Genomic DNA, 72,089 nt, shown 5'->3' with positions numbered 1-72,089 from the left:
GACCATCCTGGCTAACACGGTGAAACCCCGTCTCTACTAAAAAATACAAAAAACTAGCCGGGCGAGGTGGTGGGCGCCTGTAGTCCCAGCTACTCGGGAGGCTGAGGCAGGAGAATGGCATAAACCCGGGAGGTGGAGCTTGCAGTGAGCTGAGATCCGGCCACTGCACCCCAGCCTGGGCGACAGAGCGAGACTCCGTCTTAAAAAAAAATAAAATAGGCCGGGCGTGGTGGCTCAAGCCTGTAATCCCAGCACTTTGGGAGGCCGAGACGGGCTGATCACGAGGTCAGGAGATCGAGACCATCCTGGCTAACACAGTGAAACCCCGTCTCTACTAAAAAATACAAAAAACTAGCCGGGCGAGGTGGCGGGCGTCTGTAGTCCCAGCTACTCGGGAGGCTGAGGCAGGAGAATGGCGTAAACCCGGGAGGCGGAGTTTGCAGTGAGCTGAGATCCGGCCACTGCACTCCAGCGCGGGCGACAGACCGAGACTCCGTCTCAAAAAAAAAAAATAAAATAAAATAAAATAAAATAAAAAATTATTCTAAATAAGAATATTGCGAATTGTTATTTTGTCAATATAAGTAAAAATATGACCTCACACTAATAGTCTCACCTATAGTTGTACAACATCAAATGCTATGTTTTATTTAACATTTTATTTCATATAAGTATTTAATTTATATCACTCTCCTTTGCTATTTTAATGGCTTCTCCACTTTATATCAGTGGAAAACAGGTCAGCAAGTCCCAGGAAAGCACGTGGTGCTATTGCTACTTTAACAACCATCATGAAGAGTACTTGTTTGGGTGCTACTCATGTGTCAACGCTGTTATTTGGCTTAAAGCCCTGGTTTTCTATTTTTTTCTAAATTTATGGGTAATATAAAATTATTAGCTAAGAAGACTTTATCTTATTCAAATATGTTTTGTGGGATTTCATTGACATTTAAGTGCCTGAATTTTCTGGAATATTGAAATTTTCCATGAACCCAAATTGAGTACTATAGATAATCTTTTACTGAAAGCTTTTCTGAGGCAGAGTAAGATTTTTAACATTTTATTATGATATGGAAGAAGTTATTAACCATGTTTTCTTTTTTTTTTTTTTTTTTTGAGACGGAGTCTCGCTCTGTCGCCCAGGCTGGAGTGTAGTGGCCGGATCTCAGCTCACTGCAAGCTCTGCCTCCCGGGTTCACGCCATTCTCCTGCCTCAGCCTCCTGAGTAGCTGGGACTACAGGCGCCCGCCACCTCGCCCGGCTAGTTTTTTTTTTTTTGTATTTTTAGTAGAGACGGGGTTTCACCGTGTTAGCCAGGATGGTCGCGATCTCCTGACCTCGTGATCCACCCGGCTCGGCCTCCCAAAGTGCTGGGATTACAGGCTTGAGCCACCGCGCCCGGCCTATTAACCATGTTTTCAGTAATCACTCAGAACACAGCATTCTCAGTTCCCAGTATGCACCCTGAGTCACCCAGGGGAAATTGGTATCTCTGTAAAAAGGCAGAAGAAAATGCTGAGAAAACACTGCACAGCAATGCTTTCCACATGCACCTATTCGGGTCTTCATTTAATTGGGCTGTTATTTGCATGGCTAGATATTTACTGAATTTAGTCATACTATTTTTTAGCAGCTAATGGCATCTGTTACCCATTAATTTTATACATTTGCTTTTTTCAAAAACAAATCTTTTGTTAATTTATTCTAAATTGAGACTACATTTATAATCTTCAGTGTTAAATATATAATTATATAAATATACATTATTATATATAATAATATATTATAATTAATGTCTCTTTGTCCCTTCTCTTTTTTTCTTCTTGAGACAGAGTCTTGCTCTGTCACCCAGGTTTGAGTGCAGTGGTGCAAACTTGGATCACTGCAACCTCCGCCTCCCAGGTGCAAGTGATTCTCTTGCCTCAGTGACCTGAGTACAGGTGTGGGATTACAGGTGTGCACCACCAACCCCAGCTAATTTTTTTTTTCTTAGTAGAGTCAAGCTTTCACCATGTTGGCCAGGCTGGTCTCAAACTTCTGGCCTCAAGTGATCCACCTCCCTTGGCCTCCCAAAGTGCTGGGATTACAGGCGTGAGCCACAGTGCCCAGCCTCTATCTCTTCTTATGAGGATAGTCATACTGGATTATGGCCTTACTCTCATGACCTTATTTAACTTTAATTGCCTCTTAGAAAGCTCTATTTCCACACCCAGTCCCAATGAGGGTTGGAACTTCAATAGGAACAACTCCATACACATAAAATTTAACAGCTTAGATGAAGTGATTTAATCCCTCAAAACATAAACTACCACAATTATCCAATTAAAAAACTGATATTTTTGAATTGCCCTACACTAGAAACTGAAATAATAATTTTTTTTTTTTTCTTTGAGACTGAGTCTCGCTCTGTTGCCCAGGCTGCAGTGCAGTGGCGCTATCTCATCTAACTGCAAACTCCGCCTCCCGGGTTCACGCCATTCTCCTGCCTCAGCCTCCCGAGCAGCTGGGACCACAGGCGCCTGCCACCACGCCCAGCTAATTTTTTGAATTTTTAGCAGAGACGGGGTTTCACTGTGTTAGCCAGGATGGTCTCGATCTGCTGACCTCGTGATCCACCTGCCTCGGTCTCCCAAAGTGCTGGGATTATAGGCGTGAGCCACCACGCCCAGCCTGAAATAATAATTTTTAAATTAAAAATAAATAAATAGGCCGGGCGCGGTGGCTCAAGCCTGTAATCCCAGCACTTTGGGAGGCCGAGACGGGCGGATCACGAGTTCAGGAGATCGAGACCATCCTGGCTAACACGTGAAACCCCGTCTCTACTAAAAAAATACAAAAATTAGCCGGGAGCAGTGGCGGGCGCCTGTAGTCCCAGCTACTGGGGAGGCTGAGGCAGGAGAATGGCGTGAACCCAGGAGGTGGAGCTTGCAGTGAGCTGAGATCCGGCCACTGCACTCCAGCCTGGGGGACAGAGCGAGACTCCGTCTCAAAAAAAAAAAAAAAATAAATAAATAAATAAATAAACAAATAAATTCAGACCCGAATAGTTTTACTGAGTTTTCCAGTATTTAAAAAGGAATTAACACCATTTCTACTCAATATTGTTCAGAAAATATGAGAGGAAGGAACACTTCCCAAAACATTTTAGGAACCTAGTATTACCCTCAAACAGGATCAGAGAAAGGCAATACAAGGCCTTTCTCTTGTGCAGTGGATCACGCCTATAATCCCAGCACTTTGGGAGGCCAAGGCAGATGAATCACTTGGGGTCAGCAGTTCTAGACCAGCCTGGTCAACATAGCGGAAACCTATCTTTATGAAAAATGCAAAAATTTGCCAGGTGTGGTGGCTCATGCCTGTAATTCCAGCACTTTGGGAGGCCGAGGTGGGCGGATCACCTGAGTTCAGGAGTTCCAGACCAGCCTGGCCAACACGGTAAAACCCCATCTCTACAAAAATACAAACATTAGCTGATTATGATGGTGCATGCCTGTAATCCCAGTTACTCGGGAGGCTGAGGCAGGAAAATTGCTTGAACGTAGCAGGCATGGGTTGCAGTGAGCCAAGATCGCCCAGTGAGCCAAGATCGCCCAGTTTGGGTGTCAGAGCAATACTCCGTATCAAAAAAAAAAAAAAAAATTACAAAACTTTGCCAAGTGTGGTGGTGGGTGCCTGTAATCCCAGCTGAGGTGGGAGAATCATTTGAAGTCAGGAGGGGGAGGTTGCAGTGAGCCAAGATCACACCACTGTACTCCAGCCTGGGTGACAGAAGGAGATCTGTCTGAAAAAAAAAAAAAAATCACTAATATTTAAATGTGCCTGCAACTGCATGTTCACATTATTAATAAAATAGCATCAGACATCAAAATAAGCAAAAAGAATAACGTCCATGAACCTGAAGACAAGATTTCCAGCTTCATAAATGACCCAGCAGCATCAGAATTAGAAGATTTCTAAGTAACTAGAATTCTTCCCAGCTCCACTGGAGAGGATGAACATAGGGGCTCCAGCAAGATAAGGACAGGGCCAGTGGACAGTGACTGGTCTAGTGAGAATAGAATCCCAAAGATCCTGGGAAATACAGTTACACAACAAGCTTCCAGGAAACAACTGGAACAAACCAGGCAACCCCGCAGATACTGCCAGGAATGAATAAGCAGAAGAGAGTCAGAGCCACAAAATCTAAGCAAAAGACACCAAACCACAAGAAGCACCCAGCCCTGTGAACACCAGCTGTGGCTACATCAGGACCAATCTTTTCAGACAGCTGCTATGGACTGATGAGAGCAGCCACACGCCAAACAGCAGTGCATCTGAACACAAGTCCCAAGACTCTCTTCTCTATTAATCCTCATTTTGAGAGGATGGATATGGTTACATTACAACATCCCCAAGCAACACTTGTAGGCGAGGGTAATCAGACACCTTCACCTAAAGAGGGCACAGAAAGGAGTAGGATGAAAACAGATGGATAGGGAAGGGATGTGTGCACTGGATCACACGGACTTTCCCCACAGGCACTATTTAAAACAAAAGAAGAGCCCTAGAAATGTGCTGTGGTCTCCCTATACTTCCTCATCTTGCCACGTGCATAGGTGCCACATGGTTTGGTTTTGTTTTGTACTTTGAGAAGGAGTTTCACCCTTTCACCCAGGCTGGAGTGAAGTGGAGTGATCTTGGCTCACTGCAACCTCCGCCACCCGGATTCAAGCGATTCTCCTGCCTCAGCCAGGCGAGTAGCTGAGATTATCGTTCCCGCCACCATGCCCGGCTAATTTTTGTATTTTCAGTAGAGACGGGGTTTCTCCATGTTGGCCAGGCTGGTCTCAAACTCCTGACTACCACAATTACTCAATTAAAAAACTGGTATTTTTGAATTGCCCTACACTAGAAAGAAACTGAAGTAATAATAATTTTTAAATTAAAAATAAATAAATAAGTAAATTCAGACCCAAATAGTTTTACTGAGTTTTCCAGTGTTTAAAAAGGAATTAACACTATTTCTACTCAATGTTGTTCAGAAAATATAAGAGGAAGGAACACTTCCCAGTATATTTTAGGAACCTAGTATTACCCTCAAACAGAATCAGAGAAAGGCAATACAAGGCTTTTCTCTTGTGTGGTGGCTCACGCCTGTAATCCCAGCACTTTGTGAGGCCAAGGCAGATGAATCACACTTGAGGTCAGGAGTTCTAGACCAGGTGATCCACCCGCCTCGGCCTTTCAGACTGTGTACTGTGGCGCTTTGTCTAGGTGAGTGCTGCTATAAGTGATCTAGGGCAAGCAAGCTCAGCATTAGCTGTGAATGAAGCAAAACAATGGACCCCTTTCAAACCTGCAGAATCAGCCGGGTATAGTGGCTCATGCCAGTCATCCCAGCACTTTGGGAAGCCGAGGCAGGCGGATCACCTGAGGTCAAGAGTTCAAGATCAGCCTGACCAATATTGTGAAATCCCATCTCTACTAAAAATACAAAAATTAGCCAGCTGGGTGTGGAGGCGGATGCCTGTAAACTGGGAGGCAGAAGTTGGACTGAGATTGCACCACTGCACTCCAGCCTGGGTGACAGAGAAAGACTATGTCTCAAAACAAAACAAACAAAAAAAACACCTGTAGAATCAAATTAGAGTGGGGCCTGAATTACCAGATGATTTCTCTGCACATTAAAGTTTAAGAGGCAGTTCTTGGCCGGGCGCGGTGGCTCACGCCTGTAATCCCAGCACTTTGGGAGGCCGAGGCGGGCGGATCACAAGGTCAGGAGATCGAGACCACGGTGAAACCCCGTCTCTACTAAAAATACAAAAAATTAGCCGGGCGCGGTTGTGGGCGCCTGTAGTCCCAGCTACTCGGGAGGCTGAGGCAGGAGAATGGCGTGAACCCAGGAGGCGGAGCTTGCAGTGAGCCGAGATCGCGCCACTGCACTCCAGCCTGGGCGACAGAGCGAGACTCCGTCTCAAAAAAAAAAAAAAAAAAAGAGGCAGTTCTTAGCTCAGTAGATCTCAGCTTATCACATTCTAGTTAGGATTAAATGCCCAATTTGGCCAGGTGCGGTGGCTCATGCCTGTAATTCCAGCACTTTGGGAGGCCGAGGCAGGTGGATCACCAAGGTCAGGAGTTCAAGACCAGCCTGGCCAAGATGGTGAAACCCCATCTTTACTAAAAATTCAAAAATTAGGCCAGGTGCAGTGGCTCACACCTGTAATCCCAGCACTTTGGGAGGCCGAGGCAGGTGGATCACAAGGTCAGGAGATCAATACCATCCTGGCCAAAATGGTGAAACCCTGCATCTACTAAAAATACAAAAAAAAAAAAAAAAAATTAGCCAGGTGTGGTGGCAGGCACCTGTAATCCCACCTACTTGGGAGGCTAAGCTAGAGAATTGCTTGAATGCGGGAGGCAGAGGTTGCAGTGAGCCAATGTTGCACCACTGCACTCCAGCCTGGCTACAGAGAATCTCAAAAAGAAAAAAAAAAGGAAAGAAAAGAAATGTGGCCAGACACCATGTACTGTTATATTTGCTTTCAGTATCACAATCTGTCTTCTAAAAAGAGACCTAGACTTTCTTCCCATTACTATAAAGACCCTACTTTAGATGGGGTGCGGTGGCTCACACCTGTAATCCTAGCACTTTGGGAGGCCGAGGTGGGTGGATCACCTGAGGTAAGGAGTTCGAGACCAGCCTGGCCAACATGGTGAAACCCTGTCTCTATGAAAACACAAAAATTAGCTGGGCATGATGGCAGGTGCCTGTAATCCCAGCTACTGGGGAGGCTGAGGTAGGAGAATTGCTTGAACCCGGGAGGTGGAGGTTGCAGTGAGCCAAGATTGCACCATTGCACTCCAGCCTGGACAACAGAGTGAGACTCTGTCTCGCTCTTGTGTCTTTGCATATAGTTTTGTTTTTTGCTTTTTGTTTTTTGAGACAGTCTCACTCTGTCACCCAGGCCAGAGTGCAGTGGTATGATCATGGTTCACTGAAACCTCCACCTCCCAAGTTCAAGCAATTCTTGTGCCTCAGCCTTCCTAATAGCTGAGGTTGCAGGTGTGCACCACCATGCCCAGCTAATGTTTGTATTTTTAGTAGACACGGGGTTTTGCCATGTTGATGTGACTGGTCTTGAACTCCTGGCCTCAAGGGATTGACCTGCCTCCACCTACCAAAATGCTGGAATTACAGGCATGAGCCACCACACCTGGCTGTATATGTTTATCTACACATCTTATATCTGTATCTAAATCTACAGAAAAAAGCATCTGAAAACACCCAGAAATTCACTTTCAGTATAGCAGTTTATCTTCAAGTCAGATACCTCGTGTTTAATTTTCTTACCCAAAATGTCACTACTTGAGCAAACAAAACAATAAGATAAGATTCTATTTCTGCCAGATATGTTAGCTCACGCCTGTAATCCCAGCACTTTGTGAGGCCAAGGTGGGCAGATCACCTGAGGTCAGTAGTTCCAGACCAGCCTGACCAATATGGAGAAACCCTGACTCTACTAAAAATACAAAATTAACTGGGCATGGTTGCATGTGCCTGTAATCCCAGCTACTCAGGAGGCTGAGGCAGGAGAATCACTTGAACCCAGGAGGCAGAGTTTGCAGTGAGCCAAGATCATGCCGTTGCACTCCAGCCAGGGCAACAAGAATGAAACTCTGTCTCAAAAAAAAGAAAAAAAAAAAGGAAAAAAAAGATTCTATTTCTATGTCACGTGTTTGAAAATAAGAGCTCTAAAATTGAGGGAAGCTTTAAAAAGAATTATTTCTCATTTGCAAATTTGTGTTAAGGCCTTCCAGCTGAGGCTAGTTTATCCATGTTTTCATGTTCACCAGAATAAAAAAGGCCATTTTTGACTTGGCAATAAATGACTCTCATGGCCTTAATGCATTTTTGCTAACAGATGTGAGCAATAAAAGCCAATTCTTTCTCTGAAAACATTAAATGCAGCAAGATGCAGATCAGAGCATACCTCCATTTTTGTATTCTTATAGATAAAATTTAAAGGGCAAATAAGATTTTTGCATTTATTGACGTTTTTCTTTACATTGCTGTAAGTAGAAAAATACCTGTATATCCTTTGACCTCCTGTATCTTTATTCTGTACGCATATGGAAAAAATGGTAGCTAGATCTGTATGTAGATATACATAGGTAGATAAATGCATACATATAGAATTATATGACTTTGCCTAAGTAGATATTTATGCATACAAAAGATATTAATCAACAAACATTTTAAATTTCCCAGCCTACACTGAGGATGCAGATATAAACTTACTCTCACCTATATGGATCCATACCATCTCAGATTGGAACACAACCATACAATGCTATGTTTAAATATCAAGAAAGCTTCACGTTTAGGTGCATGGCCTGGTAAGTATGTTTTTGGTAAAGCCATGTAAGACTGTAGTTCCAGATTAGCATTTCAGGGCCCTGCTTCCCTTCTCACTGTATGCCTATGTGATTCACATTTGCCATTTGGGTCCTGCCTGGATGCCTTCACTTTCCCAGTTTAGCTAATTGACTTATATCCATCTAAGATGGTCTAAGTGGCTCATTAAACTCATCTGGGCTGCAGAAGTTGGGAAGGAAAATGACCTCCGACCTACTTATTCTGAGGCTTCTCCACAGGACATATACAATAAGGGAAACTACATTGACATACTTACGTTACCCATTTTCCATGTATATGTTTATCTAACCACCTATCTTATATATATGTCTATATGTATAAAAAGACTGCGAGGCTGGGCATGGTGGCTCAGGCCTGTAATCCCAGCACTTTGGGAGGCCAAGGCAGGTTTATCACCTGAAGTTGGGAGTTCAGGACCAAGCCTGCCCAACATGGTGGAAACCCTATCTCTACTAAAAATACAAAAAAAATTAGCTGGGCCTGATGGCAGGCACCTGTAATTCCAGCTACTCGGGAGGCTGAAGCTGGAGAATCACTTGAACCCTGGAGGTGGAGATTGCGGCGAGCCAAGATCGAGCCATTGCACTCCAGCCTGGGCAACAAGAGCAAAACTTCATCTCAAAAGAAAAAAAAATCGGCCGGGCGCGGTGGCTCAAGCCTGTAATCCCAGCACTTTGGGAGGCCAAGATGGGCGGATCACGAGGTCAGGAGATCGAGACCATCCTGGCTAACCCGGTGAAACCCTGTCTCTACTAAAAAATACAAAAAACTAGCCGGGCGAGGTGGCGGGCGCCTGTAGTCCCAGCTACTCGGGAGGCTGAGGCAGGAGAATGGCGTGAACCCGGGAGGCGGAGCTTGCAGTGAGCTGAGATCCGGCCGCTGCACTCCAGCCTGGGTGACAGAGCGAGACCCCGTCTCAAAAAAAAAAAAAAAAGAAAAAGAAAAAAAAAAAAAGATTGCCAAAGAACAGTAGGCCAGAGATGATTTTTATTTTATTTTCCATTCGGGCCAGGTAAATCCAATCAGCAATTACCTCAGTGAAGATTTATAAAATTCAAGCCACACGCTATATCACATTTTGCTAAATGTGAAAATGTCCTCTTTACTGGGCACCAAGGTGTTTTAAATTCAGAGTCTAATCAAAACAGCTCATGGGGTTCTGTCCATCCAGCTGGACCCTTTAGACATGCCAATGGGCCTAACTTTTTTCACAAGGAGCTCTGGCCTAGCCAATAAGAACCCCCTTTGGTGCTTCAGTGCGGTGTCACTATCACCTGTTTGAAATGCAGCCAGGTAATATGTACCATTATATTTGCTTTTAGTATCACAGTCTATCTTCTAATAAGAAACCTAGCCTTTTGGCCAGGTGTGGTAGCTCATGCCGGTAATCCTAGCACTTTGAGAGGCTGAGGTGGGTGGATCACTTGAGGTCAGGAGTTTGAGACCAGCCTGGCAAACATGGTGAAACCCCATTGCTACTAAAACTATAAAAATTCGCCGGGCGCGGTGGCTCAAGCCTGTAATCCCAGCACTTTGGGAGGCCGAGACGGGTGGATCACGAGGTCAGGAGATCGAGACCATCCTGGCTAACACGGTGAAACCCCGTCTCTACTAAAAAATACAAAAAAACTAGCCGGGCGAGGTGGCGGGCCTCTGTAGTCCCAGCTACTCGGGAGGCTGAGGCAGGAGAATGGCATGAACCTGGGAGGCGGAGCTTGCAGTGAGCTGAGATCTCGCCACTGCACTCCAGCCTGGGTGACAGAGCAAGACTCCGTCTCAAAAAAAAAAAAAAAATTAGCTGGGCATGGTGGGGCATGCCTGGAATCCCAGATACTGGAAAGGCTGAGGCAGGAGAATCACTTGAACCTGGGAGGTGGAGGTTGCCGTGAGCCAATATGGTGCCATTGCACTCCAGCTTGGGTGACAAGAGGGAAACTCCATCTCAGAAAAAGAAAAAGCGGGGGTGCTAATATTTGATTTCCAGAGTTGACCTATCTCCAGCAAGGACAGGATGATGAAGGCTGACATACATAGGTCTCTGCAAGAACAGAGGAGATCATATTAACATGAAGCCATGCACTTCTCAGGGACCCCACTACCATCCTGCAGCCCAGCCACACTGGGTTAGAAACCACAGATGCAACCCACAACCTCATTCTACCAAATGAGAGCAGAGCCAGGGAAGAGAAAATGCTGTCATGGAATATGAGAAATAAAAGGAAGATGCTGATACATTCCAAGATAGCCGAATAGGAACAGCTCTGGTCTGTAGCTCCCAATGTGATCAATGTGGAAGACAAGTGATTTCTGCATTTCCAACCGAGGTACCTGGTTCATCTCATTGGGACTGGTAGGACAGTGGGTGCAGCCCACAGATGGTGAGCCAAAGCAGGATGGGTTGTCGCCTCACCCAGGAAGTGCAAGGAGTCAGGGGATTTCCTTTTCCTAGCTAAGGGAAGCCATGATAGACTGTACCTGGAAAAACAGGACACTCCCACCCAAATACTGTGCTTTTCCCATGGTCTTAGCAACCAGCAGACCAGGAGATTCTCTCCCGTGCCTGGCTTGGTGGGTCCCACACCCACGGAGCCTTGCTCACTGCTAGCGCAGCAGACTGAGATTGACCTGCAAGGCAGCAGCCTGGTAGGGGGAGGGGCATCTGCCATTGCTGAGGCTTGAGTAGGTAAACAAAGCAGCCGAGAAGCTCAAACTGGGAGGAGGCCACCACAGCTCAGCAAGGCCTACTGCCTCGATAGTCTCCACCTCTGTGGGCAGTGTATACCTGAACAAAAGGTAGCAGAAACTTCTGCAGACTTAAATGTCCCTGTCTGACAGCTCTGAAAAGAGCAGTTGTTCTCCTAGCATGGTGTTTGAGCTCTGAGAATGGACAGACTGCCTCCTCAAGTGGATCCCTGACCCCTGTGTAGTCTAACTAGGAAACACATCCCAGTAGGGGCTGACAGACACTTCATACAGGTGGGTGCCCCTCTGGGATGAAGCTTCCTGAGGAAGGATCAGGCAGCAATATTTACTGTTCTGCAATATTTGCTGTTCTGCAGTATCCGCTGGTGATACCCAGGCAAAGAGGGTCTGGAGTGGACCTCCAGAAAACTCCAACAGACCTGCAGCTGAGGGACCTGACTGTTAGAAGGAAAACTAACAGAAAAGAAGAGCATCAACATCAACAAAAAGGACATCCACACCAAAACCCCATCTGTAGGTCACCAACATCAAAGACCAAAGGCAGATAAAACCACAAAGATGGGGAGAAACCAGAGTAGAAAAGCTGAAAATTCTAAAAGCCAGAGCACCTCTTCTCCTCCAAAGGATTGCAGCTCCTCGCCAGCAATGTAACAAAGCTGGACAGAGAATGACTTTAATGAGTTGACAGAAGTAGGCTTCAGAAGGTCGGTAATAACAAACTTCTTCGAGCTAAAGGAGCATGTTCTAACCCATCACAAGGAAGCTAAACACCTTTAAAAAAGTTAGACGACTAGAATAAACAGCGTAGAGAAGACCTTAAATGACCTGATGGAGCTCAAAACCATGGCACAAGAACTTGATGACACATGCACAAGCTTCAGTAGCCAATTCAATCAAGTGGAAGAAAGGATATCAGTGATTGAAGATCAAATTAATGAAATAAAGCAAGAAGACAAATTTAAACAAAAGAGTAAAAAGAAATGAACAAAGCCGCAAGAAATATGGGACTATGTGAAAAGACCAAATCTACATTTGATTGGTGCACCTGGAAGTGGTGGGGAGAATGGAACCAAGTTGGAAAACACTCTTCAGGATATTATCCAGGAGAATATCCCCAACCTAGCAAAGCAAGCCAGTTCAAATTCAGGAAATACAGAGAACACCACAAAGATACTCCTTGAGAAGAGCAAACACAAGACATATAATTGTCAGATTCACCAAGGTTAAAATGAAGGAAAAAATGTTAAGGGCAGCCAGAGAGAAAGGTCAGGTTACCCACAAAGGGAAGCCCATCAGACTATCAGCAGATCTCTCAGTAGAAACCTCACAAGCCAGAAGAGACTGGGGGCCAATACTAAACATCCTTAAAGAAAAGAATTTTCAACCCAGAATTTAATATCCAGTCAAACTAAGCTTCATAAATGAAGGAGAAATAAAATCCTTTACAGACAAGCGAATGCTGAGAGATTTCTTCACCACCAGGCCTGCTTTACAAAAGCTCGTGAAGGAAGCGCTAAACATGGAAAGGAACAACCGTACCAGTCACTGCAAACAAACAAACAAAACAACAACAACAACAACAAAAAAAAACCACATGCCAAATCATGAAGATCATCAATGCTATGAAGGAACTGCATCAATTAACGGACAAAATAACCAGCTAACATGATAATGACAGGATCAAATTCACACATAACAATATTAACTTTAAATGTAAATGGGCTAAATGCTCCAATTGAAAGACACAGACTGGCAAATTGGATAACGAGTCAAGACCCATCAGTGTGCTGTATTCAGGAGACCCATCTCATATGCAGAGACACACATAGGCTCAAAATAAAGGAATGGGGGAAGATCTACCAAGCAAATGGAAAGCAAACAAAAGCAGGGGTTGCAATCCTAGTCTCTGATAAAACAGACTTTAAACCAACAAAGATCAAAAGAGACAAAGAAGGCCATTACATAATGGTAAAGGGATCAATTCAACGAGAAGAGCTAAGTATCCTTTTTTTTTTTTTTTTTTTTTGAGACGGAGTCTCGCTCTGTCACCCAGGCTGGAGTGCAGTGGCGTGATCTCGGCTCACTGCAAGCTCCGCCTCCCGGGTTCATGCCATTCTCCTGCCTCAGCCTCCCGAGTAGCTGGGACTACAGGCGCCCACAACTGCGCCCGGCTAATTTTTTGTATTTTTAGTAGAGACGGGGTTTCACCGTGGTCTCGATCTCCTGACCTTGTGATCCGCCCGCCTCGGCCTCCCAAAGTGCTGGGATTACAGGCGTGAGCCACCGCGCCCGGCCGAGCTAAGTATCCTAAATATATATGCACCCAATACAGGAACATCCAGATTCATAAAGCAAGCCCTTCGAGACCTATGAAGAGACTTAGACTCCCACACAATAATAATGGGAGACTTTAACACCCCACTGTCAATATTAGACAGATCAATGAGACATAAGGTTAACAAGGATATCCAGGACTGGATCTCAACTCTGCACCAAGTGGACCCAATAAACATCTACAGAACTCTCCATCCCATATCAACAGAATATACATTCTCCTCAGCACCACATCACACTTATTCTAAAATTGACCACATAACTGGAAGTAAAGCACTCCTCAGCAAATGTAAAAGAACAGAAATCACAACAAACTGTCTCTCAGACCACAGAGCAATCAAATTAGAATTCAGGATTAAGAAAGCAGGCGCGGTGGCTCAAGCTTGTAATCCCAATGCTTTGGGAGGCCGAGGTGGGCGGATCACGAGGTCAGGAGATCAAGACCACCCTGGCTAACACGGTGAAACTGAGTCTCTACTTAAAAAAATACAAAAAATTAGCCAGGCGTGGTGGCAGACACCTGTAGTCCCAGCTACTTGGGAGGCTGAGGCAGGAGAATGGCATGAACCCAGGAGGTGGAGCTTGCAGTGAGCCAAGATCGCACCACTGCACTCCAGCCTGGGTGACAGAGAAAGACTCCATCTAAAAAAAAAAAAAATTCACGATTAAGAAATTCATTCAAAACCACAAAACTACATGGAAACTGAACAACCTGCTCCTGAATGACTATTGGGTAAATAACGAGATGAAGGGGTGGCCTGCCCCTCCACACCTGTGGGTGTTTCTCGTTAGGTGGATCGAGAGACTTGAGAAAAGAAATGAGACACAGAGACAAAGTATAGAGAAAGAAAAGAGGGGGCCCAGGGGACCGGCGCTCAGCTTACAGAGTTCCCTTAGTATTTATTGATAATTATCTTTACCATCTTAAAGATAAGGGAGTGGCAGGACAATAGGATCATTGTAGGGAGGAAATCGGCAGTAAGACATATGAACAAAAACCTCTGTGACATGAATAAGTTTAAAGGAAAATGCTGTGCCTTGAGATGCATATGCAAACATCTCCATAAACCTTTTAGCATTACTTCAGCCTATCACATGGGGAGAAACCTTGGACAATATCTAGCTTTCCTAGGCAGAGGTCCCTGTGACCTTTGGCCGTGTACGTGTCCCTGGGTAGTTGAAATTAAGAGAATGGTGATGACTTTTAACCAGCAAGCTGCCTTCAGGCACTTGTTTAACAAAGACACATCCTGCACAGCCCAGAATCCATTAAACCTTGAGTCACCGCAGCACATGTCTCTTGCAAGGACAAGGTTGGGGGTAGGGTCACAGATTAACAGCATCTCAAATACAGGACAAAATGGAGTCTCTTATGTCTACTTCTTTCTATATAGACACAGTAACAGGCTGATCTCTCTTTCTTTTCCCCACATTTCCCCCTTTTCTTTTCAACAAAACCACCAATGTCATCATGACACCGAGATTACATACTTCACAAAGTAATAGAATATCACAAAGCAAGTGGAGGCAAGATGAGATCACAGGATGGTGTTAAAATTAAAATTTTGGGGCATGCATAGTCATTGATAACATCTTGTCAGAAAACAGGGTTTGAGAGTAGACAACCTGTCTGACCAAAATTTATTAGGTGGGAATTTCCTTGTCCTAATAAGCCTGGGAGCGCTACAGGAGGCCGGGGCTTATTTCATCCCTTCGGCTTCAACCATAAAAGGCGGCACGTCTCCAAGGGGGTGGTTTATAGGCCTACCCTCAGAGCGCATTCTCTTTCTCAGGGATGTTCCTTGCTGAGAAAAAGAATTCAGCGATATTTCTCCTATTTGCATAAGAAAAGAGAAGAAATATGGCTCTGTTCCGTCCGGCTCACTGGTGGCCAGTTCAAGATTGCCTCCCTGTTCCCTGAACATTGCTGTTATCTTATTCTTTCTTCAAGATGCCCAGATTTCATATTGTTCAAACACACATGCTCCACAAAAAATTTGTGCAGTTAAGGCAATCATCACAGGGTCCTGAGGTGACATATATCCTCCTCAGTTTACAAAGAAGCTGATGGAATTAAGAGATTAAAGACAGACATAAGAAATTACAAAAGTATTAATTTTGGAGAACTAATAAATGTCCATGAAATCTTCACATTTTATGTTTTTCTGCCGTGGCTTCAGCCAGTCCCCGCGTTCAAGGTCCCTGACTTCCCGCAAAGTTTTCCCTCCCTTTTCCTCTATATAAATGTGCCATGGCGACGAAGGCTGTTCGTTCTCTCGATTTTGACGCAGGATTCTTCGACTGGTCCGGCACACTAAAAACAAGCCGATTAAACAGAGACACATAATTCCAAAATTTACTGCAGTAGAGTTCCCAATAGACTTAATCCAAGTCATGGGGTTTAATCCATAAAGATTTTTTGCCACTTGATCTAATGCCTCAGCTCCAGGCACAATATTTAAGTGACTTTGAGAGGCTTCAAAAATTTGTTCTTTTAATTTAGAAATGTCTAAAGTGAGATTATCTTCTCTTCCCTGTAGATGGCGTCTAACCATTGTCCCAGTGATGTTTAGACTCATTATAAACTTGGGGTGTAATACAAAAATCTGACGTATTCCAGTCACACTGTAACTGGAAACAATGTTCCAAGCTCATGAGTCTATCTCCCATCCAAATGACAGTTTGTCTAAGATCATTAATTTGATTTGCCAATTTTTGATCGATACCAGATTGTGAATTCCACAACCTTGTGGAATTCTTTTGCCAATTGTCAACAAAGCTTACTGTCTGAACAGAAGAGTGCAATGCAACTCCTGCCACAGTGGCTGTAGCTGTGACTGCAATTAATCCCATAATCACTGCAATTAAAGTAAAAATGAATCTTTTGGATCTATTTAAAATGCCTTTTAATACTTCAGTCAAAATATGGATGGATGGTGAGGCCTCCCATGGTCGGTCCATGGACACAGGGATCCACACGCCTTCTCTTGCTCTCACCAGCAGAATACGGTGCTGCCAATCAAAAGTCGAATCAATGCAAGTAAACAATCTGCAATTTTCTTTTTTTTTTTTTTTTTTTTTTTTTTGAGACGGAGTCTCGCTCTGTCGCCCAGGCTGGAGTGCAGTGGCGCGATCTCGGCTCACTGCAAGCTCCGCCTCCCGGGTTCACGCCATTCTCCTGCCTCAGCCTCCCGAGTAGCTGGGACTACAGGCGCCCACAACCGCGCCCGGCTAATTTTTTGTATTTTTAGTAGAGACGGGGTTTCACCGTGGTCTCGATCTCCTGACCTTGTGATCCTCCCGCCTCAGCCTCCCAAAGTGCTGGGATTACAGGTGTGAGCCACCGTGCCCAGCAACAATCTGCAATTTTCACAAGTTATAGTTTGGGAGTCTGGTTTAATAACTATATTTCCTATGACTAACATATAAGGGGGCTTTACACAACTTTGTAAAGGAACTGTTAGACTGGAATTTAGGTTGATAGAGTAAAATAGCTTATAATCTCTTGTTTCTATAGTTTGATTTCCAGACCAAATTCTTTTTTTTTTTTTTTTTTTTGAGACGGAGTCTCGCTGTGTCGCCCAGGCTGGAGTGCAGTGGCCAGATCTCAGCTCACTGCAAGCTCTGCCTCCCGGGTTTTTACGCCATTCTCCTGCCTCAGCCTCCTGAGTAGCCGGGACTACAGGTGCCCGCCACCTCGCCCGGCTAGTTTTTTGTATTTTTTTTTTTTAGTAGAGACGGGGTTTCACCGTGTTAGCCAGGATGGTCTCGAACTCCTGACCTCGTGATCCGCCCGTCTCGGCCTCCCAAAGTGCTGGGATTACAGGCTTGAGCCACCGCGCCCGGCCTTCCAGACCAAATTCTAAGGCGGTATGAAGCCACAGTAAGCCTCCATAATTCTGGATGTTCAGGACCAAAAACAGGACTTATCATTTTTGGTCTTGGAGTAGAGATTCCCTTTTCTCCCCATATCCAAGGGTAGAAAGACTGTAATTTTTTGTGCTTATGTTTGTCTAAATTTTCTGTTAAGTCACTATCAACAGTTGGACTCACTAGTGCACTGGGACAGAATTGAGTTTGTCCTGTGCAATTGTGGTAGAATTGACCTCGAGGTGCCCAATCTATAACAGTTCCGAATGTATTGTTTTGCAATATAACCGCACTATCGGCCACACATTCTTCCCAAACTAAATCTTTTGATTCTTTGGAAATCTCCTTGGGGCAAGGTTTCCCTTTTGGCCTAAATTTTAATGATCTTTGATAAGAAAAGTCTTGTAAATAGTTTACCTGTGGTTTGAGTGACATTCCGCTTACCATGTGATAAGTAAATCTACTGGTGGGACTGACAGTAGGTACTTCTACCTACCAATTTTGAATAGCAGGCATTAAACATCCTGGTGCTCTCCCTAGGCAAATAGGAGGATAACGATACCCAATGGAAATATTTATCATCATTCCTTCTTCCTCCGGTTTGGCAGGGCAACGATCATCTGTGGGACCAGGTACCCACACACTATTATTAACATATACTTCAATAGGATTATCCATCCATGTAACTGCCCGAATTAAGGGCAGGAAAGGCACATAGGCCCAGTAGGTATAATTAGCTGCAGCTGCTCCTGCAGGCATGGGGAGACTTACCACCGTTGATACAATCATTAAAGCTGTAAGCAGCATTTTTTCTGGGGTTTGTGTCACCTTTGTGCTAGCTAGGCTTTTTCCAGCTAACGGTGTCAGCTTCTTTAACTGTGCCCAGGTCGGCAGCTCTGCCTTCTTGGTGCGTGGTGACTTCATCTGTTCTTCTGATATCATCACTTGGTTCATCATGCGAGTCAATGGTGCTCGATTGCAGTGTTTCCGTCTCCGTGGAGGTGCTTTTCTTTGCATCTCCGATGGGTTCATTGTAGAACTTCAAATGTTTAGTGGGTATCCAAACAGGAAGCTGATTTTCTCCTGGTGAAACACAAGCAAAACCTCTTCCCCAGGTTATCACCTTTCCTATTTCCCATGTCTTATTTTTGTTGTCTTTCCACCAAATCAGTTTTCCTTCATGTGGACTGTTCTTTTTACCAGTAAGATGTTGTTCTGCAGAAGTAGTAGTCTGATTTCTATAAATGTTTAAAAAATTTAAAGTATAGAGTGCTAGATTAAGCTGCATCTGAGGAGTGGTACACTCCTTACTGTCTCCCCCTTTTTTTTGTTTAACTAACTGAGTTTTGAGTGTTCTATTAGTTCTTTCAACTATGGCCTGTCCTTGGGAATTATAAGGAATTTCTGTTGTATGTGTAATATTCCACTGATTTAAGAATTTTTGGAAAGCTTTACTACAATAACCTGGCCCATTGTCAGTTTTAATTTTTTCTGGAACTCCCATTACAGCAAAACAAGATAATAAATGTTTTTTAACATGGGAAGTACTTTCTCCTGTCTGGCATGTTGCCCATATGAAATGTGAATAAGTATCAACTGTTACATGAACATATGATAATTTTCCAAATGAAGGTACATGGGTAACATCCATTTGCCATAATGCATTAGGACACAGACCTCTGGGATTCACTCCTGCCTCTTGAGTGGGCAGGTGTAATACTTGACGCTGGGTGCAATGTTGTACAATATCTTTTGCCTGTTTCCATGTGACATCAAATTTGTTTTTTAACCCTGCTGCATTTACATGAGTCAAAGCATGAAGTTCTTGTGCTTTTAAGAATGCAGAGGATAGGCCAGGCGCGGTGGCTCAAGCCTGTAATCCCAGCACTTTGGGAGGCCGAGACGGGCGGATCACGAGGTCAGGAGATCGAGACCATCCTGGGTAACACAGTGAAACCCCGTCTCTACTAAAAATACAAAAACTTAGCCGGGCGAGGTGGCAGGCGCCTGTAGTCCCAGCTACTCGGGAGGCTGAGGCAGGAGAATGGCGTGAACCCGGGAGGCGGAGCTTGCAATGAGCTGAGATCCGGCCACTGCACTCCAGCCTGGGTGACACAGCGAGACTCCGTCTCAAAAAAAAAAAAAAAAAAAAGAATGCAGAGGATACTAGTAAGTCAGCTTGTTCATTTGCTATAGTTAAAGGTCCTGGTAAATTAGTGTGTGTGTGCTCTAATATGAGTAATATAAAATGGGAAATTCCTTTTTCTTACAGTTTGTTGTAATAAATTGAACAACTGGTTTAACTGATCATCCATGCTATATTTAATTAGAGCTGTCTCAACATCCCTTGTAGTCTGTACTACATATGCAGAATCTGATATAATATTAACAGGTTGATTAAAATCTTGTAACACTGTAATGACCACAACCAACTCTGCCCTTTGAGCTGATTGATATTGAGTTTTGATTACTTGCTCTTTTGATCCTGTGTAAGCCGCTTTTCCATTGCTGGAACCATCAGTAAATACTGTCAGAGCATTTTCTAAAGGTTCATGTCTGGTAATTTTAGGTAAAATCCAAGTAGTCAATTTTAAAAACTGGAAGATTTTTGTTTTTGGGTAATGATTATCAATGACTCCCACAAAATCAGCAAGACCAATCTGCCATGCACCAGAATTGATAAAGGCTTGTCTAACTTGTTCCTTGGTTAAAGGAACAACTATTTTGTCTGGGTCATTACCACACAATTTTATTATTCGTAATCTTGCCTGACCAATTAATGTAGCTATTTGATCCAAGTACAATGTAAAAGTCTTAATTGTGAAAGGACACAAAGATAGATGTGTACCCGCCCCCCACCCGCTACACCCTTGTTCTGCTCTCTAATCTTTGCACGTACCAGAGGTTTCGTAAGTTCTGTAAGTACATGTTTTTCTTTCTGAGGCCAGGTCACAAGGAATGTTTAAGTAAGATAGCCAGGTCACAAGGTGTGTTTAAGCAAGATAGCCATAAACTGGTCGTGCAACCTGATGCAATATAATTAACTGCCTTTGTGTAAAACTGCTCTTCCGCCTCAAGGGTTGTACTGAAATATCAGAAATGGCGGGAACCAATCATAGTTTGCCAAATCGCTTTGTTCAAACTCCAGCCAATCATACCTCTAATTTGTATAATGATTCTATGCCTACTTTCCTTAGACTATATAACATTGTTCGGAGCTCAGTAGGGGAGCTCTCCTGCCCGTCTCGTTTCACGAGCAAGTGAGAGCTCCAGGTTCGAACCTGTAATAAAGATCCTTGCTGCTTAGCTTTGACTCTGGACTCTGATGGTCTTCTTCGGGGAATAAACGGTCTGGGCATAACAATTGTACTGTGAGGAAGGAATGACCACTCCAGAAGATCAGTGTTTTGAATAATGATGCCTGTTGGAGAATGTGCAGTAGCAAAAATCAAAAGTTGGAGTGGGGCTAAAGGATCTATTCTACTTATTTGCGCTGACTGAATTTTTTCTTCCACTAATTTAATTTCTTTTGTTGCCTCTGGGGTTAATATTCTTTTACTATTTAAGTCTGGATCTCCTCTTAGGATAGAGAACAAATTTGACATGGCATAAGTAGGAATGCCTAGAGTTGGCCGAATCCAGTTAATATCGCCTAGCAATTTTTGAAAGTCATTTAATGTTTTTAATGTATCTTTTCTTATTTCTATTTTTTTGTGGCTTAATTTTTCTATTTTCTATCTGCATCCCTAAATAATGAAAAGGAGCAGAGGTTTGGATCTTATCAGATGCTATTGTTAGTCCTGCGTTGGCAACCTCTGCTTGCAGAAATGTGTAACAGTCAATTAATGTTTCTCTTGTTTCTGCAGCCCATAAAATATCATCAATATAGTGAATGATATAACAATCTGAAAATTTGTCTCTAACTGGTTGAAGGACTTGACTTACGAAAGTTTGACAAATAGTTGGACTATTAAGCATTCCCTGAGGTAATACTTTCCACTGAAACCTGGTGGCTGGTTCTTTATTATTTATGGCTGGTATAGTAAAGGCAAATTTTTCACAATCTTGCTCTGCCAGAGGAATGGTAAAAAAAAGCAATCCTTAAGATCAATTATAATTAAAGGCCAGTCTTTTGGGATCATGGCCGGAGAGGGCAATCCGGGTTGAAGAGGCCCCATGGGTTGAATTACAGCATTTATGGCTCTTAAGTCCATTAACATACGCCATTTGCCTGATTTTTTCTGAATTACAAATACAGGAGAATTCCAGGGTGAGAATGAAGGCTCAATGTGTCCTTTTTTTAATTGTTCCTTTGCTAATAAATGTAAAGCCTCCAGTTTTTGCTTCGGTAGCGGCCACTGATTTACCCATACCGGTTTTTCTGTTTTCCAAGTTAATGGAATGGGTTTAGGAGGTGCTATAGCGGCCACCCCTAAAAAGGATACCCTATTCCTTTTCTTTCTTGATTTTTCTCAGTCTCAATTGGGACTTTAATGCCATTTTCATTTTTTCCTAATCCCTTTCCTGGTATATATCCCATCTTAGTCATGATTTTTTGACTCGTGGGGCTGTATAATGGAGCTGGCATAATGATTTCCGCACCCCATTGTTGTAATAAATCTCGACCCCATAGATTAACAGGAATTGAAGTAATCATTGGCTGAACAGTACTTTCTTGATTATCTGGTCCTAAACTGTTATGCCCAGACCGTTTATTCCCCGAAGAAGACCACCAGAGTCCAGAGTCAAAGCTAAGCAGCAAGGATCTTTATTACAGGTTCGAACCTGGAACTCTCCCTCGCTTGTGAAACGAGACGGGCAGGAGAGCTCCCCTACTGAGCTCCGAACAATGTTATATAGTCTAAGGAAAGTAGGCATAGAATCATTATACAAATTAGAGGTATGATTGGCTGGAGTTTGAACAAAGCAATTTGGCAAACTATGATTGGTTCCCGCCATTTCTGATATTTCAGTACAACCCTTGAGGCGGAAGAGTAGTTTTACACAAAGGCAGTTAATTATATTGCGTCAGGTTGCACAACCAGTTTATGGCTATCTTGCTTAAACACACCTTGTGACCTGGCTATCTTACTTAAACATTCCTTGTGACCTGGCCTCAGAAAGAAAAACATGTACTTACAGAACTTACGAAACCTCTGGTATGTGCAAAGATTAGAGAGCAGAACAAGGGTGTAGCGGGTGGGGGGCGGGTACACATCTATCTTTGTGTCCTTTCAAAACAATGTAAAATCATTGTACTTTCATACACTTCTGAAGCTGTGCCTACGCCGACAAGTCTTGTAACAGCCTTTTGTTTAGGCCAATTTTTTGGCCATTGATTTAAAGCAATGACAGAGATATCTGCTCCAGTGTCTACCAACCCTTCAAACTGTTTTCCTTGAATAATGGCCTTACACACAGGTCTGCTCTCAGAGACCTGACTTGCCCAATATGCAGCCTTTCCTGTCTGATCAGTGCTTCCGAACCCTCCTGTTCTTTTTATCTCACTGTTTCCAACTTTAATATAAGGTAGGAGTAATAATTGAGCAATCCTGTCTCCTGGACTGGCACTCCAAGGAATTGAGGAACTAATAACCAATTGAATTTCGCCTTTATAGTCTGAATCAATCACACCAGTATGAATTTGAACTCCTTTTAGATTTAAACTTGATCTTCCTAAGATTAGTCCTACAGTCCCCTCCCCTCAGGCAATGGGCCGTATACCCCTGTGGGGATTTTTTGTGGGGGCTCCCCTGGAAGCAGAGAGACTGTTTGTATGGTGCATAAATCTACTGCTGCACTGCCACTTGTGGCGGGGGATAACTGCTGTATTGTGATAACTGGCTTATTCCCTGAGACACTTGTGACAGTGGGGGTTGTTGTTCCTGAAAACCCTGAGGAACAAAGGGCTGAATTTGGAATGCCCCAGTTTGTTGCGGGGCCTGAGGCTGGCCCCTCCTCTCGTTTCCCAACAGTGGTTGCCCATTTTTATCAAATTTAGAACGACATTGATCACCCCAATGTTTTCCCTTTTTACATCTTGGACATAGGCCAGGTGGCTCTTTATCTGTTGTTGTAGTAGCTTGAGTAGTTACATTTTGTTTATTTGAGACCAGGCAATTCTTTTTTAGATGACCAATTTGACCACAATTATAACATTTTTCCCCAAATGTTCTAACTTGTCCTCCTAAAGCAACTCCTGTGATTGCTTGAGCCATAAGCATAGCTTTATGCATAGCTCCTCCAATTCCATCGCAGGCTTTAACATACTCTGAGATTACATCTGATCCTGCGGGAACCCTTCCTTTTAATGGCTTAATGGCTGATTGACAATCAGGATTGGCGTTTTCATATGCCATCAACTCCACTATGACCTTACGGGCATTTTCATCGGTAATTGACTTTTGAGCAGCATCTTGAAGTCTTGCTACAAAATCAGGGTAGGGATCTTTAGAGCCTTGTCTTATTGTATTAAAGGAGGGGCAGGCGGTTCCTGGGTCTTGGATTTTCTCCCAGGCCCTAAGGCAGATAGCCCTGATTTGCTCAATGGCTTCATTTGGCATTATTACTTGTTGGTCAACAGTGCTCCAATTTTGACCTATTCCTAATAGTTGATCTGCATCTATGTTAATTGGAGGATTGGCAGTCCTATTTTTTCGGACCTGTACTTGTGCCCCATCAATCTACCAAGTCTTAAATTGTAAAAATTGAGAGGGTGAGAGTGAGGATTTTGCCAGAATCTCCCAATCATAAGGAATGAATCTATGTCCACGAGCAATGGAATCTAATAATGTTCTCATGTAAGGAGAGTTGGGTCCATACTGTTTTACTCCTTCTTTCATTTCTTTTAGCATTTTTATAGAAAAGGACTTATATCTGGCTTCAGCTACGGGAAGCTCTCCCTCTTGGGCCCCTTCTCCAGGTGGTCTTGCTTCTAATATTACTGGGAATTGCCACGCCTCAATATCTCCTTGTTTTCTTGCCTCATCAATAATTTTATGTAACACACTACCCTGTGTACTAGGCGGTGCTGTAGGATTAAGTCTCATGGTGGGTGGCTGAGGATATGGCACCCTGCCCTGTGGTGCTGGAAATGTTCCTGGCTGTCCATACGGATTTTCTGGGGGCAGCCGATACTGCAGTTCGGCTGGCGGCCAGTATTGATAGGCTACTGGTGGCTGGGTCTCATCTTCTACCGGCTGATATTGTGGACACTGCATTTGGATTGGCATTGCCATGAAAGAGACTCTATCTTTTTCTATTTGATCTTCTTTTGGAGTTTGTACTTGTTTAACCTGCATTTGAGGTTGTAAGGTTACAGGCATCTGAGCTGCTTGGAAGAGCAGTTGGCCATCGTGGTTTAGACTCTGATGGCTCTGCTAATTCTGGATTTTTTCCTTCTAATTTTAACGTTTCAGGATATACTACCTCCTGTAATTGATTATTGTCAACATTTTGCGTTGACCGAGCCATTACCGGCTCTGATACACATTTACAGTGTGAACTTTCCTTTCCGGGGTTCTATCCCTGCCTCTTTCTCACAATCTACTGCACAGCTTTTAGGGATATCAGAAATTGGAACGCTATCTTCTTCTGTTTGCAACGGTTCTAAAGCTACTTTAATAATGACCCAATCATTCCATACTGTGAGCGGAATGATTTTACCTTCCCTGCTTGCTTGTTTTAATTCTTTGCCAATTTTTTCCCAGTCTTTTAGATCTAAAGTTCCCTGTTCCGGAAACCATGGACAAAACTGCTCTATTGTTTGAAATAGCGTAATTAGATTTTTGGTAGCGACTTTAACTCCCCCTCTTTTTTTTTTTTTTTTTTTTTTGAGATGGAGTCTCGCTCTGTCGCCCAGGCTGGAGTGCAGTGGCGCGATCTCGGCTCACTGCAAGCTCCGCCTCCCGGGTTCACGCCATTCTCCTGCCTCAGCCTCCCGAGTAGCTGGGACTACAGGCGCCCACAACCACGCCCGGCTAATTTTTTGTATTTTTAGTAGAGACGGGGTTTCACCGTGGTCTCGCTCTCCTGACCTTGTGATCCGCCCGCCTCGGCCTCCCAAAGCACTGGGATTACAGGCGTGAGCCACTGCGCCCAGCCAACTCCCCCTCTTTTTAAGAGAATTTTAATAAAGCTGCGATAAGAGGCATGTTTACTTTTAGTTTGCCCCATTGTTACCCTAGGTTCTTCCAAGCGCACAAGCTTACCGCAAGACTGACTGTAGACGTACTCGGGAGTCTCTCGTCGACTTGTCCTCAATGACCACGCTCCAGCGTACCTTCACCTTAGAGAAAAGCTTCCACGTTGGGCACCAGATGAAGGGGTGGCCTGCCCCTCCACACCTGTGGGTGTTTCTCGTTAGGTGGAATGAGAGACTTGAGAAAAGAAATAAGACACAGAGGCCGGGCGCAGTGGCTCAAGCCTGTAATTCCAGCACTTTGGGAGGCCGAGACGGGCGGATCACGAGGTCAGGAGATCGAGAGACGATCCCGGCTAACACGGTGAAACCCCGTCTCTACTAAAAAATACAAAAAAATAGCCGGGCGAGGTGGTGGGCGCCTGTAGTCCCAGCTACTTGGGAGGCTGAGGCAGGAGAATGGCGTAAACCCGGGAGGCGGAGCTTGCAGTGAGCTGAGATCCGGCCACTGCACTCCAGCCTGGGTGACAGAGCAAGACTCCGTCTCAAAAAAAAAAAAAAAAAAGAAATAAGACACAGAGACAAAGTATAGAGAAAGAAAAGTGGGGGCCCAGGGGACCGGCGCTCAGCTTACAGAGGACCCACACCGGCACCGGTCTCTGAGTTCCCTTAGTATTTATTGATAATTATCTTTACCATCTTAAAGATAAGGGAGTGGCAGGACAATAGGATCATTGTAGGGAAGAAATCGGCAGTAAGACATATGAACAAAAACCTCTGTGACATGAATAAGTTTAAAGGAAAATGCTGTGCCTTGAGATGCATATGCAAACATCTCCATAAACCTTTTAGCAGCATTGTTTCAGCCTATCACATGGGGAGAAACCTTAGACAATTCCTAGCTTTCCTAGGCAGAGGTCCCTGCAACCTTTGGCCGTGTATGTGTCCCTGGGTAGTTGAAATTAAGAGAATGGTGATGACTTTTAACCAGCAAGCTGCCTTCAGGCACTTGTTTAACAAAGACACATCCTGCACAGCCCAAAATCCATTAAACCTTGAGTCACCGCAGCACATGTCTCTTGCAAGGACAAGGTTGGGGGTAGGGTCACAGATTAACAGCATCTCAAATACAGGACAAAATGGAGTCTCTTATGTCTACTTCTTTCTATATAGACACAGTAACAGGCTGATCTCTCTTTCTTTTCCCCACAAAGTCCCAGAACAGGTTGTATGAGCCCCTTGAAGTGTTCATCCAGCGCTGTTTCAGAGAAATCTCTATTTCGATGTATTCTATACGTTAGTTATTGAAAAATAATAGACAGGCCGGGCGCGGTGGCTCAAGCCTGTAATCCCAGCACTTTGGGAGGCCGAGACGGGCGGATCACGAGTTCAGGAGATCGAGACCATCCTGGCTAACACGGTGAAACCCCGTCTCTACTAAAAATACAAAAAAAATTAGCCGGGCGAGGTGGCGGGCGCCTGTACTCCCAGCTACTCGGGAGGTTGAGGCAGGAGAATGGCGTGAACCCAGGAAGCGGGGCTTGCAGTGAGCTGAGATCCGGCCACTGCACTCCAGCCTGGGCAACAGAGCTAGACTCCGTCTCAAAAAAAAAAAAAAAAGAAAAATAATAGACAATCGCAAAAACAAGTTGACATTTTTGTGTTCCTTGAGCCCAGTCGCGAAGGGCCCTCATGACTGGGTTTCATGCCAAACAACTTATTACAAAAAGAGCTAGGGTCCTGGACCCCAAAGCTTTAAGATTCCTCTGCTCGTGTGTGCATGAATGGGTGGCTGACTCTAGAGCCCAGGCTGCTGCTTCCCAGCGTGGCGTTAATCCTCCATAGTCTGGTGAGTGTGGTGTCTGATATATATATATATAAATATATATATATTTACACATACATATCTGTTTTCCCTTCTCCCATTGCAATTTGCTTATGATATCAATTTGCTTATTATATCTGCATTGCCATTTACGTGGGATAAAGCTTGTTTACCCTTAAAGGTATCGTGTGTGTGTCTTTTCTTCTCCCCTTGTGCATTTCCCACACAGGACGCCATAATAAAAAAGTCTTCAAACTCTGATATCCTTTCTTCTGCTTGGTCAGTTCGGCTATTGATACTTTTGTATGCTTCAGGAAGTTCTCGTGCTGTGTTTTTCAGCTCCATCAGGTCATTTACATTCTTCTCCAAACTGGTTATTCTAGTTAGCAGTTCCTCTAACCTTTTATCAAGGTTCTTAGCTTCTTTCAATTGGGTTAGAACATGTTCCTTTAGCTCAGCAGAGTTCGTTTTTTCCCATCTTCTGAAGCCTGCTTCTGTCAATTCATGCATCTCATCCTCTGCCCAGTTCTGCACCTTGCTGAAGAGACATTTTGATCATTTGGAGGAGAAGAGGCACTGTGGCCTTTCAGCATTTTTTGGTTGATTCTTTCTCATCTTCATGAGTTTAGTTTCTATCTTTGAGGCTGCTGACCCTTGGATGATTTTTTTGTTTTGTTTTGTTTTTGTTTTTGTTTTTTTAGACTGAGTCTTGCTCTGTTACCCAGGCTAGAGTGCAGTGGCATGATCTCGACTCACTGCAACTCCTCCTCCCGGGTTCAAGTGATTCTCATGTCTCAGACTCCCGAGTAACTGGCACTACAGTCATGCACCACCACACCTGGCTAATTTTTGTATTTTTCAGTAGAGACAGGGTTTCGCCATGTTGGCCAGGCTAGTGTCGAACTCCTGACCTCAAGCGATCTGCCCACCTCGGCCTCCCAAAGTATTGGGATTACAGGTGTGAGCCACCATGCCTGGCCTTGGATAGGGTTTTTGTGGGTACTTTTTTGTTGTTGATGCTGTTGTTGTTGCTTTCTGTTTGTTTTTCTTTCAGTGGTCAGGTCCCTCTTCTGTAGGGCTGCTGCAGCTTGCTGGGGGGTCACTTCAGGCGCTATTGATCTGGTTCACTCCTGTGCCTGGAGATGTCACTCAAGGAGGTTGGAGAACAGCAAAGACAGGTAGGTTCCTGCTCTTTCCTCTAGGATCTCTGACCTCAAGAGTCACCAACCTGATGCCCATAGGATCGTTCCTGTATAGGGTGTCTGACAACCTCTGTTGAAGGGTGTCACCCAGTTGGGTGGCACAGGGAGCCAAACCCATTTAATGAAGCATTTTGACTGTCCTTTGGTGGAAGGGGGGGTGTTTCCTGAGGGGAAACCCACTCATCTGGGCTGCCTGAATTCCTCAGAACTAGCAGGAGGAAAGGCTAAGTCTGCTGGTCCACAGAGACTGCAGCCACCCCTCCCCCTAGGGGCTCAGGCCCAGAGAGATCAGAGTTCTGTCCCTGAGTGCCGGCTGGAGTTGCTGTAGTTCCTGCAGGGAGGCCCTGCCCAGTGAGGAGGGATGGGTCAGGGTCAGGCCTGAAGAGACACTCTGGCCACAGTCTGCCACAGCCAGAGTGTTGGGTTGTAGGCGACACCTCTTGAGACCAAGCTGTCCAGTCTCCCTGGCTCTAGCAGGGGAAAAGTGTGCCCGGGAGCTATAGAGATGACTGCTGACCTTCCTGAGCCCAGGGAGCTTAGCCTGTCAGGCAGTTGAGAGTCCCAGTGCTGGCTGCTGTCCCTCCCCCAAGGAGCTCAAAGGGCTTAGACAGCAGCCAGCCACAGCTGTGCTACTGGCCACCCCTCCCCTAGGAACTCGGCAGGCTTAAGCAGATTCTAGCTGAGAGGCTATTAAGAATCTGCTCAGCTCCAGACTTACATCAGGCATAATAAGTTTCTCTTCAAATGGTAACTTCCTTGTTTTTTGTTCTTGAAATCAACTTCCTTGTACGTTCCCGCTTCTAGCTACCTGCTCTGTAAACAACTCTTCCCACCAGTCCCATCTGTAACCCACATCTCTTCTTTATTTGGAATAAGTCCTCCTCACTCCTAGTTATGTGCTCTGTAAACAAGCTTCCTGCCAGTCTTGATTTAAAATAGCCAATCGAGTTAGCTTAGATTATGCGGTCCGACTGTAGCCAATGGGGACAGAACAGAGAAGTAGGGACTATGTTAGCAATAATAACTCCTTCCCTCTCTAGCACAGCATGTTCTCGCAACAACAAGAGATGTGAGGAGCACCCTCTGCAGAAGCAAATTTGCCTTGCTGAGAAATTCCTTGAGTGCTTGTTTTCTTTGTGACTCTGAGCTCTTGTTTCCAACAGTTGGGACCTTAGGCTCTGGTGGCATGGGTTCATGAGTGGAATCTTCTGACCGATGGGTTGCACTGTTCCATGGAAAAAGCACAGTTTCCCAGGCTGGGTTGGGGGTGGGGGCTCCCCAGCCCCAGGTGGGTGTCAGGTAGGCTGCTGCACCACACTGCTCTTCCTTCTTCTCCATGGTTCATGCCAGCCACCTAGACAGTTCTGATGAGAGAACCTGGATACCTCAGGTGTCAGTGCAGGATTCACATGCTATTATGATTCTTTTCTATGGGATGCTGCTTCTAGTCAGCCATCTTGAGCCCACCCCCACCAATTTTTCTTTGAATGTCTGATAGAATTCAGCTGTGAATCCACCTGGTTCTGAACTTTTTTTTGGTTGGCAATTTTTAAAAATTATTGTTTCAATCTCACTGGTTGTTATTTGTCTGTTCAGAGTTGTTGTTGTTTCTTAATCTAGGAGGGTTGTACATTTCCATGAATTCATTCATCTCCTGTAGGTTTTCTAATTTGTGCATGTAAAGGTGTTCACAGTAGTCCTCAATGATCTTTTGTATTTCTGTGGCATCAGTTACAATATCTTCTGTTTCATTTCTAACTGAGTTTATTTGGATCTTCTCTCTTTTTGGTCAATGCTGTTAATGATCTATCAATTTTGTTTATCTTTTCTAAGAGCCAGCTTTTCATTTCGTTTATCTTCTGTTTTTTTTTTTGTTGTTGTTGTTGTTGTTGTTTCAGTTTCATTTAGTTCTGCTCTGATCTTTGTTATTTCTTTTCTTCTACTGGGTTTGGGTTTGGCTTGTTCTTGTTTCTCTAGTTCCTTGAGGTGTTATCTTACATTGTCTACTTATGGTCTTTCAGACTTTTTGATATAGGCACTTAATGTTATGAACATTCCTTTTAGTACCGCTTTTGCTGTATCCCAGATATTTTGATAACTTGTGTCATTATTATTGTTCAGTTCAAAGAATTATTATTTTTTTTATCACAAAGAGGCCACATTTTTTTCTTTTGATAGAGTCTCACTTTGTTGCCCAGGTTGGAGTGCAATGGCACGATCTCAGCTCACTGCTATCTCCACCTCCCAGGTTCAAGCAGTTCTCCTGCCTCAGCCTCCCAAGTAGCTGGGATTATAGGCACCTGCTACCACGCCCAGCTAATTTTTTTGTATTATTAGTAGAGATGGGGTTTCACCATGTTGGCAAGGCTAGTTTCGAACTTCTGACCTCAGGTGATCCACCCACCTTGACCTCCCAAAGTGCTGGGATTACAAGCATGAGCTACTGCACCCGGCCTGAGGCCTCATTTTTTTTTTTGACAACTCAATCTCTAGATACATACAGTATTGCACAAATTATAAGTGGATCAACAATTATATTATTGATACAAACTCATGAGCATTTACATAAAACTACTGCTCTGGGTTTTGGTGTGTTTTGTGCCAGCTATTTTAGGGAATAACAGAAACATAAAAGACCTCAGCTACTTGAATTCATGAGAATCAGCTTTCAAAAAAAGCATATATATCATCTCATAGAATACTTAACATGTCAAACCCCAGAAAATCGATAACTATGTGATGAAAGGAACACTTTTAAAGAAAAGTTGATGATAAAAATATTAGGCTAAAATATTAAGAACTTTAGCAAGCCGGGCACGGTGGCTCACGCCTGTAATCCCAGCACTTTGGGAGGCCGAGGCGGGCGGATCACAAGGTCAGGAGATCGAGACCACGGTGAAACCCCGTCTCTACTAAAAATACAAAAAATGAGCCGGGCGCAGTGGCGGGCGCCTGTAGTCCCAGCTACTCGGGAGGCTGGGGCAGGAGAATGGCGTGAACCCAGGAGGCGGAGCTTGCAGTGAGCCAGGATCGCACCACTGCACTCCAGCTTGGGCGACAGAGCAAGACTCCGTCTCAAAAAAAAAAAAAAAAAAACAAAAAAAAACTGATACCCCCTTTGGTTTTGGCTTAGCCTGGTCTTGTATGTACCATTTCCATTTTATGATGCTACATTCTTGGGCATGCCCTGTCTGGTGGGTTTTGGGGGAACTCAAGACCAAGTAATACTAGGAATTTCAGGCCTCATAAAGACATCATGGTTGAAGCAGAGGTGTTCCATTTTCAGCAAAGCCCAATAGCAAGCTAACAATTGCTTCTCAAAAGGGGTATAAGCTTTTCCCGCCTTTGACAGTTTCTGGGTCCAAAACCTGAAAGGTACCCTCTTCCCATCTTGTTTCTGCCTAAGGCTCCAATTAGCATGTTGATCTAGGACAGTCACTTGCAGTTCTGCTGGCCCATGCCATATGGGCCACAGATCCAGGGCCAGTTGCACCACTTGTTTAGCTTGTTCAGAAGTCATGCTGTCTCTCCCCAATGAAAGTCATAGCATTTTCTAGTGGCTGCATGCAGAGGTTGTAAAATGTTACCCTGAAAGGACACAAAAACACAAAGACACCCCCACCCCCCTTGCTCCCTATTGCTACACCCTTTGTTCTGCTTCTGCTTTCTTATCTCTGCACGTACCAGAGGTTTCGAAAGTTCTGTAAGTACCTGTTTCTCTTCCTGGGGCTAGGTCACAAGACATGTTTAAGTAAGATAAACTCATGCTGCCATAAACCGGTTGTGCAACCTGACGCAATATAATTAACTGCCTTTGTGCAGAAACTGCTCTTCCGTCTCAAGGGTTGAACTGAGATACCAGAAATGGCGGGAAGCAATCATAGTTAGCCAAATTGCCTTGTTCAAACACCAGCCAATCATACATCTGATCTGTATAATGATTCTATGACCACTCTTCTTAGACTATATAACACTGTTGAATGCTCTGTGGGGGAACTCTCTCTCTCTCGACCCTCTCATGCCGAGAGTGAGTGAGAGTTCCGGGTTCGAACCTGTAATAAAGATCCTTGCTGCTTAGCTTTGACTCTGGACTCTGGTGGTCTTCTTCGGGGAATAAACGGACTGGGCATAACAACCCAAGTGGGGAATATGATGTCTCCAGAATCCAAACAAGCCAATAAATTTCTGAGCCTCCTTTTTAGTGGTAGGGGTTGCAAATTCTAGTATTTTAGCCTTAGTCTTTGGTAAAATGGACTATTTCCCTGCATTCCACAAGACACCAAGGAATTTTACAGTTTGTGCAGTTCCTTGAATTTTACTAGGCTAATTTCCCATTTTTGAGATAGGAGCTGGGTTTTTACTTGTTCCAAGCCCCAGCTGACTAGTGCCTCAGTTTCACCCTGACTGGGCCACTTGGACAGCTGCTTTTTTCAACAATAGGCTGATAGCTTTGAGCCTGATCAGTCAAGACATAGGCCTGGCATTGGGCCAGGGCCAGTCTGGACGTCAGATTAGCATTTTCTTTTTCCAACTTACATTTCTCTTTTTGCAACCAGCCCCTAATTTGACATATTAACTTATAAGCAGTAAGCAAACACCATCCACTCTGAGAGATTCCCTCAGCATCTTTTTTGCTGACTAGAATCCCCTGCAGCACTTCATGCACAGAGATTTAAATTGCACTAATTTAGATTCTCAATTCTCACAAAGGCCAGTTTCCCTGGACCATTCAATCGCCAAGGGGGAGAACTGGGGGAGTTCCCATACCAAGGTATGGGAAGTTCCCGAGCCTCCAGCCCTGTCTTTGTGGCCAAAAAGAGGCACACTTTTGGTTTCGAATCCTGTTTGTAATGCCAAAAATGTTCGGTGAGGGAAAGGCGTGAGGGGAGAAGAAAAGACACATACAGAATACCTTTAAGAGTAAACAAACTGGCCGGGCGCGGTGGCTCAAGCCTGTAATCCCAGCACTTTGGGAGGCCGAGGCGGGTGGATCACGAGGTCAGGAGATGGAGACTATCCTGGCTAACATGGTGAAACCCCGTCTCTACTAAAAATACAAAAAACTAGCCGGGCGTGGTGGCGGGCGCCTGTAGTCTCAGCTACTTGGGAGGCTGAGGCGGGAGAATGGCGTGAACCAGGCTGGAGTGCAGTGGCCGGATCTCAGCTCACTGCAAGCTCCGCCTCCCGGGTTCACGCCATTCTCCTGCCTCAGCCTCCCGAGTAGCTGGGACTACAGGCGCCCGCCACCTCGCCCGGCTAAGTTTTTGTATTTTTAGTAGAGACGGGGTTTCACTGTGTTACCCAGGATGGTCTCGATCTCCTGACCTCGTGATCCGCCCGTCTCGGCCTCCCAAAGTGCTGGGATTACAGGCTTAAGCCACCGCGCCTGGCCAATTTTTTGTATTTTTAATAGAGATGGGGTTTCACCATGTTGGCCAGGCTAGTCTTGAACTCCTGACCTTAAGTGATCTGCCCACCTTGGCCTCCCAAAGTGTTGGGATTACAGGTGTGAGCCACTGCACCTGGCCCTAAATGATTTCTTTCTACTTCCTATAGCAGTTTGAAAGTAAAGGTTGTTTCAAATGGAAAAATAAAAAGAATGTGGATAAAAATAAAATATAAAAAGTTAAGAAAAATTACAAGAAATTACAAAATATATATGTAAATGTGGTGTTCAAAAATGACAAATTTGATTTATTTGTAAAGTTTTATTAAAATTAGCTACACACTGTTACCAAAGTAAAAGTTGATTTTCTCTTGAACAAAAATTTTATGTATTATTAATACGACAGCAGAATACTTCTGTTCACCTTTTGAATACATTCAAAAAGAGAGAGAGTAAAAAAGAGAATTTTCCCATGCTCTGGGTGGGTCTGGCTCAGCTTAGGGAGGAAGTCCTGTTTGAAAAGGCTGCAGCCGGCCGGGTGCGGCGGCTCACGTTTGTAAACCGAGCACTTTGGGAGGCCTTGGCAGGCGGATAACTTGAGGACAGAAGTTTGAGACCAGCCTGGCCAATATGGTGAAACCCCGTCTCTATTAAAACTAGAAAAAAAATTAGCCGGGCATGGTAGGGGGCGTCTGTAATCTCAGATAGGCGGGAGGCTGAGGCAGGAGAATTCGCTCAACCCAGGAGGTGGAGGTTGCATTGAGTCAAGATCACGCCATTGCAATCCAGCCTGGGAAACAAGAGTGAAACTCCGTCTCAAAAAAATAAATAAATGAAAGGAAAAAAAGAAAAGGCTGCAGGCTTACACTGTTACTCTTCACTCAGTCCAGCATCTGATCACGTCTTCTGTCACTTAGGACCTGAGGGGCGGGGCCTTAAGCATTATCCAATCAGGGACGCTGGGCTGCAAATCGTCCAGTCAGGTAGGCAGCTGGAGCGAACAAGACTGCTTCCGGCTTCCGGCCTTGGCGTGCCCATTGTCTCTCGGCCGTCAGAGCTTCAGGTGTGGTCTTGCTCTGTGGCGTCTGCTCTTAGAGGCCCAGCCTCTGTGGCCCTGTGACCTGCAGGTATTGGGAGAGCCACCGCTAAGACGCTGGGACCCCCTGGAAGCGTAGAAATGGTGAGTGCCGGTTCGACATCCCGAGAGACAGGGAGGGACTGGTTGGAACTGGGGAGGAAGTGGCTGTGGCAGAATTTAGGCCTCCCGGCAGTTAGCTCCGCAGTCTGCGCTCCAAGTTCTGGTTGCCCAGTTGCGCCTGAGCCGTAAGATGGCGGCTGCGTTGACAGCGGGGCCCCGGGGCGTCCTGTCTTTTCCTTGCTCAGTGACTGTGCCCTGGCCTGGAGCCCTCTCCGGGCAGCTCTGCACCAACAGGTCTTTCCCAGATTGTTTAGGGACCACGGGAGGGTCGTCAGGGGAGAATCCTGACTCGGGGTACGGGTTCATGAATGGGAAGAGCTTTGGTTCGTGGGGTTCACAGTTTCTCTTTTCTCCTATTAAAAATTTATGGGGCCGGGAGTGGTGGTGGTATACCCAGACCGTTTGTTCCCCAAAGAAGACCACCAGAGTCCAGAGTCAAAGCCAAGCGGCAAGGATCTTTTACTACAAGTTCGAACTTGGTCCCTCCATTCCACAGCGTACAAGAGGGCCGGGAACAATGCCAGTGCTTGCTTTTTATAGCCCGATGTAAACAGGATATGTAAAGTTACAGGGGAACAAGGTAATTCTCTCAGTTATAGCATTACAATTGGTTAGTATTATACATTTAGCATTTTTTGTTGTTGTTGTTGTTGTTGTTTTTTGAGACGGAGTCTCGCTCTGCCGCCCAGGCTGGAGTGCAGTGGCCGGATCTCAGCTCACTGCAAGCTCCGCCTCCTGGGTTCACGCCATTCTCCTGCCTCAGCCTCCCGAGTAGCTGGGACTACAGGCGCCCGCCACCTCGCCCGGCTAGTTTTTTGTATTTTTTTAGTAAAGACGGGGTTTCACCGTGTTAGCCAGGATGGTCTCGATCTCCTGACCTCGTGATCCGCCCGTCTCGGCCTCCCAAAGTGCTGGGATTACAGGCTTGAGCCACCGCGCCCGGCCTACATTTAGCATTTTTTTTTATTGGTTCCCGCTGTGTCTTTATCGGAGATTTCCCAGGTGGTGTTTTTCTGAAGTTTGAAAGAAATATGGAGGAATGTGTTTGTGCTGGGCTCAGGAAGTTGAGAGATATATGGTGGGTTGTGTTTGTGCTGGGCTCAGGGAGTTGGGAGATATATGAGGAATGTGTTTGTGCTGGGCTCCTGCGGGGCTCAGGGAGTTGGGAGATATATGAGGAATGTGTTTGTGCTGGGCTCGTGCTGGGCTCAGGGAGTTGGGAGATATATGAGGAATGTGTTTGTGCTGGGCTGGTGCTGGGCTCAGGGAGTTGGGAGATACATGAGGAATGTGCCTTATTCCTTTCAGTGGGTCACGCCTGTGATCCCAGCACGTTGGGAGGCCGAGGCGAGCGGATCAGTTGAGGTAAGGAGTTCAAGACAAGCATGGCCAAAATGGGGAAACCCCATGTCTACTAAAAATACAAAAGTTAGCTGGGTGTGATGGCAAACGCCTGTAGTCCCAGCTACTTTGGAGAGGGAGGTGGGAAAATCAGTTGAACCCAGGAGGCGGAGGTTGCCATGAGCTGAGATCGGCCGCTGCACTCCAGCCTGGGCGATAGAGCTAGTTTCTGCCTTAAAAAAAAAAAAAAAAAAAAAGCGAGGAGTCATCGCAAAAATATCAAATAATTTAATCAAAGAGTGATTCAAGGCCGGGCGCGGTGGCTCAAGCCTGTAATCCCAGCACTTTGGGAGGCCGAGATGGGCGGATCACGAGGTCAGGAGATCGAGACCATCCTGGCTAACACGGTGAAACCCCGTCTCTACTAAGAAATACAAAAAATAGCCGGGCGAGGTGGCAGCGCCTGTAGTCCCAGCTACTCGGGAGGCTGAGGCCGGAGAATGGCGTGAACCCGGGAGGCGGAGCTTGCAGTGAGCTGAGATCCGGCCACTGCACTCCAGCCTGGGCTAGAGCGAGACTCCGTCTCAAAAAAAAAAAAAAAAAAAAAAAAAAGAGTGATTCAAGAATTGTAGAGCACCCAGCTACAGTTTGTGGTTTGTGGTCCATGGGAGGGGCTTGAAGGAAAGACATTTATAAGGTGCATGATGAAGAAAACCAAATTCAATAATTGGTTAGGTATACTTACGTAGTTTTTACTTTTTTATGTTTATTATTTATTTTTTTTTTGAATCTCGCTCTGTCGCCCAGGTTTGAGTGCAGTCGCTGGATCTCAGCTTACTGCAAGCTCTGCCTCCTGGGTTCACGCCATTCTCCAGCCTCAGCCTCCCAAGTAGCTGGGACTACAGGCGCCTGCCACCGCCAGGCTAATTTTTTGTATTTTTAGTTGAGACGTGTTTCACCGTGTTAGCCAGGATGGTCTCGATCTCCTAACCTGGTGAGCCACCCGCTTCGGCCTCCCAAAGTGCAGGGATTACCGGTGTGAGCCACCGTGTCCAGCCTAGTTAGGTAGTTTTTAAATTTGTACAATCGAGGTGGAAATTTCTTGGTTATGTAATCAGAGTTTAATTGGCAGTTTATAGTTGCTTAAGCCTGAATTTTTTTTCCCCGAATGTAGTAATTTACCAAAAAATGCACTTGAGTTTTGATTTTTTTTCTTAGAGGTAGGAATCTGGGTACTAGAGCTTCCTCATTCTAATTGCCTGCCACTTAATTATTTTCACACCCCACAGGGGACTGATTTTCTCTGGCATTTTTCACATGTGTCCCAAGCAGGGCCTCAAGTGTACCTCAGGTTCCTCAATTAATCTTTTTTTTTTTTTTTTTTTTTGAGACGGAGTCTTGCTCTGTCGCCGTGCTGGAGTGCAGTGGGGCGATCTCCCTGCAACCTCTGCCTCTTGGGTTCAAGCAATTCCTCTGCCTCAGCCTCCTGAGTAGCTGGGAGTATATGCGCGTGCCACCACGCCCAGATAATTTTTGTATTTTTAGAAGAGATAGGGTTTCACTTTGTTTGTCAGGATGGTCTCTATCTCTTGACCTCGTGATCCGCCCATCTCAGCCTCCCAAAGTGCTGGGATTACAGGCGTGAGCCACCGCGCCTGGCCAATAGTCATTTTTTAAAAAGCATTGCATAACGCTATTGAAAATATGTTTTTTGTTTGTAAATATTTCCCATGAGAAGAAAGCAAAGAATAATTCCCTGATACTGTATTGTAAAAACTATCTGTGCCTCTTTGTCTTTTATTTTTCCAGAGAACTTACCGAATGTTTTTTGGTCAAGATTACCCTCTGGAAACTTAATAGGATGATGTGTCCTCAGCCAACCTTCAGTGGTCTTGGGTTTTAGAACTTTCTGGGGATAAACCAAGATACCCACCATGGCTATGTCTGCTAGAGTGTCTAGTGAATATTAGCTCTTGGGTCATTTTATGCCATAGGACCACCTGAAGTATAGAGTGTAGCCTCTGAAGGGAGCAGGTGGCAGCCTTGGGGTTGAAAGACAGATCCTGGTGCACTTTTTTTTTTTTTGAAAAGCTAACCCCTTGCGACATGAAGATTGTCTTCACTCAACCTAGCTTCCATTTCTTGGAGACAACATTGCTGGTCAGCCAATCAGATGCTGGTATTGAGGGGAAAACAAATAATTTCTGCCCCCTGGATTCTCTTGCTTGGGCAGCAGAAAAGTAGTGAAAAATTTGTGAAAAAACACTTCAAAAGACAAAAAAACTGACCCCAGTGAGATGGCGTAAAAAAGAAAGTAAAATGCACATGGGGCACTCACTGGGGCATAGCGCAGTGTCTCCTGGGAGGGTAGTTATTGAGCATGTAACTGAACAGGATGGGGTGGGTGATAGGATCTCTAGCTTGAAAAGATTTGTTCACTTATTTTAACTTCAAGTGTTTTTGTTGTTGGTTTTGTTTTGAAACAGTCTCTGTTGCACAGGCTGGAATGCAGTGGCTCGATCTCAGCTCACTGCAACCTCTGGCTCCTGGGTTCAGGTGATCCTCATGCCTCGGCCTCCCGAGTAGCTAGGACTACAGGTGCCCACCACTGCGCCTGAACCGCGGATTTCAAACTTCTGATCTTAAGCGATCCACCTGCCTTGGCTTCCCAAAGTGCTGGGATTACAGGCGTGAGCCACTGCACCCAGCTGCATCAATTTTTTAACTGTAATTTGCATTTTATTAGTAGGGCTTGAAAGGTAACAAAATATTTACGAAGGACATAAAAGAGATGAGTTTCAAAATATTAGTATTTAATCATATATTTGTTAATAATTCTCATTTATCTTTTTCTTTCCCAGAGTGAGTTTAGGAATTTTCTCAGGTGTGTTTTTTATAGCTGTGATTTCAAACAGAATTCTAAGCCGTAGCTTTAAGAATGCTAGCTACCAAGGGAAAAAGTAGGGAAAATCTCTCTTCCATTTTGGCTGTAGACAATGAAAATGTTTCCACAGGAAAATCTGGTAGATAATTGATGAGTTATATAGATTCGTCAAACCACAGTACCTCCTTTTGCTGGGTAAATTTGTGACAGTGAATATCTCAGTTCTATATCCTGTTGTCTTGATTTCTGAGTTTAATGCTAAATTATATGTGATGAAACGTGGTACTTCTAGAAGTGTTCCCATATGACTAATTTTTTACTACATTATTTTTAATATAATAAAATATAAATAATAATATATTGTCTGAAAGAAGTAGACATATTTGCTTTTCTTATGGAGGTGTAAAATGCAAGCACCTTAGCCAGGTGCAGTGGCTCATGCCTGTAACCCCAGCACTTTGGGAAGCTGAGGGGGATTGATCACTTGAGGTCAGGAGTTCGAGACCAGCCTGCTCAACATGGTGAAACCCTGTCTCCACTAAAAATACAAAAATTAGCCAGGTGTGGTGGCATATGCCTGTAATCCCAGCTACTCGGGAGGCTGAGGCAGGAGAATTGCTTTAACCCGGGAAGTGGAGATTGTGGTGAGCCAACATCACGCCATTGTACTACAGCCTGGGCAACAGGAACGAAACTCCATCTCAAAAAAACCACCAAGAAAAACAAAAATTGAGCCAGGTGTGGTGGTAGGCACCTGTAATCCCAGTGACTCGGGAAGCTGAGGGAGGAGAATTGCTTGAACCTGGGAGGCAGCGGTTGCAGTGAGCCAGGATAGCGCCACTGCACTCCAGCCTAGGCAACAGAGTGAGAATCCAGCTTGGAAAAAAAAAAAAAAAAAGCAAAGAAAAGAAATATTTCATTATGACCACTGAAAACAAATTCAGCTGATTTTTTTAATGAGAAAAAAATGTGCAGAGTGTGTGTCTGGCTGTGTGACAGGTAAGAAAAGAGAGCACCATCTAACTCATAATGGGAAGGGTGTTTCTTTCCATAAACTGTTCCTGGAGCACATAAAGGATGAAGAATTTTATTAATCACAAATATTTTCCAGGATTATCTATGTGTTTCATCTTTCCCCATCTCTTTTTCTTTGTTTATGCATTTCTTCCATTTGGCTTTTCCATGGCTGCATCTTATATATTAAACCAGTAAAGGTAACTACAGTGTTTTGATGAGTTCTGTGAGTAGCTTACTGTACCAAATTATTGAACTGCAGGGAGGTTATGGGAGTCCCCAGGTTTTACACAGTAGCTCAGAAGCATAGATGGGCCCTTGGGGTTTGTGACTGGCATCTGCCATGAGGACAATGTTGTGGGACGGAGCCCTGAATCAGGGTCTGTGCTGACTGTGGGTGGTGTCAGAATTCAAATGTGAGACAATAAATTAGTCTTGGAGAATTGTTTGATGTTCAGCAAACTCTACAGATGTGGTGCCAGAAAAAACATATAACAGAGGCCTGACCTGGAATAAAACTTTGGGAGATTGGGAATGGGAGGCTATGCTCTGTTGTATGCAGGCTGTCACACTGCCCATTGTCCTGTGATTCCAGGTCTTCTCTCAGGGTGACAAATGATTGAAAATATAGAGGAAAGGAGCTCTGTGACAGACTCCCTTTTCCCACAGCTGCCACCCACAGTATTCCCACCCACTCACACACACACACACACACACACACACACACACTAGACATTGACGTGTCCACACCCCTGCCAAGACTTGGCACCACTCTCAGGAACTTCACAATGGCATTTTTGATCCTAGTGTTTCTTGCCAAGAATCCACAAGGCTCTACAAGTCTCCTAGCATATTCCCACTGACAGACACTGAATCTGCAGCAGCAACCTGTTTTCTCCACTATCCTAGCATTTTGGACCAACTATTCATAATCTCACCTGCCTGCATGCACACAGAAGTCAGAGTACAGCCCCACTGGAACCACTGTCTGTACCAAAAATCAGTCCTTTCACCTACATTGCACTCTCTCCCACCCAGGGATTTTTTTTTTTTTCTTTTAGCTTTTATTTTTGGTTTGGGGTACACGTGTGTTTGTTAAAAAGCTAAGATTATGTCATGGGGGTTTGGCGTGCAGATTTGGTCACTGAGATACTACCCATAGTACCAAACAGGTCTGTTTTCTGATCCTCTTAGTCCTCTCACCCTCCACCTTCAACTAGGCCTCAGTGTCTGTTGTTCTCCTCTTTGTGTTCATGTGTTGTTGTTATTTAGCTCTTACTTATAAATGATAACATGCATTTGGTTTTCTGTTTCTGCATTGTGATTATTTTGAGACGGAGTTTTGCTCTTGTTGCCCAGGCTAGAGTGCAATGGTGTGATCTTGGCTCACCACAACCTCCGCCTCCCAGGTTCAAGCAGTTCTCCTGCCTCAGCCTCCTGAGTAGCTGGGATTACAGGCGTGTGCCACCACCCCTGGCTAATTTTGTATTTTTAGTAGAGACGGGGTTTCTCCATGTTGGTCAGGCTGATCTCAAACTCCGCACCTCAGGTGATCCATCCCCCTTGGCCTCCAAAGTGCTGGGATTACAGGCATGAGCCATCACACCCAGCCTCTGCATTTGTTTTCTAAGAATAATGGTCTCCAGCTTCATCAGTGTTATTGCAAAGGACATGATCTTTTTTTTTAATGGTCACAGAGTACTCCATGATGTACCATATTTTGTTTTTACTAAATCTTTTATTTTATTTTATTTTTGGAGACAGGGTCTCACTTATTGCCCAGGCTAGAGTGCTGTGGTGTGATATTGGCTTACTTTAGCCTCAACTTCCCAGGCTCAAGCAATTCTCTCCTACCTCATCCTCCCAAGTAACTGGGACTACACGCGGGCATTACCACACCTGGCCAATTTTTCTGTTTGTATTTTCTGTGGAGACAAGATTTTGCCATGTTGTCCAGGCACATCTCAAACTTCTAAGCTCAGGCAGTGTACTTGCCTCATCCTCCCAAAGTGCTGGGATTACAGGCATGAGCCACCGCATCTGACCATACCATATTTTCTTTATCCAGTCTACCATTGATAGGCATTTGTGGCCTGTGCATGTCTTTGTTATGTGAATAGTGCTGCAATGAACATGCATGTGGATGTGTCTTTATAATATAATTTATATTTCTTTGGGTATATACCCAATTATGAGGTTCCTGGGTCAAATGATAATTGTTTCTAGTTCTGTGAAGAATTGCCACACTGCTTTTTACAGTTGTTAAACTAATTTACACTTCCAACAGCAGAGTATAAGCATTCCCTTTTCTCTGCAACCTTGCCAGCATCTGTTATTTTTTGACTTTTTAAAAATAGCCATTCTGACTGGTGTAATGTGAGATCTCATTGTGGTTTCTCTTTTAATTTATCTAATGATTAGTGATGAGCAGTTTTTTTTATATGCTTGTTAGCCACATGTATATCTTCTTTTGAAAAGTATCTGTTCATGTTTTTTGCCTACTTTTTAATGAAGTTTTTTTCTTGTAAACTTTTTAAAGTTTCTAATAAATTCTGAATATTAGACCTCTGTCAGAGGCAAAGTTTGCAAATATTTTCTTTTCTTCTGTAGGTTGTCTGTTTACTCTGTTGATAGTTTCCTTTGCTGTGAAGAAGCTCTTTAGTTTAAATAGGTCCATTTGTCAATTTTTGCTTTTGTTGCAATTGCTTTTGGTAGCTTCCTCATGAAGTCTTGGCCAGTTTCTGTGTCAAGAATGGTATCTTTTAGGTTATCTTGCAGGACTTCTCGTAATTTTAAGTTTTACACTTAAGTCTTTATCTTGATTTTTGTATATGGTGTAATAAAGGGGTCCAGTTTCTGTCTTCTACATAGTGCTAGATAGTTATTCCAGCAGCATTTATTAAACAGAGAATTCTTCCCACATTCTTATTGTCAGATTTGTCAAAAATCTGACGGTTATAGAGAGTGTCTATTTTGGGCTCTCTATTCTGTTGCATTGGTCTTGTGCACTCATTCATTTTTTATAACATCTTTCTTCTGCTTTTTCTCCCATAAACATTCTTTCAAGTGCATACAGTGTGCAAAATTCAGATGTCCAAGGGTTCAAAAACTCTTTAAAAAGTTCCAAAAAATTTTTTGCTATTCTCTCTTAAGGGACTTAGATTATATGTAAATATTTTTCTCTGCTTTTTTTGGAAATATATGTAAATCATATTAACAGCTAAATAAACCTTTTGTCATTTTTTCTGACTCCAGATTATCTTTAGCTAGTACTTCAGATTTTTTGCTTTCTTTTTGCTTCTGAAAAGTTTATTTTTTGCATTTTTAGTCCTTAGAAGTATACACAGATTTCTTTAGATAAAAGCTTATTTTAAGAGCACACAGAAGCTTAGCACAAAGATAAAATTAAATTTAGCAATACATAATGATAAAGACTAAAAGATACTAAGTTTCTTTGACAGAAACCTGATTAGCCAAGGAAATTATCCAATATTTGCAGGCTAAAGTACTTATACTGCAAAAGCAAGAACAGTTCAGTGTATAAACTGAACAGTGGAGTCTGTAGTTGTACCTTGCGTTCTATTTACTACTTCAGAACAGTTAGCATAGTTATGTGTAGTGTTTGTAGACAACCTGCATTCATATAAATTAAACAGTATTTTCATTTTCTTTTGAGACAGAGTCTCTCTCTGTTGCCCAGGCTGGAGTGCAGCGATATGATCTCAGCTCACTGCAACCGCTGCCTCCCGAGTTCAAGCAATTCTCCTGCCTCAGAATCCCGAGTGACTGGGATTACAAGCGTGCACCACCATGCCTGGGTAAGTTTTTGTATTTTTTAGTAGGAATGGGGTCTCACCATGTTGCCCACCTTGATCTTGAACTCCTGACCTCAGGTGATCTACCCACCTCAGCCTCCCAAAGTGCTGGGATTATAGGGCTGAGCCATAAACAGTATTTTCTACAATAGTATGAATATAAAGCCACAATAATTACTTTGAATGAATCACTTAAATGGTTATTTTAATATTGTTATTTAAAGCGTTTTAACTGAAGTATAGTTGCAATTTTTAAAAATGCTACGTACATTATGACTACTTCATTAAAATTATTGATAATTATTTATATCTAATATCCAAAGAAAATTTACCAAATTGTTGTAGTAGATATTAGTCTGACATGTTTATTACTTTATTCAATAGGGATAATTATGAGTAAACACAATGTTAGTATCTTTTATTTCACTAAATTGGAATTCTGCTATTACAGGACAAATAAAGACAGGTGATGTGGCCACCCAAACACGACCAACATAGCTCTTCAGTTAGCTATGTTGCAAGCTCTAATATATTCCATTATATGAACACAGTCAGATCCTATTTCTTCATCAAAAAGTGTTGTTGGAAGTTGTCAGATGTATTTAAATATAGAACCCCCATTCAATGGCTAGGAGATGAGAGAGCAGCAGAGATGGAAAAGAAACGTTATAAAAATTCTTCTGAAAATCTGCCCCCTTTCTTCATAATGCTCATGTTTTTCATGCTGAGAGTAGCTGTGTACTTTGGGTGTTTAGAGAGAAATTGCTTTTAAGGGAATATTTTCTGGCTGACTTGATCAATCTCATATCTAATCTGAGCTTTTTCTTAACATCTCTCCTTTAATTGTACTCCACTTGCTGTAACACCAAAGGATACAGAGCCAAGTTGCTCCTACCTAGAATCTGCAGATAAGGTCTGACCTCTGCCTGGGATTTACAAAAAAAGGGCCAGACTTTGGATAGAGAATGTACAGACAACTAACAAAAGGCTTTTTCTGCATTGTGAGATGTCAACATAGACATCTTATAGCCCCCATTTGGGAGTGTGGCTATTTGAGATTTTTCACATCTTCTTCATTGACCTGCTACAGTTATGTGAGAGGCTCCAGGAGGAAATAGAATCTGATGGCAGAATGTGTAGTGAGAGATCAAAGCCACAAAGTATCCAGAGCCATGACCACAACCGCAACTAAATTTACCTGTAAAATGTGATACTGGAGTAGAGTATTTTTGTTATTTCTCTTACCCAAGAGCTAGTAAATCAGAACGGGTGATCCAGGTTCTGGAGCTCCACCAGGGTTGTTCCATTTTCTATTTAGAATCAGTCTGAGTCTCTCCAGCCTGGCTTATCATTGGACCATTGGCCCAGGGTCACTGGGAATTCCCTCAAAATCACTTAGGTGTCTTTGAGGCATTTTTGAGGCATTTGAGATGTCCTGTACAGAATTATGTCAGGCTGACAAGAATGGTTAATTCTGCTTCTGTCTCAGTGTAAGAGAAATGAGTCATCTGTGTTTGTTCATCCCCTCATACAAGAGGTGTCTTTGGTTGATACCTAGATGAGAGTTTCTCCAATTTCCTGGTACTTGGATAATAAACAAGGATGAGATCTGGAGACCCAAATAGATAAACTAGTAGCTTCCATTTCATATGGCCATTAAAAAAAAAAAACATAAAGCAGTCATGGTTCCTACAATCCAGAAACTTTTAGTTTAGACTAGCAACTGGATAAATAATTGAATTGTGCATCATATGGTTGGTACAACAAATACATGTGTCCAAAATCTTGGGCTTTATTTAGGTCACTTTTTGTTTTGTTTTGTTTTGTTTTGTTTTGTTTTGTTTTGTTTTTGAGACGGAGTCTCGCTGTGTCGCCCAGGCTGGAGTGCAGTGGCCGGATCTCAGCTCACTGCAAGCTCTGCCTCCCGGGTTTTTACGCCATTCTCCTGCCTCAGCCTCCCGAGTAGCCGGGACTACAGGCGCCCGCCACCTCGCCCGGCTAGTTTTTTGTATTTTTTAGTAGAGACGGGGTTTCACCGTGTTAGCCACGATGGTCTCGAACTCCTGTATTTAGGTCACTTTTTTTATATCGTTGTGACTTCTGAGGTCTACATCTGAGGGCATATTTATGAACAGAAGAACTGTTACTATAATTTCTTTTCTTTTTATTTTTGAGCGGGAGTACAGTAGCGTGATCTCAGCTCACTGCAACCTCTGCCACCCTGGTTCAAGTGATCCTACTGCCTCTGCCTCCTGAGTAGCTGGGATTACAGGTGCCTGCCATCACATCTGGCTAATTTTTGTATTTTTAGTAGAGATGGGATTTCACCATCTTGGTCAGGCTGGTCTTGAACTCCGGATCTTGCGATCCACCTGCCTTGGCCTCCCAAAGTGCTGGGATTACGTGCGTTAGCCACCACACCCAGCAGTAGAATTTCTATTTATTTTTCCTTGTTAAGTATACGTATTTATTTTCTAATAAAATTGCTCTAGAAGGGCCGAGCACGGTGGCTCATGCCTGTAATCCCAGCACATGAGAGGCCGAGGCAGGCGAATCATGAGGTCAGGAGTTTGAGACCAGCCTGGCCAATATGGTGAAACGCCATCTCTACTAATAATACAAAAATTAGCCAGGCATGGTGGCATGCACCTGTAGTTCTAGCTAATTGGGAGGCTGAGGCAGAAGAATCACTGGAACCTGGGAGGCAGAGGTTGCAGTGAGCCGAGATCGCACCAGTGCACTCCAGCCTAGACGACAGAGTGAGACTGCATCTCAAAACAAAACAAAAAACAAAATTACCCTAGAAGACGTGAAGGGATTTGTTTTGTTTAAATTGCATATTAGTATATAGTATAAAGTTGACAGGGCAGTGGCTAGAAAGGATTAAAATTGCAGAAGCTCTGGATTTAAGTTTCTTTTAGGTAAGCTTAGAAAAAACAAAACTGGAAGTACCCCAGTGGCATAGAGAACAGAATTCTATATAGCGTCCTCACCCTGCCCCAGATCTGTTCAGATTCCCCCCCCTTTTTTTTTTTTTTTTTTTTTTGAGACGGAGTATGTCACCCAGGCTGGAGTGCAGTAGAGCGATCTCGGCTCACTGCAAGCTCTGCCTCCTGGATTCACGCCATTCTCCTGCCTCAGCCTCCCGAGTAGCTGGGACTACAGGCGTCCACCACCATGCCCAGATAATTTTTTTGTATTTTTAGTAGAGACAGGGTTTCACCGTGTTAGCCAGGATGGTCTCGATCTCCTGACCTCATGATCTGCCTGCCTTGGCCTCCCAAAGTGCTGGGATTACAGGCGTGAGCCACTGCGACCAGTCGCAGAGACACCCTTTTTGGAGCCTTTATTGAGTTCTGACCCTACCTTGGAGTCTTGCCTCACAGAACTGATTAAAAGAGATCAGAGTTTTGGCTGATAAATCCTAGTAAGTTTCTAGAGCTGGTGCTCACAATTTCCTGAAACCCAAAAGCAAATAAATGGGAAAAATAAAGTATGTATTTTAGAGTCTTAGTTTTTAACTGTTGTATTAAAACCAGTGCTGGCAGAGACATTCTGATTAGCAACTTGTTTTCTATTCCTGAAGATCCAGTAGTTGTTCCATAAGTCACAAAAAAGTAAATATGAATAGAATAAAATTTTCTGTATACTACATTAAACTCTTCCTTCTATATCTCTTTCATCTGTCTATATTTGGCTTTTATTCTACACAATTAAAAAAAAATTTGATGACTGAGAAATAGAAGAAGAAATAAAAATGCTGGGACCTTTATCTAAATCCTGGAAATTATGAAATCCTTAGTACCAGCTCCCAGGGTGTTATGAGAATTAAATCACATAATGTGTTATGCCCAGCACAGTGCTCTGCATCATACCCTTAAGCACATAGTGCCTGTTTAATAAACATTGCATTAGTACATGTGTACACATGTTCCTTTTTAAATACAGACTTATTCAGACATTGCTGCCTTCTGTTTTGTCTGTAAACTTTATTTTAATTTTTTTTTTTTTTGAGACGGAGTCTCGCTCTGTCGCCCAGGCTGGAGTGCAGTGGTCAGATCTCAGCTCACTGCAAGCTCCGCCTCCCGAGTTCACGCCATTCTCCTGCCTCAGCCTCCCGAGTGGCTGGGACTACAAGCGCCCGCCACCACACCCAGCTAGTTTTTTGTATTTTTTAGTAGAGACGGGGTTTCACCATGTTCACCAGGATGGTCTTGATCTCGTGACCTCGTGATCTGCCCGTCTCGGCCTCCCAAAGTGCTGGGATTACAGGCTTGAGCCACCGCGCCCGGCCGTCTGTAAACTTTAAATAGCCAGCAAAGAATATAAAACTTTAGGATGGAGATGGGTTGTCCTTATTTGTACCAGAAGTATTTGGTTGTGACAAGGGGGCTAAAGTGAGGCCAAAATTACCAAGTGATTCATAAACTCGTTAGAGCCTGAGAAGCAATGCTTAGCTTAGTGGTTATCAGCCCAGGCTTCTCCTTAGGATCACATGGTCAATTTGCAGAAACCTCTTGTGCCCTCCCCACAGCTTCTGTTTATTGTTGTGGGTGGAAGCATCCATGTTGTTTTAATGAAGGGCCTCATATGACTCTAAGGTGAGGCCAGAATCAGGTATGAGGGCTTCAAAATACATTCATGAGAGTTAAGTTCCACCTTTGTACTCTAGGGTGGTCACAGGGCCTGTTCTATTTGGGTTTGATAGGGACAGGTCAGTGTGGCACATATTTGCATTACTGTAACAGAAATTACTGGTGTCTGTGGCAGGGGAGGGCACCTGAGGACAGGAAAGGAGAAACATGTTTTTATCTTCATGGAGCAGCTCATGGTGCCAGAATCTCTTCTGTTTTAAAGGACAGAAATGGGTTGACTTTTTCTTTTTCTGCCAGTTGATGTCATCCTAGCAGGTAAACATGTAATACTGACACCTTTAAAGGCATATTGTCAAGATGCAGGTGTAATTTATCCAGAGAGTCTCATCTGAGAATGAATTCCAGAGGAGGAGGAGGAAGAAAAAAAAGGCTTTTCTTCAGGTAAACGTGTCAGATGAAGAGCTGTGTCCACTCTTCCTCCTGGACTGCCATGCATTTAGTACTCACACACCTTTACTTCTCTACTTGTGTTTTTCCTCCCTAATGAGTTTGGTTTAACTACTTGTTAAAATTCTTATGATAGTCAAGGGTCTCTGAAAAATATTTCTTTCCTATATCTCAGAGACTTCTCTTTATTTGCTGCATCATAGCTTCTTATATGCCATGCAGGATTCTCAGCAATAATTTATGATCTGCAATATTAAAAATGTGTCCTTTGTGGCGGTTGAACATAGAAAGATGTGGATACTCAAGATTTCTATTGGGGGAAAACTCTGGTCCTTAGTAAAGATGTAGAACATGTAATGTTGAGGCTCCATCTGTGTGTTCCATTAGCTCTGTGCACAACGGGATTAAGAAAATACGTATTAAAATGGGATGGCATTTATTACGCAGAAAGTTCTGAAAACAATTATTAGGAGATACCTGCTCTCTAGGGTGCTAAGTGAAAGTCTCCATAAAACTGATGTTTCTTTCTTTTTCCTTTTTTTTTGCTTTTGAGACAGAGTCTCACTCTGTCACCCAGGCAGGGGTATAGTGGCGCGATCTCGGCTCACTGCAAACTTCGCCTCCCAGGGTCAAGCAATTCTCCTGCCTTAGCCTTCCGAGTAGCTGGGATTATAGGTGCCTGCCACCACAGCCAGCTAATTTTTGTATTTTTAGTAGAGACAGGGTTTCACCCTGTTAGTCAGGCTGGTCTCAAACTCATGACCTCATGATCCGCCCACCTCGTGCCTCCCAAAGTGTTGGGATTACAAGTGTGAGCCATCGCACCCGGCCTAAAACTAATGTTTCTTTATGGTTAAATTCAGACTATAATTTTCTTTTTTGGGGGGAATAGTTCAACAGTGATGCTGTGTTCTTCTGTGAGCATTAGCACAACATAAAAATCTGCCGTAGTGCAGTTAATGGTTAATAATTCACTTGGTTAAGCAGCTGTCTGATAGATTTTTTTCACTATAGAGTTATTTTTCTCTTTATTATTAAGTATCTTTATGCAGCTGATGTGCATAAACCATCATATTTAATCTGGCAGCTGTCCTTTCTTATTTTTTCCCTGCATATTTTTCTTTGATAAATGAGGGCTCTTTGTTTATAGGCTAGAAAATATGGGAAAAACACAGGCTCTTCCACTTAGTAAATGTTTGAAAAAATATCCCTCTTGGGCCAAAAACATTTGCATTACTGGTGTGTTAGAAATTCAAAAAATTGGCGGGCCGCGGTGGCTCATGCCTGTAATCCCAGCACTTTGGGAGGCTGAAGCAGCGGATCACCTGAGGTCGGGGGTTCAAGAGCAGCCTAACCAACATGGAGAAACCCCATCTCTACTAAAAATACGAAACAAAAAATTAGCCGGGCGTGGTGGTGCATGACTGTAATCCCAGCTACTCGGGAGGTTCAGGCAGGAGAATTGCTTGAACCCGGGAGGTGGAGTCTGGTGAGCTAAGATGGCGCCATCGCACTCCAGCCTGGGCAACAAGAGTGAAACTCCATCTATAAATAAATCTATAAATAAGTAAATAAGATCTTCTGGGGAAAAAAAAAAAAAAAACCCTGCATCTGCATAACAAGGTCTTCAGCTTATTGTACATATTAAAATTTGAGAGGTGCCTTCTAACTCAGCATTTCTGTCTGAAAAATATTCACAACTCATTCCGTATGATGTAAATATAGTACTCAAAAATGTACATGTTCGTGTTCATGGCCTTAATTTTATACTTTAGAAAAATATATGAACTGATGTGGATCTTGTGCTGCTCTTTTTTCTCAGAGTTAGAGAATATTTCTGTGTTGAAAACATTTTATTGGATAATTCTAATCCTATAAGTCAGAACCACTTCTCTTTACTCTCTAATTTCACCTTAAGTCAAATTAAAAATTCCGCCCATGGCCACTTGGTAAAAATATGTGTGTGTGTGTTTTTCAGGGACCATTACAATTTAGAGATGTGGCCATAGAATTCTCTCTGGAGGAGTGGCATTGCCTGGACATTGCACAGCGGAATTTATATAGGGATGTGATGTTAGAGAACTACAGAAACCTGGTCTTCCTTGGTGAGGATAACTTGAGTACCTAATTAATAATATACCCTAAAGGTTTTATTTCTCTTTTTTGTAGAATGTTTTTTAGTAATTTATTCTTTGCATACAAGAGTTTCAGATACCCTTTTTCCAGAAAAATCTTTAGAGTTTGTTCATTTAGAAAAGAATTTTTTCAAGATGTTTCATCTTAATCCAAACTTTCCACATTCCTGAGTTGAGCTTTATTCTTCACTCCAAATTAGTGGTAATTCCAGAAATTTAGTGGCATAAAATATTGTTACCCCCACCTAAAAATCTAATTGCCACCACCAATTTTTGATTTTAGTAGTACCAGGTAGTAAAATTAAGAAACCTACAAATTGAAAGTATTTTCTAAATATTTAGAAATTTCTGTTATAGGCCAGGCGTGGTGGCTCACGCCTATAATCCCAGCACTTTGGGAGGCTGGGCAGGTGGATCACCTGAGGTCAGGAGTTCGAGACCAGCCTGACTAACATGGTGAAACCCTGCCTGTACTAAAAATGCAAAAATTAGCCGGGCATGGTGGCGCATGCCTGTAATCCCAGCTACTCGGGAGGCTGAGGCAGGAGAACAGCTTGAACCCGGGAGTGGAGGTTGTGGTGAGCCAAGATCGAGCCATTGCACTCCAGCCTAGGCAACAAGAGCGAAACTCCATCTCAAAAAAAAAAGAAAGAAATTTCTGTTATAACTTAGTATTTTAGTATTTATTTACTAGAATATTTTATCACATCCTCTCTGCTGAGCACATTACTAGCTTGTAATTGGAGAATATGAGCAAGATTCATGTTATTTATTCTTAATAAAACAGGTATTGTTGTCTCTAAACCAGACCTGATCACCTGTCTGGAGCAAGGAAAAAAACCTTTAACTATGAAGAGACATGAGATGATTGCCAAACCCCCAGGTAGGTGTGAGTGAAAATGAACACAACAGACGACACAGATAAGAGGTCCCAAGGTCAAAGAGAAAGCGAGTCCTTAAAATGTTATATGGGAAGCTGTGTTCCCAAGGAAATAGTTCCTGGGCAGCTTTTTTTTTTTTTTTTTTTAATTTTGCTCTTACAAAGAGGCATCTGTCTTATGTTTTTAAATTCTCTAGGGATTCTACTTTTCTTTCAGTGAGCTTCCTTCAAGTTCACAGTGAGAGCCAAAGTCCTCTTCATGACAGCTAACAGACTGCACAATCTGGCTGCTTTTCCATTGTTTTGGGGACACACAAGTATCTGCATGATTTTGAGAAACTAAGACCTTTTTAAGTTCTCGTTTTGCATCAGGTCTTAAATGTATATTAGCTTCTGTTCCACTTTTTTGTCCATTTTTGTTTTTATTACTATATAGTCTTGAAATATATAGCTTGAAATTTTAAGTATGATATCCTGCTTTGTTCTTTTTCCTCATGATTGCTTTGGCTATTCAAAGTTTATTTTAGTTTCATGTAAATTTTAGAATTGTATTCTCCATTACTGTGAAAAAAATACCACTGCAATTTTAATAGGAAGTTTATTGAATCTATAGATTACTTTGGATAATATGGCACTTCAATAATATTTAATCTTTCAATCCATAGACATAAACTATTTTAAAATTTACTTGGATCTTCTCTGATTTTTTTTTTTTTTTTGTATTAACTCCTTGGTTAATTTTTTCTTCAGAAATTTATTATTTAATGCTATAGTAAATAAGATTTGTTCTTTATTTTATCAGATAGTTAAACTATGAAACCATAGATATACTTTTATGTTAATATTTTGCTAATTTAATTAGTGTATTATTAGTTTAGACAGGTTTTAATGTACTATGTGTGTTTTTGTTTTTGTATTATACTTTAAGTTCTAGGGTGCATGTGCACAACATGCAGGTTTGTTACATAGGTATACATGTGCCATATTGGTTTGCTGCACCCATTAACTCATCATTTATGTTAGGTATTTCCCCTAATGCTATCCCTCCCACAACCCGCCACCCCACGACAGGCCGGGCCCAGTGTGTGGTGTTCCCCGCCCATGTCCAAGTGTTCTCATTGTTCAGTTCCCACTTATGAGTGAGAACATGCGGTGTTTGGTTTTCTGTCCTTGTGATAGTTTGCTCAGAATGATGGTTTCCAGCTTCATACATGTCACTGCAAAGGACATGAACTCATCCTTTTTTATGGCTGCATAGTATTCCATGGTGTATATGTGCCACATTTTCTTAATCCAGTCTGTCATCGATGGACATTTGGGTTGGTTCCAAGTCTTTGCTGTTGTGAATAGTGCCACCATAAACATACATGTGCATGTGTCTTTATAGTAGCATGACTTATAATCCTTTGGGTATATACCCAGTAATGGGATGGCTGGGTCAAATGGTATTTCTAGTTCTGGATCCTTGAGGAATCACCACACTGTCTTCCACAATGGTTGAACTAGTTTACACTGCCACCAACAGTGTAAAAGCATTCCTATTTCTTCACATCCTCTCCAGCATCTGTTGTTTCCTGACTTTTTAATGATTGCCATTCTAACTGGTGTGAGATGGTATCTCATTGTGGTTTTGATTTGCATTTCTCTGATGACCAGTGATGATGAACATTTTTTCATGTGTCTGTTGGCTGCATAAATGTCTTCTTTTGAGAAGTGTCTGTTCATATTCTTTGCCCACTTTTTGATGTTTTTTTTTTTTTTCTTGTAAATTTGTTTAAGTTATTTGTAGATTCTGGATATTAGCCCTTTGTCAGATGGGTAGATGGCAAAAATTTTCTCCCATTCTGTAGGTTGCCTGTTCACTCTGATGGTGGTTTCTTTTGCTGTGCAGAAGCTCTTTAGTTTAATTAGATCTCATTTGTCTATTTTGGCTTTTGTTGCCATTGCTTTTGGTGTTGCAGTCATGAAGTCCTTGCTCATGCCTACGTCCTGAATAGACAAAATTGACAAAATTGACCGTATAGTTGGTAAACCATTCCTCAGCCAATGTAAAAGTACTGTGTATGGTTTTTTAAATATAAGATTGTATGATCTACCAACAGCATTTTACGTATTTTTCTGTTTCAGTGGATTTTTTTATTTATTTGACTAATTATTCTGCCACATCCAGTGCTAGATTAAAATAGAAGCATTGACAATGGGCACAATATAGTTTTGTATCGGTGTCTGAATTTGATGGAGAAAAACACCTCTTCAAGTTTTCCTAAACTGATTTTTTAGAAGGTAAAAAATCTTATTTTATTGGGCCCTTAACGTGATGAGATGCCCTCTGAATTTGTAGTGAAGAGGGATTGTAGATTGGTCACAAGGCTGCTGGGTCTGCACTATGGTCCACCTTTAGTTGGCTTGATACAGGGACTTGGGTAGTTGTAATTCCCATTTTATTTTTGGACAGACTGAATACCCTTCAGGACTTTGCTCTGTAGGGCAGACACTAGGGCATGTTTTTGCAGTCGGGTCTGCATATGGTGGGCCTTGTATCAGGATATGGATGAGTACGGTTTTCAGTGAGTACCAGAGAATATTTCCTCAGGTAACTGTATGGGTTTCTATATAGGCAGAACTGGCCATAAACTGTGGCTCAGGTAACTGAAACTGAGTCACTGAACTGTTTCAGGGACCACAGTAAAGGCCAAGGTCTGCAGGCCTGCCTACATGGCTGTAAATGGGTGCCTTCCTCCAGGTCTCTGGAATGGCAGGACCTCTCCCAGACTGTGGCTGGGAGGAGTTTCGCATAGTTTCAGAGTAAGTTCAGAATTCTCAGTCAGACCAAGTTGAGTGAACCCTATCTTGGTCTGTAGCCAAGAACAGGGGTCCTGTAGTTTCCCACCTGAATGAGGGCCTGCCTTCTGAATAGAACACTTCTCAATCTTAAGCTTTAACAGCGTTTCAGAACTCCCTCTCTGGATCTGAAATCTTACAGGCACTTATTTTGGAGATGGGGTCTTGCTACATAACGCAGACTGGTCTCAACATCCTGGCCTGAAGCATTTCTCCAACCTTAATGTATCATGGAGCTGTCATTACAGGTGTAAGCTGGTAATGCCTGTAACCAGGCAGTAGCCTGGTTCTCTCATAAAGGCATTCTGGTCAGGGATGGCTGACATTTTTTTGCTGTAAAGGGATATGAAAATAGGGGACTTTTAATCTTTTCATCTTGGTGAGGTCACTGTCCCTATACATTTTTACTTTCTGTTTTCTGTTTCAAATTTGTCTGTAATTTTAGATTCAGATGTTTAGGACAATACGCTAGAATTTGCATGGCCGGAAGTAAATTAGATAATTAGTAGACACTCCATATTTACTAAAATAGTTACTTATAAATTTAAGTTTGCTGCAGGCAAAAAGGAATTACAGAATTTTCATCTACTTTCTTCAGCTTATATTTAAATAATAACATAGTTTATTTCCTAATATTTGTTTAACATATCGGAGGGTCTAACCCCACTCTGCAAAATATATATATTTTTCTTTATTTAACAATATAAGTCTATTCTTTTCTTCTAAAGTTGATTACAGCAGTTTCATTTTGTGTAAGAATATTTAAAACATAAAAAGTAACACTAGTTTCTTTTAAATCATTATTTATTAAAAATTTCTCATTAGAATCTTCTATGTATAATGATACTGCATAGTCTCTGAAATTGTACTGCCACACAGTGCATGCCAGTGATTCAAAATACCCGCATTTAATGAGTACACCTGTAGACCTTTTTTTTTTTTTTTTTGAGATAGAGTCACGCTCTGTCACCCAGGCTGGAGTGCAGTGGTGCGTGTGATTTTGGCTCACCTCAACCTCCACCTCCTGGCTTCAAGCGTTTCTCATGCCTCAGCCTCCCAAGTAGCTGCAATTACAGGCATGTGCCACCATGCCCAGCTAATTTTTGTATTTTTTGTAGAGATGGGGTTTCACCATGTTGGTCAGGCTGGTCTTAAACTCCTGACCTCAGGTGATCTGCCCGCCTCGGCCTCCCATAGTGCTGACATTACAGATGTAAGCCACTGCACCTGGCCTAACAATGTTTTTTAAAATGATACATCAATGTTGCATACCAGATTTTATGAGTGAACATTTCTCTTATTATTGTTTTGAAGTTCCATGTTACTGTGTTTTTTCAGAGTAGGTTTCTTTTTTTTTTTTTTTTTTTTTTTAAAAGACAGAGTCTCACTCTATCACCCAGGCTGGAGTGCAATGGCGCGATCTCGGCTCACTACAACCTCCACCTCCCAGGTTCAAGCGATTCTTCTGCCACAGCCTCCCGAGTAGCTGGGACTACAGGCGTATGCCACCATACCCGACTAATTTTTGTATTTTTAGTCGAGATGGGGCTTCACCATGTTGGCCATGCTGATCTCAAACTCTTGGCCTCAGGTGATCTACCCGCCTCAGCCTCCCAAAGTGCTAGGATTACAGGCTCGAGCCTCCGTCCCCATCCTTTTTTTTTTTTTTGAGATGGATTCTCGTACTGTCACCCAGGCTGGAGTTCTATGGCATGATTTTGGCTCACTGCAACCTCCACCTCCTGGATTCAAGCGATTCTCCTGCCTCAGCCTTGTGAGTACTGCTGGAACTACAGGTGTGCCATGCCCTGCTAATTTTTGCATTTTTAGTAGAGATGAGGTTTCACCATGTTTGTTTGTCAGGCTGATCTCGAACTCCTGACCTGAAGCAGTCCACCCGCCTTGGCCTCCCAAAGTGCTGGGATTATGGGTGTGAGCCACCACACCCAGCCATTTTTTGTTTTTTGTTTTTTTTTTTTTTTTGAAGGGAGTTTTGCTCTTGTTGCCCAGGCTGGAGTACAGTGGCATAATCTTAGCTTACTGCAACCTCCACCTTCCGGTTTCAAGTGATTCTCCTACCTCAGTCTCCTGAGTAGCTGGGAGTACAGGCACGTGCCACCATACCCAGCTCATTTTGTATTTTTAGTAGAGATGTTACCATGTTGGTCAGGCTGGTCTCAAACTCCTGACGTCAGGTGATCCACCTGCCTCCGCCTCCCAAAGTGTTGGGATTACAGGTGTGAGCCACCACTCCTGGCCTGAAACAGTTTTTTAATCCTATCTACGTGAGTAGTCATAAAAATTCTCCTAATTTCAACATCTATTTATTTTATTTTGTGTGGGAGAAACACATAACAAAATGTTTTATCTGTCAAAAACACATAACAAAATTTATAATAAAATATTTCTAGGCCGGGCGCAGTGGCTCATACCTGTAATCCCAGCACTTTGGGAGGCCAAGGCAGGCGGATCATGAGGTCAGGAGATCGAGACTATCCTGGCCAACATGGGGAAACCCTGTCTCTACTGAAAGGCAAAAAACCGGGCATGGTGGCGCATGCCTGTAGTCCCAGCTACTCAGGAGGGTGAGGCAGGGGAATTGCTTGAACCCAGGAGGCAGAGGTTGCAGTGAGCTGAGATCTTGCCACTGTACTCCAGCCTCAGAGACAGAGTGAAACTCCATCTCAAAAAATAGTAAGTATATATATGTATACTGTTTAGTCATATTATGTTGACATTGTTATGCATCATATCACTAGAATATTTTTATCTTGCAGAGCTAAATCTCAATATACATTAAACAACTACCAATTCTTCCCATTTGATAGCACTTTTAAAGCACCACCTTTTCCGGTTTCTAAGAGTGTAACTGCTTTATACATCTCATACAATCTGTCTTTTTGTGGCGGCTCATTTTACTTTGCATAATGTCATCAATATTTCTCATAATAGTTGTTAGAGTATTTTCTGCTTTTTGAAAATTGAGTGATATGCCAGTATTTTTATATCTACTGATTTGGTGACAGAAATTTGCATTGCTTTTATCTGTTGGCTTTCAGTAGCAGTGCTGCTATAATTATGTGAAAGATGATATATGTGCTGCATTCTGTTTTGTTAGTCTACTTTTTCACTTTTATACTCATACCAAATTGTTTTAATTCTGTAGCTTTTTGATGTGTTTTGAAATCAGAAATTGTAATGCCTCCAACATTTTTTTTTTTTTTTTTTTTTTTTTTTTTTTTTTTTTTGAAGATTGTTGGGTACTTTATTGCCTCTTTAGACTCCATGTTCTTTTGGATTTGCTGTTTTTATTTCTTCAAAAATGCAATGAGAAATTTGAAAAAATTGCATTAAATCTATAGATTAAATTGAGCGGTATAGACATCCTCACAATATTATTTCCTTTTTGATTGTTTTTGAAATGGAGTTAAATTAACCCGCCTCAGCCTCCTAAAGGAGTGAGCCCCACGGCATCCAGCCCAGTTATTTGAACAAGTGCATGCTCAAGAGTGTGTTGAATCATTTCTATACATTCGTAAATTTATCAATTATTTATATTATTGTCTTATACGCTAATTCATTTTTGTCATAGAAAGTCACTATGAAATTTCAGTTTTAAAAATGTGTTAAGACTTTGTTTTTGACCTAACAGGTGGTCTATAAAAAGGAATGTTGTATGAGCTATTGAGAAGGCTGTGTATCCTGATATTGTTGAGGAGTATTCTCTATACCTTCAATAGAAATAATTGTTTTTTACTGCCTTCTAGTCATCTGTTCCCTTACTAATATACTGTCTTGTTTTATTATTATTACAGAAAGTGGGGTATTGAAATATCCTACTATAATTCTATTGCTCTCTCTGTTTATTCAGCTTTGTTAGTATTTGCTTCATATATTTGAAACCCCAGTTTGAAACACACACACAAAAAAATACACACATGGATAAACAAATTTGTTTCAGCCCAGCGCGGTAGCTCACGCCTGTAATCCCAGCACTTTGGGAGGCCGAGGCAGGCAGATCACAAGGTCAGGAGATCAAGACCATCCTGACTAACACGGTGAAATTCCATCTCTACTAAAAAATACAAAAAATTAGCTGGGCGTGGTGGCAGGTGCCTGTAGTCCCAGCTACTTGGGAGGCTGAGGCAGGAGAACAGCATGAACCCAGGAGGCGGAGTTTGCAGTGAGCCAAGATCGCGCCACTGCACTCCAGCCTGGGTGACAGAGTGAGACTCCATCTCAAAAAAAAAAAAAAAATCTGTCATAGGTTCCCAGTGAATTAATCTATATATTGTTTAATGTCCTTCTTTATCTTTTGAAGTTTTGACTTAAAGTACATTTTATAAAATATGACAGTTTTTGACTTAACATGTAGCTTGTGTAATATTATTTTGACCTCTTCTGCTCTCATTTTGTTAATATTTACATGAAATTTCTACTTCTCTCTTGCCACTTTCAGTCTTTTCTTGTCATTAGATCTCAAGTGACTCTTGTAAAAAGGCAAGTTGAATCTTGATTTTTAAAGTTTTTTAATGAACCTCTTTATTAAAAGTATGTCTCTCGATTGGAAAGATAATTATACATATTTAAATAGTTTTCTGAAAGAGAAAAACTTACTGTTAATAAAATAATTGTTTTGATTCTTGTATCTTTGTGTCTCATTTTCTCTTTTTTAAACTTTTTTGATTTTTGTATTGACATGCTTTGAGTTTTTTTCTTGCTTTCTTTTGTGTATCTATATAGATGTTTTCTTAGTACCTTGGGGGATTACCTAAAACCTCTAAAAGATCCAACAATATATTTTAATGTGGTAAAAAATTAACTCCGGTTGCATACAAAAATTCCTCATTATTACATCTGCCTTCAACTTTGTTATTTATTTTACTAATTATATCTTTATGTTGTCTATTCATTAACAGATGTTAATAATTTCTTACTTTTATCTTTTAAATTTTAGAGAATTAAAAATGTTTTCTGTACCATTATGATGTTAAGAAATTCCATTTTTATGTATGTGCATATCTTTTCCAGAAATTTACATATTTTCATATGATTATGTGTTGTTTTCTTGCATTATGTTATTTTCTGTGGAAAAAAACTCCTTTCAGCATCCTTAATATATAGGGCATATGCAGTGCCAATATACTTTCTCAGCATTTGGTTATTTTGGAAGGACTTCTTTTTATTTGGTGGTACAATTTTGCTGATGGTACTATTCCCACTTTTTTTTTTTTTTTTTTTTTTTTGAGACGGAGTCTCGCTGTGTCGCCCAGGCTGGAGTGCAGTGGCCGGATCTCAGCTCACTGCAAGCTCTGCCTCCCGGGTTTTTACGCCATTCTCCTGCCTCAGCCTCCCGAGTAGCCGGGACTACAGGCGCCCGCCACCTCGCCCGGCTAGTTTTTTGTATTTTTTAGTAGAGACGGGGTTTCACCGTGTTAGCCAGGATGGTCTCGAACTCCTGACCTCGTGATCCGCCTGTTTCGGCCTCCCAAAGTGCTGGGATTACAGGCTTGAGCCACCGCGCCCGGCCTATTCCCACTTAACAGCTTTTTTTTATTATTATAACTTTAATAACAATATCACAGTTTCTTTTTGACCTGCAAACATTTTTTTGATAAATTTATTATCTCATAAGACTGTGCTTATAAATGGCCATCATTTTTATCTTGCAGCTCCCAAAATTCTTTTCTGATCTGTGATTTTTGAAATTTTGTTTATATATGTGTTTGTTATAAATATATGTTTGGGTGTATCCTAGTTTGTTCACCTTTTCAGCTTTTTCATATACACCATTTTTTCTTTCTTTTAAGAAATTTTTCACTTAGTTTTTGTATTTTTTACTTCCACAATTTTTGTTTTCTATTTTAATATTTTTTGGTGTTATCCTCATTTTTCTGATCTTCAGTAATTGTCTGTGTTCCTATTTCACTTCGTGAATATTGTTCAATTTATTTCATTTATTTTATTTTTCCTGAGACAGAGTCTCGCCCAGGAGTGCAGAGCTGTGATCTCAGCTCACTGCAACCTCTGCCTCCCAGGCTCAAGCGATTCTCCTGCCTCAGTCGCCTGAGTAGCTGGGATTACACACGCCTGCCAGCACGCCTAGCTAATTTTTTATATTTTTAGTAGAGACAGGGTTTCACCACATTGGCCAGGCTAATCTTGAACTCCTGACCTCAAATGATCTGCGTACCTCTGCCTCTCAAAGTGCTGGGATTACAGGTGTGAGCCACCATGCCTGGCCTTTTTTATTTTATTTTTGAGACAGAGTCTTTCTGTGTTGCCCAGGCTGGCAGTGGCACAATCTCTGCTCACTGCTTCCCTTCCTGGGTTCAAACAATTCTCGTTTGTCAGCCTCCCAAGTAACTGGGATTACAGGCAAATGCCAAGACCACTAATCCTGGCCTGTTCAATTTATTTGGAATTTTAAAAATTATACACTTTTTATTGTTGTGTTTGAAAATTTTATAATTTTTTTGATGGGGCCATGTCGCCCTAATATTTTGTATACATTGTAATCTTTGAGATTTGGACATTAACAAAAAGCTACCTGTTACGATCTTTATAATGTAACTGTTCTGGCATAGTCTGAAATCAGTTGTCTTGGCTCGAGATTCTGGGAATTTCTCAAACATGTTTTTAAGATGTGTCTTGTCTAAAATTTTGTGTTGTTAAATCGGCTTATTCATATTTCTTCTTAATAATCAGTAATCACTTGCTTCACCCATTCCGTGTTTGGGATACAGCAGTTTCTTTGCTTCTGTAACATTTACCTTTAGACTCAAAGTGTCATTCCAACGTATATTCATGTCGTGGGAGACATTAACCAGTATCTAAAAAAGCCCCTAGAAGCCAGAAATAAAGATGTATGTGCCAATATTTTTCTTGTTTTTTAAAAAAGGAACCAGGAGTTGGCAATTTACATTTTTGTGTGCATGTGTGAGACAGAGTCTTACTCTGTTACCTAGGCTAGAGTACAACGTCATGATCCTGGCTCACTACAATCTCTGCCTCCAGTTCAAGCAATTCTCCCTCAGCCTCCAAAGAAACTGATTACAGGTACCTGTTACCATGCCTGGCTAATTTTTTGTATTTTTGTAGAGATGGGGTTTCACCATCTTGGCCAGGTTAGTCTTGAACTGTTGACCTCATGATCCACCTGCCTCAGGCCTCCCGAAGTGCTGGCATCACATATGTGAGCTACTGTGCCCAGCCCACAATTTACTTTTAAAGGCACAATGTTATACTGGAGAGCAGGAAGAGCTGTGTTGGGTATAAGTAATAGACTTTTCCTTTTCTTCCATGTGGCTCTTTGCATTGTGGGGTCCTTCACACACTTAACTCATTTATAAATTTTTTACAAATGTATTTTGGTCAGTATGTTTTTGTTACACTTATATGTCCAGGAAGAAATTACAGCTTGTGGTATTTTGCTATGTCATCTTGCTTATGTAGTTTGTATAATTTTATAGATTAGATTTGTATTTATCTGAGTCTAGCAATTGAAGTAATGTGTGTTTATTTTTTTCTTTCAGTTATATGTTCTCATTTTGCCCAAGACGTTTGGTCAGAGCAGAGCATAAAAGATTCTTTCCAAAAAGTGATACTAAGAAGGTATGAAAAATGTGGACATGACAATTTACAGTTAAAAAAAGTCTGTGAAAGTGTAGATGAGTGTCCAGTACACAAAAGAGGTTATAATGGACTTAAACAATGTTTGACACCTACCCAGAGAAAAATATTTCATTGTGATGAATATGTGAAATTCTTGCCTAAATTTTCAAATTCAAACAGACATAAGATAAGGATAAGAGATACTGGAAAAAAACCTTTTAAATGTATAGAATATGGGAAAGCTTTTAACCAGTCTTCAACCCGTACTACATATAAGAAAATTGATACTGGAGAGAAACGCTACAAATGTGAAGAATGTGGTAAAGCCTATAAGCAGTCCTCGCACCTTACTACACATAAGAAAATTCATACTGGAGAGAAACCCTACAAATGTGAAGAATGTGGCAAAGCCTATAAGCAGTCCTGTAACCTTACTACACATAAGATAATTCATACTGGAGAGAAACCCTACAGATGTAGAGAATGTGGCAAATCTTTTAACCACCCCGCAACCCTTTTTTCACATAAGAAAATTCATACTGGAGAGAAACCATACAAGTGTGATAAATGTGGCAAAGCCTTTATTTCATCCTCAACCCTTACTAAACATGAGATAATTCATACTGGGGAGAAACCCTACAAATGTGAGGAATGTGGCAAAGCTTTTAACCGTTCCTCAAACCTTACTAAACATAAGAGAATTCATACTGGAGATGTACCCTACAAATGTGATGAATGTGGCAAAACCTTTACTTGGTACTCAAGCCTCTCTAAACATAAGAGAGCTCATACTGGAGAGAAACCCTACAAGTGTGAAGAATGTGGCAAAGCCTTTACTGCATTCTCAACTCTAACTGAACATAAGATAATTCATACTGGAGAGAAACCTTACAAATGTGAAGAATGTGGCAAAGCTTTTAACTGGTCCTCAGCCCTTAATAAACATAAGAAAATTCATATTAGACAGAAACCCTACATAGCAAAGAATGTGGAAAATCTTTTAAATGTTCCTCAACCCTTAATAAGCATAAGATAATTCATACTGGAGAGAAACCTGATGAATGTGGGAAAGCCTTTAACCAGCCCTCGACTCTATGAGAATTTATATGGAACATAAACCTTACAAATACAAAGAATGTGACAAAGCTTTTTATTACACATAATTTATACTGGACAGAAACCCTACAAGTTTGAGTTTCACTCTTGTCACCCAGGCTGGAGTGCAATGACATGATCTCAGCTCATGGCAACTTCTGCCTCCTGGGTTCAAGCCATTCTCCTGCCTCAGCCTGCCGAGTAGCTGGGATTACAGGTGCCCAGCACCACGCCCAGCTCATGTTTGTATTTTTAGTAGAGATGGGGTTTTGCCGTGTTTGCCAGACTGGTCTCGAACTCCTGACCTCAGGTGGTCCACCCACCTCGGCCTCCTAAAGTGCTGGGATTACAGGCATGAGCCACCATGCCAGGCCACAAGTTCTCAATTCTTAAGAGACATGGTGATAATTCATGCTGAAGAGGAACTCTACAAACCTGAAAGATGCGACAGTGCTTACCACCTCCAACTTTTGTATACAGAAAAATAAATTAGTGTGAAACCTTAGAAATGTATGAAATGTGAGAATTAATGCTACCAAAACTCCTAGAAGTGTGAAGAATATGGCAAAACTTTTAATGAGTGTTTACACTTTATTTCACAGGAAAGCTTTTATCCTTGAGAAAAATTGTACAGATATAAAGAATATCGAAAAGCCATTAATGCCTACTTACATCTTATTCAAGAGAAGAAGGTTCACAGTTAATAAAGGCATTAAAAGTGCAATTACTGTCAAAAAATCTTTCAGGCCAGGTGCGGTGGCTCAAAGCATTTTGGGAGGCCGAGACGGGCGGATCACAAGGTCAGGAGATTGAGACCATCCTGGCTAACATGGTGAAACCCCGTCTCTACTAAAAAAATACAAAAAACTAGCCGGGTGAGGTGGCGGGCGCCTGTAGTCCCAGCTACTAGGGAGGCTGAGGCAGGAGAATGGCGTGAATCCGGGAGGTGGAGCTTGCAGTGAGCTGAGATCCGGCCACTGTACTCCAGCTTGGGTGACAGAGCAAGACTCCGTCTCAAAAAAAAAAAAAAAAAAAAAAAAAAATCTTTCAGAAAATATAAGCCTTTAAAGAAGAATATTCTGAAATCATCCATTACAAATATAAAGGGGGTTGTAGTACCTTTACTTGTATCACAGATCTTATTGCACACATTTGTACTAGAGGAAAACCCTGAAGCAGTTGCTCCAGTTTTGTTCAACATCATGGAATTTATATTGGAGAAGAGTCCTGCAAATATAATGAATTTGTAAAGACTTTTTTTCAAAATCTATAGCTTAGAAAACACCACAGAGTTTATACTAAAATATTTTTGTGGTGGCCGGGCGCGGTGGCTCAAGCCTGTAATCCCAGCACTTTGGGAGGCCGAGGCGGGCGGATCACAAGGTCAGGAGATCAAGACCACAGTGAAACCCCGTCTCTACTAAAAATACAAAAAATTAGCCGGGCGCGGTGGCGGGCGCCTGTAGTCCCAGCTACTCAGGAGGCTGAGGCAGGAGAATGGCGGGAACCCGGGAGGCGGAGCTTGCAGTGAGCCGAGATCGCGCCACTGCACTCCAGCCTGGGCAACAGCGTGAGACTCCGTCTCAAAAAAAAAAAAAAAAAAAAAATTTTGCAGATGCAGTAAATATGAAAAAATATTTAATTCAAAATTGATTCTATGTAAATATCAAATAATTTACACTAGAATAACTAAGGCACTGACACTTCAGACATTACTCTAAATCAGTGTTGAATATAAAAACGAATCCACAACTAAAACTGTTTTTGTATATAACTCTAAAAGGAGATTTTCTGAAGCATTGTAATTACATTGAAAGTATACTTGTTTCCTCAAAAAAAAAAATTGAAAAGTGAATAATGATGTAATACAGCTTTCAAATTTCTTTATGCTGTTATTTTATTCCTATTGTATTCACATGTGAAAACGTGATTATTGCTGCATTAGAGATACTACAGATTCTTTTTTTATTGGGTATTATGACTTTTTCTATAGAAGAGTAAGGACATTAAAATGTAAGGTGCCTGATGAAAATGTCAGTGGAGAGGCTCTTTGTAGTTAACTTATATTAAGTAATGTATAAGGTGGGGGTTCCTATTTGTATAATCCTAGCCTATGACTTAATGTTGACGCTTTGCTTTGTCTTTTGGATGGCCTAACCTACATTAACATGTTGGCAGACCATTTTAAAACTTTTTCAAAAATTATAATGAATCACTTTATTAATAAAGATAAGGTGGGGGTTCAGAGTAATAGTTTTCTACATTATAGTGAGAAAAATTATAGTTAAAAGTATTAAAAGAATATTATTTTATTGTACTTTTATGTAATAGAATGCAGTACATATAAAAATTGTTAAATTATGTGTGAACTTTATTTTTTTTTTTTTGCCTTGTTAAGACTATTGTGTGTTTAATGAAGCAATATTATGCCACTAACTTTAACCTATCCCACCTTAATCAAGGGTGTACTTAAAAGATGGTAACAATATACTATTTGGTGCATAGTGGAATAACATCTCTAGTCGTCACTTTGCCAGTGGCTTTCAACTGCAAATGAGTTGAAGAATATTGTTCCCATAGTTTAAATTTTTATTTTTTCTTATTGAAATTTATTATTAGTATTTGTGGGTATATAGTATGTGTATATATTTATGCCTTATATGGCATATTTTGATTCAGGCATACAATATGTAGTAATTACATTAGGGTAAATAAGGTATCCATCACCTCTAGCATTTATCCTTTGAATTACAGTGTAATTATACATTTTTAATTATTTTTAAATGTACAAATTGTTATTGACTACAGGTTTATTTTTATGGTCATAATAAAAATTATACAGAAAAATAAAATACGGCCAGGTGCAGTGGCTCACACCTGTAATCCCAGCACTTTGGGAGGCCAAGGCAGGTGGATTGCCTGAGGTCAGGAGTTCAAGACCAGCCTGGCCAACATGGTGAAACCCCATCTTGAGGCAGCGCTTTCATATTCCACTCTGCCAGTCCAGCTGAGGATCCGAGCCGCTTACAGGCTCCAAGGTGAGTTCTGTAAACAGTTGCAACTTGCCTCTGATCAGATAGTGAGGTTCGCATTTATTCAGTAAGACTAATTAACAAAAGTTGTGCGTAAACACCACTAGCGGGTAAAGATTAAAGGCCAGTTTCCCAGGCCTAAAGCAAACACCATTTGCAGGTATTAAGCTTCTGCCAAACCCCGAGTAGGAGGCAGTAAAGTACCCGTGGCAGCACAAAACTTAGTCTTAAGCCCACATAACTAACAGATTAGTAAAATAAAATTCCCACATTCCTTTGTACTTGCACCCTAATCTTTCTGGCTCCTGCACCCTGGCTGCCTTCAGCCAAGCAATCTGAAGCTATACAAACTCAGGCCTTTAAGACAGCTTTTGACTATTACTCTATTTTTTAATATTTTTCCCACCAGCCTGATTGAACCCCAACACCCATCTCTGCTAAAAATACGAAAATTAGCCAGACATGGTGGCGCACACCTGGAGGCTGAGGCAGGAGAGAATCACTTGAACCCCAGAGGTGGAGGGTGCAGTGAGCTGATACCATGCTGCTGCACTCCAACCTGGGCAAGAGAGCGAGACTATTAAAAAAAAAACAAAACTATAAATAGAATCCATACATTTCTGAGTCCTGAAAACTTATTAGTAAATTTTTATTATATAGTTTTATTTGAACATCTGGTCTGTCTGCAAACATATAGACCTTTTTTTTTTTTTTTGAGATGGAGTCTTGCTCTGTCCTGAGGCTGGAGTGCAGTGGCGTGATCTCAGCTCCCTGGATCAAGTCATTCTCCGACCTCAGCCTCCTTAGTAGCTGGGACGCCACCATGCTCAGCTAATTTTTATATTTTTAGTAGAGACGGGCTTTCACCATGTTGGCAAGGATGGTCTCGATCTCTTGACCTCGTGATCCGCCCACCTCGGCTTCCCAAAGTGCCGGGATTACTTAAATAAAATTTTTAAAAATAGCATTTGAAAGCCGGGCATGGTGGCTCACGCCTGTAATCCCAGCACTTTGGGAGGCCGAGGCGGGCAGATCACAAGGTCAGGAGATCGAGACCACGGTGAAACCCTGTCTCTACTAAAAATACAAAAAATGAGCCGGGTGCGGTGGCGGGCGCCTGTAGTCCCAGCTACTCGGGAGGCTGAGGCAGGAGAATGGCGTGAACCCAGGAGGCGGAGCTTGCAGTGAGCCGAGATCGCGCCACTGCACTCCAGCCTGGGCGACAGAGCCAGACTCTCAAAAAATATAAATAATAAATAAATAAATAGCATTTGATTACAACTATAGGTGAGACTATTAGTGTGAGGTCATATTTTTACTTATATTGACAAAACTATTCTATATATTGGATATTGACTTATATTGACAAAATAACCATAACAATATTCTGACAGAATAATATTCCTTTTCTGCTGTATATTTGCAAGCTTTTGGTCAAATATTATGGGAGCTCAATAGAAATCAACAAGATGAATCTTTACCACAAGAATTACTGATGCATATACTTATTTTTCTTAAAATCCATTAGCTTTTTATGACAGATGGGTACTTTATTTTCAGTGTGTTGTTTATTACTGAGACGTGGCTGTCCTGCCAGAAAACTGCTATTCTCAGCTGTATCCACATTGACTAATATTGAGTGGAAGTGAAGGGGATAAAAGCAAGTGTTTTCTCTGTATCTTTTTTCATCCATTGGCTGAAAAACAGGATGATGCAGAATATGGAAGAAAATATAATCCCTGAAAGATCTTGAAGAAGCTCTCTTAATCAGACAAAAAACCCCATAGGGAATTCTTTTTTTTTTTTTCATTATTGCACGCTGCTTCTATGAGTTTAAATTTTTTTTTACATTTTACATAGAAAGAAACCTAGGCTTTTGGCCAGGCATGGTAGCTTAAGCCTGTAATTCAGCACTTTGAGAGGCCGAGGCAGGTGGATCACCTGAGGTCAGGAGTTGGAGATCAGCCTTACCAACATGGAGAAACCCCATGTCTACTAAAAATACAAAATTACCTGGGCGTGGTGGTGCGTGCCTGTAATCCCAGCTACTCGGGAGGCTGAGGCAGGAGAATTGCTTGAACCCGGGAGGCTGAGACATGAGAATCACTTGAACCTGCGAGGTGGAGGTTGCTGTGAGCCGAGACCATGCCACTGCACTCCAGCTTGGGCAACAGAACGAGACTCCATCTCAAACAAAAAAAACACAAATGAAAGGGAAGGAAGTGAATTACTGACAATAGCTAAGGTATGGAATCAACCTGAGTGTCCATCAATAGGTGAATGGAGAAAGAAAATGTGGTATGTGTATACAATAAAATGCTATTCAGCCCTTAAAAATAATAAAGTCTTGTTATTTGCAACAATGTGAATCTGAAAGGTATTATGCTAAGTAAAATAACCCAGCACAGGAAAAAAAAAATAATAATAATACTTTTTTTTTTTTTTTTGAGATGGAATTTCACTCCTGTCGCCCAGGCTGGAGTGCAGTGGCATCATCTCAGCTCACTGCAACCTCCGCCTCCCGGGTTTAAGCAATTCTCCTGCCTCAGCCTCCCTAGACCTGGGATTACAGGCACACGCCACCATGCCCAGCTAATTTTAATGTTTTTAGTAGAGATGGCGTTTCACCATGTTGGCCAGGGTGGTCTCGAACTCCTGACCTCAAGTGATCCACCCACCTCAGCGCCTCAAAGTGGTAGGATTACAGGCGTGAGCCACCACACCCAGCCAGAAGCCTAGGTTTCTTATTAGAAGATAGACTGTGATACTGAAAGCAAATACAATGGGTAGACATTTTAAATTCCCCAGCCTACACTGATGATGTAGATATAAACTTACTCTCATTCTGAGATGGTATGGGCAGATAGATAAACACGCACATAGGCCGGGCACAGTGGCTCATGCCTGTAATCCCAGCACTTTGGGAGGCCGAGGCGGGTGGATCACGAGGTCAGGAGATAGAGATCATCCTGGCTAACACAGTGAAACCCCGTCGCTACTAAAAATACTAAAAAATTAGCCGAGCGTTGTGGCGGGAGCCTGTAGTCCCAGCTACTCAGGGGGCTGAGGCAGGAAAATGGTGTGAACCCGGGAGGTGGAGCTTGTAGTGAGCCAAGATCTCGCCACTGCACTCCAGCCTGGGCGACAGAGCGAGACTCCGTCTCAAAATAAAATAATAAAAACACATACATAATTATATGAGTTTGCCTATGTAGTTATTTATGTATACAAAAGATATTAATCAACAAACATTTTAAATTTCCCAGCCTACACTGAGGATGTAGATATAAACTTACTCTCACCTATATGGATTCATACCATCTCAGAATGGAATACAGCCATACAATGTTATGTTTAAACATCAACAAAGCTTCACTTATAGCAGCACTCAACTAGACAAAGTGCCACAGCACACAGTTCCTTAAACCCATACTCTTCTCACAACACAAATGCTTTTGGTCCAAAATAAAAACTACCAATCACTATCCTAAACATGGCATTCCCTGCTGGTCCTTAAAAACTTCACAGAGGCTGAAGAAGGTAGCTAATGTCTGAGTAAGTCTGCATTTAGAAAACGTGCACATGCATTAATGCGACGTTTATGGAGCATGTACTATGTGGTCAGAAGCACGCTACAGAGCACTGTGCTGGAAAGATGACATAATGTGAATTTATCCTCATAACACCCTGGGAGGTGGGTACTAACTGTCTCATAATTCCCTGGATTTACAGGAAAAGCCTAGCATTTACATTTCTTCTTGTTCTCACTGATTTTTTTTTTTTTTTTTTTTTTTTTTTTTTTTTTTTTTTGAGACGGAGTCTTGCTCTGTCGCCCAGGCTGGAGTGCAGTGGCCGGATCTCAGCTCACTGCAAGCTCTGCCTCCCGGGTTTACGCCATTCTCCTGCCTCAGCCTCCCGAGTAGCTGGGACTACAGGCGCCCGCCACCTCGCCCGGCTAGTTTTTTTTTTTTTTTTTTTTTTTTTTTTTTAGTAGAGACGGGGTTTCACCGTGTTAGCCAGGATGGTTTCGATCTCCTGACCTCGTGATCCACCCGTCTCGGCCTCCCAAAGTGCTGGGATTACAGGCGTGAGCCACCGCGCCCGGCCAATTTTTTTTTTTTTTTTAATGCACGGAACAGGCCAGGCATGGTGGCTCATGCCTGTAATTCCAGCACTTTGGGAGGCCAAGGCAGATGGATCACCTGAGGTCAGGAGTTCAGGCAAATCAGGGGACCTGTAAAAGGCAACTGAGCAGGGATCCATGGGAAAGACATCCTCAGAGGCACAAGATTCTCCCATTACCTTTCAGTTTTGCTGATGCTTCAGTTAAAGTCTCCTGGGAAATGTCTGCAGTAGGTTCTTCCTCTGTAGTTCTTCTTACCTTGCCTGCAAAACAAACTATCTTTAGTGTCTGCATGTTTTTCCACTTCTTGTCCCCACCTGAGGAATGGAAAGCAAGGGCACAGTCCTTGCTCATGTTTTGGAGTGAAAGGAACATTGAAGGTCATGTGAGCTTTGCTGAGGCTTCTCCTGGCCTCATGTCAGATACAGCTCCTAACTCCAAGCAGCCCACCATAGCGTCCTTTTTTTTTGTGATGGGGTTTCGCACTTGTTGCCCAGGCAGGAGTGCAATGGCACAATCTCAGCTCACTGCAACCTCCACCTCCCAGGTTCAAGTGATTGTTCTGCCTCAGTCTCTTGAGTAACAGAGATTACAGTCATGCGCCACTAAGGGAGGAGACCACCCCTCATATTGTCTTATGCCCAATTTCTGCCTCGGAAGAAAGAAAAACTAAAAGGCAGAAATGAAATCCACAGGCAGACAGCCCGGCACCACACCCTGGGCCTTATGTTATCTATAGATTACAGACATTGTATAGAAAAGCACTGTGAAAATCTCTGTCCTGTTCTGTTCTGTACTAATTACTGGTGCATGCAGCCCTGTCACATACCCCCTGCTTGCTCAATCGATCATGACCCTCTCACGCAGACTCCCTTAGAGGTGTAAGCTCTTAAGAGGGACAGGAATTGCTCACTTGGGGAGCTCGGTTTTTGAGACGTGAGTCTTACCAATGCTTCTGGCCGAATAAAGCCTTTCCTTCTTTAACTCGGTGTCTGAGGGTTTTGTCTGTGGCTTGTCCTACTACATTTCTTGGTTCCCTGACCAGGAAGCGAGGTGATTAATGGGCAGTTGAGGCAGCCCCTTAGGCGGCTTCGGCCTGCCCTGTGGAGCATTCCTGCTGGGGACTCTGGCCAGCTTGAGTGACGCAGATCCTGACAGCACTCTAAGGTAGGCAATTTCCCCAATGGAACACCTTGCCA

At 42.5% G+C, this 72,089-nt stretch overlaps 1 protein-coding gene across 1 annotated transcript; it reads left to right on the top strand.

Moving 5' to 3' along the window:
- Positions 1–34,882: 34,882 nt before the first annotated feature.
- Positions 34,883–71,874, top strand: LOC105463130 (zinc finger protein 506). The gene is given in 5 exon segments (XM_011744110.3): positions 34,883–35,056; positions 51,149–51,275; positions 52,093–52,188; positions 62,562–63,614; positions 63,617–71,874. Coding segments are annotated over 5 exon segments (1,401 nt in total). The 5' UTR covers positions 34,883–35,053; the 3' UTR covers positions 63,739–71,874.
- The last annotated feature ends 215 nt before the right edge of the window (positions 71,875–72,089 follow it).

Source organism: Macaca nemestrina, chromosome 20 (genome assembly GCF_043159975.1).
Source record: "Macaca nemestrina isolate mMacNem1 chromosome 20, mMacNem.hap1, whole genome shotgun sequence".
Lineage (NCBI taxonomy): Eukaryota > Metazoa > Chordata > Mammalia > Primates > Cercopithecidae > Macaca > Macaca nemestrina.
This window is presented reverse-complemented; position numbering and strand designations above follow the sequence as displayed.